The sequence below is a fragment of the Schistocerca nitens genome, chromosome 1 (assembly GCF_023898315.1).
Source record: "Schistocerca nitens isolate TAMUIC-IGC-003100 chromosome 1, iqSchNite1.1, whole genome shotgun sequence".
Classification (NCBI taxonomy): Eukaryota; Metazoa; Arthropoda; class Insecta; order Orthoptera; family Acrididae; genus Schistocerca; species Schistocerca nitens.
Window position 1 is genome coordinate 882149839 of NC_064614.1, and position 72089 is coordinate 882221927.

Genomic DNA, 72089 nt, shown 5'->3' on the forward strand with positions numbered 1-72089 from the left:
GAAAGATACTGCCTGGACTGCCGGGTCGCCGTTCGTATAGGCACTCTCCGAAGGCAAGAAACGACTACATCGGAAACGAGAAGAGGCAATGGAGGAGGAAATTTACGTGGGGAGAAGTTATGCCCCTGACATTTTTTCGATTGCGTCTCAGTGATGAATGATATACCAGTCATACCCCTGAGGTTACTCGCTCACAGCACCCCGAAGGCAATCTAAGCCATCACAAAAAAAAGAAAAAAGAAAAAAAAATTTCACCAATCCTATACTCCTGAACTGTGTCATATTGGATTGTGGGAATGTCTTACTGCCATAAACGTGATTGTATGGCATCTCTGCCCACCCGACTTCAGTACTAATAAGCATATATGGGGAACCATAGAGCCAGATGTGTGAACCTTGGACCAGTTCCGATAATCGCCGTGATTCAAGTGTGGTGCTTGAGCGGTCTGGGATCAGAATGGCTCCCGAACGCTTCCGACTTCCGGCAGAGTTCATGCCATGGAGGTTCACTGCTCTCTTCAGCGAGAAAAGGGTATTTGGACGCTATTGGGCAGGATAATCTAATAAAGTAGCTAACGAGAACGTGCGTTTACGTGTTGCCACCACAGTATCTGTGGTTGATGATGATGATGTTTCGGATTATGGGGCGCTCAACTGCGCGGTTATCAGTGCCCGTAAAAATTCCCACCTTTACTCAGCCCAATCTCACCACTTTCATGAATGATGATGAAACGATGAGGACAACACAAACACCCAGTCATCTCGAGGGGTATCTGTGGAAGTGGGAGATACAGATCAAGTGCCTTCCCAAATCAATCATTTAGTCAGGCTCGTATCCGACTGTTTCATGGCAATGGATTCAAAACGTATGCATCAATGCGTTAGAGTGAAATTCATTATGCAGAACGAGGAACATGCGTGCGTTTACGGCCGGGGAGAAAGTTGGCTGGGTGCTGAGTGTGGAGGCGCGCTGATACCGGATCTGGGGCATGCGGCAGCTCGCGCGCCCAGATAACTCAACGGCGCAGCCGGCCGGTTGCCCAACGGTGCGAAACCGACCACCTGGGCTCCAGCTCGTGCGCTACGCATATACAGTACGCTGCTGCTCCATGCCACGCGCGCAACACACACTTTGTTAAAAAGGAACGAGGCGGTTTTTCCGTACTGAAAAGAACTACTAACGGCGTAAATCAATTGTCGGCCTTTAAATCAATGTTTTACCATAATAATGTAACAGACATTTTGCTATTGACCATTATATGGCCCTCTGAAAACAAGTGGCATGTTCTGAATAAACGACGTTGGATTACAATACAGCAGTTGGTTTCAATTATCATTACTCAAATACTTCATGTCCAGCTCCTGCCCCACTGTCCTCGATGGATTACCAGGGACTACAGAAACTCAAGCTCAGACCCTTGCCGTTCTCAGGCACAGCTCTATCAATTAATGTGGTCTATACTGAATGGTTCTTTAAAATTTTTACATATTTCATTCATGCCTGTTGTCAAAATAAATTGAAATGATAAATAAGTACACTACTGGCCATTAATATTGCTACACCACGAAGATGACCTGCTACAGGCGCGAAATTTAACCGATAGGAAGAAGATGCTGTGATATGCAAATGATTAGCTTTTCAGGGCATTCACACATGGTTGGCGTCGGTGGCGACACCTACAAAGTGCTGACATGAGGAAAGTTTCCAACCCATTTCTCATACGCAAACAGCAGTTGACCGGCGTTGCCTGGTGAAACGTTGTTGTGATGCCTTGTGTAAGGAAGAGAAATGCGTACCATCACGTTTCCGACTTTGATAAAGGTCGGATTGTAGCCTATCGCGATTGCGGTTTATCGTATAGCGACATTGCTGTTCGCGTTGGTCGAGATCCAATGACTGTTAGCAGAATATGGAATCGGTGGGTTCAGGAGGGTAATACGGAACGCCGTGCTGGATCCCAACGGCCTCATATGACTAGCAGTCGAGATAACAGGCAACATATCCGCATGGCTGTAACGGATCGTGCAGCCACGTCTCGAACCCTGAGTTTACAGATGGGGACGTTTGCAATACAACAACTATCTGCACGAACAGTTCGACGAGTTTGCAGCAGCATGGACTATCAGCACCGAGACCATGCCTGCGGCTACCCTTGACGATGCATCACAGACAGGAGCGCTTGAGATGGTGTACTCAACGACGAACCTGGGTGCACGAATGGCAAAATGTCACTTTTTCGGATGAATCCAGGTTCTGTTTACAGCATCGTGATGGTCGCATCCGTATTTGGCGACATCGTGGTGAACGCACATTGGAAGCGTGTATTCGTCATCACCATACTGCCGTATCACCCGGCGTGATGGTAAAGGGTGCCATTGGTTACATGTCTCTGTCACCTCTTGTTCGCATTGACGGCACTTTGAACAGCGGACGTTACATTTCAGATGTGTTACGACCCGTGGCTCTACCCTTCATTCGATCCCTGCGAGACCCTACATTTCAGCAGGATAATGCACGACCGGATGTTGCAGGTCCTGTACGGGCCTTTCTGGATACAGAAAATGTTCGACTGCTGCCCTGGCCAGCACATTCTCCAGATCTCTCACCAACTGACAACGTCTGGTCAATGGTGGCCGAGCAACTGGTTCGTCACAATACGCCAGTCACTACTCTTGATGAACTGTGGTACCGTGTTGAAGCTGCATGGGCAGCTCTACCTGTACACGCTATCCAACCTCTGTTTGACTCAATGCCCAGGTGTATCAAGGCCGTTATTACGGCCAGAGGTGGTTGTTGTAGGTACTGATTTCTCAGGTTCTATGCATCCAAATTGCGTGAAAATGTAATCACATGTCAGTTGTAGTATAATATATTTGTCCAATGAATACCCGTTTATCGTCTGTATTTCTTCTTGGTGTAGCAATTTTAATGCCCAGTAGTGTATATTATTGTGTATTAAAAGCTGGTGGTTTTGCAAAAAATCAGAAAACGAAGTAGGGCGTCGGGAAGGATCTGAGAAAGAATGGGCCCCCATAAAAAGGGGCAATATGATAACCCTAAGCAACTCCTGTAAACTCCACATGGTTAACTACAACTAATTGAACAGGAAGGCTACTGTCCACAACACATGAAGAGTACCTGCGAACATGACACGACATACATGCCTATACAGTATGCAACATAACAACAATACGCAATGTTAATACACAGCATTTGCAATAGCTTCTTTGCTGCTACGAACTGTACACTATTTTGCTATGACGGGCGGTCAACAGCTCGAAGAAAGCGATCCGAGGTATTTGCCGCCAGTCACAATCGATGGTGGCACTAATAAATCTCTCCTCTATCCTATAATTGTTTTACGTTCTTCTTCAAACAACAAACTGTTGTTTGTATTTCAGACTCAAATTATTGGTATTTTAAATAGTATTATTCCGTGTCAAATGCTGCAAATAAAAGCAAAGCGAAGAACTACAAGAAAGATGGAAAACGAAAATTGTAATATGTACGACCTGTTTCAAAATATCACGCAGCAGGTCCTTAAATGTGCAATAAATAGATACCGCCCACAGACGCTGTCTCAGATAATGTTACGAGGAGTCCTGGAACCTTCAACATTGTGAGATAAACTAATTTTCCACGTCATTTCATGTTCTGACGTTGTCACTCAAATATCGACTTTCTCTCTCGGTCGAAAGCACGGTTGCCACATAGGGCAGCGCTGACCGGGGCACGATATAATGCATATTGAATGAACCCCACACGAAGGTACACTCTGGGCCACTAAGTCAGCCTGTTTATCGAATTCAGGTATCGAACGAGGCCAAATGCGTAGGTCAGTCACAGCAGCAGTTGTTACCTTTCCTTAAAGCACTTCCGTTCACAAAATCTTTCTTTAAGACGTAAAAAATACCAGATATATCGTGGTGAGAAGATTATCCGTTTCCAGTCATCGCAGGATGTAGAGATACATAACTTTATCCAGTTTATTTCTTATTCAAAAAGTAAATCATTAGGTGTAAATATAAGAAACTCGATATCTGTTATGGTTTGGAAAACTACTAACAATCCGCACAAGTATTTATGATTTTATACAGTGTCAGCTCGTGACTATACATTCTGGGTGTTCACAGTTTCAGATACATTTGAGAGTGTGAAATTAATATCATCTGCAGTATAACACGTACGCTTATCAACAAATTTACACAACTACAGCTGCTGCTAACAACAATAACACTACTAATAATAATATGCGTAACTTATCTGACAAAAGAAATTTTTTTTGTGGAAGTTTGTTGTTTCGTAAATAATTAAGTACAGTTTAGGGCAAGATCGAAATATTTGTAAGCTTTTGCCACTCTCCGTTCCACATTTTTGTGTAAATAGGTGTTTTCACGCTTTTCTGGTTTTTAGACAAATGTACAAGATCCCTAAGAAATACAATGGTCCACGAATTTACTTCCGGGCTGAAAATGAGATAATCTTACGTTGCACCCACAAAACAAGTTATGCTAACTATACACTTCCTTGTTAGCTGTTCGCTTGTAGTCACGCTTATTTGATTTCGTCACTCTCCCAAACAAAGGATCTTGTCTCGGAGGCTATAGTTCCTTTGCGCCTAACTTTTCCTGATAATTTATTTTTCTGTTCCCAGAATGAGATTTTCAGTCAGAAGCGGAGTGTGCGCTAATATGAAACTTCCTGGTGGATTAAAACTGTGTGCCAAGCCTAGACTTGAACTCCGGACCTTGCCTTTCGCAGGCAAATGCTCTACCAACATATATTTTTTTAATCTCATTTTGTTCGTTATTGATCGTTGTATTTGTTCGGGGCGGACGCCCCCTGATGCTTGTTCAGGTTCATCGTTCATCCATTCACTCAGTTTCTTGGTTACAGAGGGCAGCTAACCCTCTGATCGAACACGCCGAGCTACCGTGCCGGCGATGAGCTACCAAAGCCCGACTGATGACGCATCCTCCCAGCTTTACTTTTCTGTTAGCGTTTAAAATACACAACATAGTTTACGTTTACGCGGCATACAAAAGCCGGTCCCCGCACAGGAAACAACCAACTCCAAACACAATTTGCCGTTCACGGAAAGGAGTAAACTCGAGTAGTAACGTCTGTCAACATCGTCACATGACTAGAATACATATGAGCCACTGAGATCCATAGGGCCCTAAAGCATACAAGCACACAGTCGTTGATCCCACATTTAAGTGAATATCAAAGAAATCAGTCATACTGCTTTTTGTGAATTTTCAAATGTACAGTGTGCGTCTACAGCACAGATAAACCTGACTCACCAAAAGATCAACAGATTTCAGAAGCATGAATAAATGCTACAATATCACAAAAGACGGTCATGTGCTTTAGGCCCTTATGAACATATCTGAGCAGTGTTCAACCATCTAGCAGGATTGATACCCACCCAGCGAACGAGTATAAAAGGCTGCCGCAGTCTGCTACCACCTGGTGGCACTGAAGTAAACTTCTAGTTGAGTGGTAAGGTCTAGCTGTACACATCGTGAACTATGCACGTTGTTTATCAAATCAGAGTGTATTTAGCACGTAAGGCAATTACCTCATGTGAGTTGCGCATGCGCAATGGCTCCTTAAAACGTGCACAACTGGAGGTGTGCTCGCAACCCTGGCGCCAAGTTGCACAGAGTCTTGAAGAGCAGTAGCGCGGTTGATTAAGTGCCGTATCTTCCACATTGCAGCATCGATGTTACGTTTAACAGCTTTCAAAGAAAAGTAGCTGATGAATCTGCACAATGTCGAAAGTTAAGGTGTTCACGTGCTCTTGTGCTCTTAACAAAGTAAGCGTCTGATTTTATACCTCTAAACTTAACTAAGAAGCAGTGGAGAAACAAACATAGTGGTTACAATTCAAAGCACAACAATCATTACTTTAAGAAAAGGTAGGAATCAGTTTGTTGGATTATAAATCACTCAAATGCTCTGAAGATGTCTATTTAAAGTTGAAATATGGATGTTTAAGGAAAATAAGAAGTCAATGTGATTGCGACTGACTGCTGTATTTCTATTCTTCCTTACAATAATATTCGCTGTGCACAACGGTTCCTTATGGAATCAAAGTTGGTGGACAATTACTACTAACTTCGTTAGTATTGTTTCTCCTAATACGAATCATCTGTTACTGTCAGTTCTTATGAGTACCAACGAAGACTATGGTAACGGAAGAACAAAAAATATATTATGATAATGTTGTATTATTTTATGAAGACCGGCGTAAGTGTCAAATGGAATCATGTACTGAACGTAATTATGATCAAAGAGAAATGAGGTACGAGGACTGCACTTTGCTCCACGGGCGCATGTGTTTGCCCATAAACTTTTAATGAACGCGCTACAGCAGATAACGAAAGCCAATAAAAACTTATCGCACATGACCTCATTGTTCCGACGGAAGGATACAAAGGGCGAGCTAATCTCTGCATTAAGGCGCCGTTGTAAAGGCTAGTTCCAAATTATTCTGTGCATTAGAGGACGATGTCATTACATATCACACCATAACAGCCGTGGAGGCTCGTCTTATAACGAGGGATACAGTAGCATTTAGAATAATGTACAGATAGGTTTCAAAGTAATGAGCGAATGAATGCAGATCAACGTTGGATATTAAAAGGCCATTGCGCTAGCTTCTAACTCGTGTAACCGCCATACACAACTTGTAAATTTTTCCCAGACAAATTTTCGCAGCCACTACAGCAAGCCGTGCGGTTACCGACAAAAGGGAACAGTACTATGTTCATATATCTACTGCAGGGACTCAATGCTTTGCACATCACGTGATTGAGCAAATGAATCATGAGCACACTACAATCAGTCATTCTTTTTTCCTTATTTAGTCAGATGTTCGACAATATTGTGCTTAATTCAAGCTCTCTTGATATTCATTGTCAACCTAATTTGTTTTTCATGCTGAAATATTTGAATAAAAAAAATTATCAGCAATTTATTCTTTTATTTACAACGTGTTTCGCCTGCTTGGAGCGTCTTCAGATTATCTTAAAATTTTTTTTACAAAAAAAAAATGGTTCAAATGGCTCTGAGCACTATGGGACTCAACTGCTGTGGTCATAAGTCCCCTAGAACTTAGAACTACTTAAACCTAACTAACCTAAGGACAGCACACAACACCCAGCCATCACGAGGCAGAGAAAATCCCTGACCCCGCCGGGAATCGAACCCGGGAACCCGGGCGTGGGAAGCGAGAACGCTACCGCACTTTTTTTTACAAGTTAAAAAGCAGAAGACTTCTGTGCTACAGTTAAGCACGCGTCAAATCAGATAAACCTGCAGAGGCCTCAATAAAGTCGTACCATAAGGTCAGAATGGAGCAACAGTAGGACCACATTCACAAAGAAGTGTACGCATTTAAACATAAAACACAGAGATGTAACTTTACGGCAGGGGAGCCAATAGGGCACACAGGCGAGCGCCTGCGGGTTTATCCGATTTGATGCGTGCTTCAATCTAGCACAGAGCCATCTTATGGTTTCTAGAATGGTTGTCGGTAAAGTAAAATTCATTTTGATAATATGAAACAGGATTTCACGGCTATAGTCTCTTTCTCTTGCATTATTTTCTGCTTAACATTTCGTCTCCAGTTGCGGGAGACATCGTCATAGACAACTGTCCGAATTGTTCGATGCTTGCTGCTTCCAGAAGATAAATTTATTGTGGATTTTGAAGAAAAAAGCCATATTTTTCGAAGATCTCGACAAGCTGCATGCACTGTCTCTGCCGTATTCCTTGCAAAAGAAGACGGGGTGTTAGGCAGAAAACTACGAAAGCAATGTCCCAAGTTCCACAATCCGCGCATCACAAGGCCAGTAATTTTGCTTACTTTTCTTGTCTCTGAACAGCGCTGATGTAGCGGAGTCGGCCTTTTCGGCGCTCTGCCTCCACCTTCCGCGATCCTGTGCTTCGTCAAGCTGGAGGTCCACTAACTAGAGATCTACAAGGAAGGTAATCCAGCCAACGCTGCCTCTGTCTCCCAAGAGCTCGTTTACTATCGACTTACAACGGAAACCCGCGTTTTGATTCTTGGTCTGCTCGAAGTGCTTATCCATACCACCGTACACGGATATCCCTCATCTTTCCAACGACGTGCCATTCGGTACCGTTTGCGAATTTCATCACTGGTCAGAAGATGATGAAGTGTTGGGCCATGTGTCGACTGCAAAAATTTCTTTTCAGTTGCGGCGAGTCGTTGCTCTGCTCTTTCATTACGGGCCAACATTTTGCACCACACAAAAAAACTGGGCGGATTCGAGTGACTTTTTCTTTCGATTTGGGTCGGTTCGGGGTCTTCACATCAAAAAGTACACCAAGCGTTGCGGGCCGTTTGAGACATGCATTGCTGGAGCGGTTTGTGATTTCGGCAACGAGTGAGCCGTCGGTAGCGATTTTTGAGCCAAGGTACTTTTACATCCACAGTACATCTACACCTACATACGTACTCAGCAAGCCACAGTATGGTGTGTGGCGGACGGTACCCTGTACCACTACTACTCAGTTCCTTTCCTGTTCCACTCGCAAACAGAATGAGGGAAAAAACAAACCCAAATATCTCGAATCTTATCTTTATGGTCCTTTGGGGAAACGTACGTTCGCGGTAGCAAATCCGTTCTGCGGTCACCTTCAAATTGTGGTTCCCTAAATTCTCTTAAGTTCTCCTCAAAAAGAACGTCGCCCTCCGACCAGTGATGTCCATTTAGTTTCCCGAAGCATCGCCATAATACTTACATTTTGCTCGAACCTACCGGTAACAAATACAGCAGGCCGCCTCTAAATTGCTTCGATGTTCCCCTTAAACCGACCTGTTGCGGATCCCAGACACTCGAACAGTAGTCAAAAAAATGGTTCAAATGGCTCTGAGCACTATGGACTGCTGTGGTCATTAGTCCCCTAGAACTTAGAACTACTTAAACATAACTAACCTAAGGACATCACACACATCCATGCCCGAGGCAGGATTCGAACCTGCGACCGTAGCAGTCGCACGGTTCCAGACTGCGCGCCTAGAACCGCGAGACCACCGCGGCCGGCGAACAGTAGTCAGTATTGGGCCGCACCAGTGTCCTATACGCGGTCTCCTTCACAGATGAACCACACTTTACTAAAATTCTCCCTACAAACTGAAGTCGACCATTATCCTTCCTATTAGAATCCTTACATGCTCTTTCCATTTCATATTCCTTTGGAACGTTACTCCTAGATATTTAATCGACGTGACTGTGTCAAGCAGCGCACTACTAATACTGTACTCGAACATTACGGGTTTGTTTTTCTTGATGATGATGATGAGGTCCCATACTCCGAGGAGCGTAGGGGGACGATGCGGGAGACCCCCACCGCCGACTAGGCAAGGTCCTAGCGGAGGTGGTTTGCCATTGTCTTCCTCCGACCGTAATGGGGATGAATGGTGTTGATGAAGGCGACACAACAAACCCCAGTCATCTCGAGGCAGGGAAAATCCCTGACCCCGCCGGGAATCGAACCCGGGACTTACTCATCTACATTTAGAGCTAGCTGCCATTCATCACACCAATTACAAATTTGGTCTAAGTCATCTTGTATCCTCCTACAATCATTCAACGACTCGCTCTCGTACACCAGAGCATCATCAGCAAACAGCTGCGGACTGCTGCTTACCCTGTCCACCAGATCATTTATGTTAACAGAAAATTACGGAGGTCCTATCACACTTCCCTGGGGCACTCCTGACGATACTCTTGTCCCTGGAGAACACTTGAAATATTTGTCTTGGCACATCTATACCGCCGATCTTGATGCACCTGTTGACACGTCGGCAGTCTTCTTTGTACTGAGGCGTAGTCTAAACTGTTAAAGGCAGTTCTTCTGTGCTTGGTTGGACTTTTACTCGATGGTCGTTACTGTCTTCAGCAGCCATGCGAACAATAACATATCGCAGTGTCTCAGATGCAAATTTCTGAAGATCTGTAGTGACTGTTCAGAGAAAGGAAGAAGAGCAGCAGCCTGATGGTCGCCCACAGAAACAGAAAGTTGAGGAAGAAGGTCAAGTGGTGTACGAACGCTTCTGGACGCTAGCAGAGAGTGTACACACACACACACACACACAAGGCGGGGCAAGGCGTGGCCCTGAAGGTCGCAGCGCTGCCTACGCGGCCGCCGGCTTGGCGCCAGCAGCTCTGACACCCCCTCCCTTCCCCCTCCAGGACACCCAAGTCCTGGCCGCAGCACCGCTCCAGCAGGCACACGCTGCTAAAGCACGCTATGAGCGTTCTGGCCCCGTCCTCCTGGAGAGGAGTAGCACCTTGTCCTCCTTACGTGCATGCGGGACTGAAAGGTTTGTTGGTGGAAGTGTACAGTTGGAGACAACAATTATGTAAATATAAAGTGAAACGCACCTTTGACAACATATTTGAACAAGAGTCAAACAGACCCAATAAAATTTCATGTGATGGAAAGATCAGGGGAAATCCATGGATGACTCATTAGTACCTGATGGACCAAGGAGAGAAGGGGCAATTCTTGCTTTCAATATATTTCTAGGTCATTACGTCTCAGCTCGTTTCCAGTAAGAATGGGGGACATCGGCCATGTTATTTTCAAAGGAACGAGCCAAGCATTTGCCCTAACGAATTTAGGGAAAGCACGAAAAACCCAAGTCTGGGTGGTCACATAGGGAATTCAAGCCTGGTCCACGCGAATCCGTATTACACAATGTATCAACGAGTGAACGATTATTTGCTTTGCTCATGGGTACTGTGCCTGACATGGAAACCGTTAAATGGGTAAACACAATCTTTTTGTGTCCTTTGACTATCCACGTATCCATCTAGACAAGGGCTAGATTTTTGCTCGTCCTTAGTCTAATAACACAAGTTCGGATTGGGCAGGAATAGAGAAGGCTATCAGCAAAGGTCATCTTCGCTGAAGGCTGCATCTTCGCTGAAGGCTGTCAGCAAAGATCTGGCGGCACCGAGAACTTCAATTAAGATGGCCGGGCCGGGATTTGAACCGAACATCTTCCGATTACGACTCCGCTGCCGTAACATCTGAGTAATCTCGCTCGACTGAGAGCAGTCTGAGAACGATACTTCTCTCTCGAGAAACCAGCACATGCGGCTCCAGAAGAATCTTTGCGTGCCTGTGAACTCCACTCCCATTTACTCCCTCTTATTGCATTTGAGTTGTCACTCAGAATAAGACTGTAAAGAAATTTTGAGTAACAGTAGAAACTTAATAAAGGTCTAGTTTCCAGACGGCAGCATTTCCTGGCGCTGCAACTTACTTGAAATTGTAAACAGGCAACGGGGGGTAAATCTTTGAGAATACCCGAAACGTCAGAAAAATCATACATACGAACAATGTCGGCCGAAGATTTCGAGACGAAAGCCAACAGGCTTCTGAAAATCAATGGGCCTCAGATCCTGAGATTTAGGTGGTTCAGCGCATAACACTGTGTTTCATATCCAGTACGGCCGATCCAGCGCTATGAAAGACACTGATTTATTAATTCATTGTGAACATTACTGAAGCTTATAGTCGGCCATTGAAGCAGATAGTAGATGCAAGAGACACAGCTGTGTACCACTAACGGTTTAGGTTGATAACCATCATAGGAGTATGAAATTTGAAAAACTTCGAGAAAATAAAACGGCGTGTAGAGGGCTCTGTCCGTTTCAATAAAATTCATTTTGAACTGTCATGTACTGTACGAAGTACAGTTAAAGGACACTGAATGCTTGACATGGTATCCCATCCGCTAACCTAGGGAAGCGTTACCTGAACCTAGTTGCAGGTTGCCTATCTAATTGCTTCCAGGTGGAATGAAAAACATATCCTCAGTTTTGCATCTGACCGAATTTAAAAGAAATTAAATGCTGTCATAATCTACTCATTAAGAGATGGAGTCCTATGTTAACGGCTTAACACAGTAAGAGAAGTATTGCTATTAGAAGTTGCCGTGCCGGCTAGTGCAAAAGTTTATAGGTGTGCTACAATGTGGTGGTTCAAATGGCTCTGAGCACTATGGGACTTAACATCTGTGGTCATCAGTCCCCTAGAACTTAGAACTACTTAAACCTACCTAACCTAAGGACATCACACACATCCATGCCCGAGGCAGGATTCGAACCTGCGACCGTAGCAGTCGCGCGGTTCCGGACTGAGCGCCTAGAACCGCTAGACCACCGCGGCCGGTACAATGTGGTGGCCTACAGCTTTTTGACTTACAATGGTAGTAATTGTAACTAAATCGAAAATATTAATTTTACGTATGTAAAATGAACTTCTTAAATGTATTAAAATTTAAAAATTTCGAGCAAGAAAATAAAATGTTGGCAACAGCAGGAATCGAATCCAGACCAATGAATTAAGAAGCAGTGCAGCTAACTACTCACCCACAGAGTTGTTACTGCAAACGTTCCTGATAAAGCCCTCATACGTTACACTTCCAAATTTGTTACACAAAGTGTCAAAGAGAAACACTGATATAGTACTCCGAGCAACTTAGAGCTCGTAGTGGCAGAGGGGATGACGTCACATCAGAGCGGGCACCGTTGAAAACAGCTGATCGTAGTTCGGCTGGCCATCGTTTCAGCACTCGACACTGGTTTCTAATTTTCTCGGAGAGAGCATCACAAAGCATGTTTTCGTCCGTTTTATTTGCTTACCAGCACACATTCGAAGAGAAATCACATAATTTTAGTGCAATTTCCGGCTCACATTGGAAGAGGACTGGGTTAATTTTAGTACGGTATTTACAGTACGCTGTGGCACAGGAGCACATAATAACCGGCTGCCACTCAGAAACTGTGCACATGTGTTGACGTGGCGTAACTGACGGCGTGCAAATACCGGGTCTTTATTCATCCAGTGTTTGAGGATGTGAGCAGTTAGTGACTTCCAAAATACTTTACACCTAATTTCAAACCCTTACGGAACTTTTTCTCCCTGACATCCACCACAAAATGATGAAACGAAAAAGTTCATAGTTAATGCACTTTCACTGCTCATATATAAAACTTCAGCATTATGCTTGACGCTTTAATTTATTGTTTATTGCTTACTAATTCTGTTCGCAGTGCATTTTGAAGACAGTAGCTACTTATAACATCTAATGTACCAGTAAAATTATATGAGATACAGCCAGATTTAAGAAAAAGCTGGTTTCTCCCGCATCTCAGTGTTTGTGGACATAAACACTGAGATGCGTGAGAAGTTAGCTTTTTCTTAAAACGGAACGCAACGCAAATTACGTAGCCTGTACTCATCCGTTATTTGATAATGAGAGCACTTACCTACTTCCAACAAACTTGAAACCTTTTATAAACCTCTATAGATGCAAATCGATTTTTTTGAAAACTGGAGCTTTATTGGTGGATAATAACAGAGGACGATAACTCGATTTTACAAAGAATACTCTACACCATTTACAAAGAGTACTCTACAGCATTTATAGCGAATCTCTGGTTCAGTGCAAAGTCCCAAGAGACTGAAAAAAGCGCAGGTGAATCCTGACAAGAAGGGCAAAAGAACGTACCTGCAAAAATCGGTTTGTCGCAGAATTCTAGAACATATTCTCAGTTCACATGTAATAAATTTCCTAGAGACGGAAAAGCTTATGTCGACGAATCAGCACGGTAAGCATTGCTCGTACAAAACTCAGCTTGCCTTTTCTCGTATGGTGTACTGCGAACTGTGGACGAAAGGCAACAGCCAGGTTGCTTATTTCTAGATTTTTGAAAAGCGTTTTACGCAGTGCCCCGATGCAGACTATTAACGAGGTACGATGAAATGGAACAGATTACCAGATATGTGAGTGGCTCGAAGACTTCTCAAGCAGTGGAAACCAGTTTGTTATTCTCATCAGAGACAACACCATCGTCAGGAGTGCCCCTGGAAAGTGTGATGGGGCCGCTATTATTCTCCATATACATAAATCATTTGGCGGCAGAGTGGGCAGCAATCTGCAGTTGCATGCTGATGACGCCGTGACGTATGGAAGGGCGTCGAAGTTGAGTGACCACAGGAGGATACAAAATGACACAGGCAAAATTCATCTAGTGATGAATGACAGCTGACTATAACTGTAGAAAAATGTAAGTTAATGCGGATAAGTAGGAAAAACAAGCCCGTAAGGTTCGTCATTAGTCCTTGACACAGTCACATCATTTAAACATCTGGTCGTAACGTAGCAAAGCGTTATGAAATGAAACGAGCGTGTGATGATTGTGGTAGGGAAAACGAATGGTGACTTCGGTTTATTGGGAGAATTTTGGGAAAGTGTGGTTCATCTGTGAAGGAGACCGCGTATAGGACACTAGTGCGACCTCTAATTGTGTGCGGCTCGAGAGTCTGGGATCCTCAACAGGTCGGATCAAAGGAAGACAGCGAGAAATTCAGAGGCGGACTGCTGTATTTGTTACAGGTAGGTTCGACCAAACCGCAAGTACTGTGGCAATTCTTCGGGAATTCAAATGGGCATCACTGGAGAGTCGTTATTTGGGGCTGACTGCAGAACAGTTCTACTGCCGCCAATACACATTTCGCATAAGGTTCACTATATAAAGTGAGAGAAATTAGGTCTCACACGGAGGCATATAGGCAGTCGCTTTTCCCTCCTCTGTTTGCCAGTGTAAGGAAAAAGGAAATGACTAGTAGTACCCTCCGTCACGCACCATACTGTGTCCTGCGAAGTGTGTTTGTGAATGTAGCTGTAGATGTAGAAATGTAGAGACCGCTGCCAAACCGTGGCCGGGACAGACGAGAGAGTAAGAGGAACAATGGGTGCACTACCTGTTCACTTCTTCGCAGCAACAAACGTGGTTAACCGCTCGTAAAGGATGCACGGAAAAAATGTCTGCAGGGAAGCTACACTACTAGCCATTAAAATTTCTACACCACGAAGATGACGCGCTACAGACGCGAAATTTAACCGACACGAAGAAGATGCTGTGATATGCAAATGATTAGCTTTTCACAGCCTTCACACAAGGTTGGCGCCGGTGGCGACACCTACAACGTCCTGACATGAGGAAAGTTTCCAATCGATTTCTCATACACAAACAGCAGTTGACCGGCGTTGCCTGGTGAAACGTTGTTGTGATGCCTCGTGTAAGGAGGAGAAATGCGAACCATCATGTTTCCGACTTTGATAAACGTCGGCCTGTCGCCTATCGCGATTGCGGTTTATCATAGAGCGACATTGCTGCTCGCGTTGGTCGAGATCCAATGACTGTTAGCAGAAGCCGGCCGGGATGGCCAAGCGGTTAAAGGCGCTACAGTCTGGAACCGCGCGACCGCTACGGTCGCAGGTTCGAATCCTGCCTCGGGCATGGATGTGTGTGATGTCCTTAGGTTAGTTAGGTTTAAGTAGTTCTAAGTTCTAGGGGACTGATTACCTTAGAAGTTAAGTCCCATAGTACTCAGAGCCATTTTTTTTGTTAGCAGAATATGGAATCGGTAGGTTCAGGACGGTAACACGGAACGCCGTGCTGGATCCCAACGGCCTCGTATCACTAGCAGTCGAGATGACAGGCATCTTATCAGTATGTCTGTAACGGATCGTGTAGCCACGTCGCGATCCCTGAGTCAACAGATGGTGACGTTTGCAAGACAACAACCATGTGCACGAACAGTTCGACGACGTTTGCAGCAGCATGGACTATCAGCTCGGAGGCCACGGCTGTGGTTACCCTTGACGCTGCATCACAGATAGGAGCGCCTGCGATGGTGTACTCAACGACGAACCTGGGTGCACGAATGGCAAAACGTCTTTTTTTCGGATGAATCCAGGTTCTGTTTACAGCATCATGATGGTCGCATCTGTGTTTGGCGACATCGTGGTGAACGCATATTGGAAGCGTGTATTCGTCATCGCCATACTGGCGTATAACCCGGCGTGATGGTATGGGGTGCCACTGGTTACATGTCTCGGTCACCTGTTGATCGCATTGACGGCACTTTGAACAGTGTATGTTACATTTCAGATGTGTTACGAGCCGTGGCTCTACCCTTCATTCGATCCCTGCGAAACCCTACATTTCAGCAGGATTACGCACGACCGCATGTTGCAGGTCCTGTACGGGCCTTTCTGGATATAGAAAATGTTCGACTGCTGCCCTGGCCAGCACATTCTACAGATCTCTCACCAATTGACAACGTCTGGTCAATGGTGGCCGAGCAACTGGCTCGTCACAATACGCCAGTTACTACTCTTGATGAACTGTGGTATCGTGTTGAAGCTGCATGGGCAGCTGCACATGTACACGCCATCCAAGCTCTGTTTGACCCAATGCCCAGGCGTATCAAGGCCGTTATTACGGCCAGAGGTGGTTGTTCTAGGTACTGATTTCTCAGGATCTATGCAACCTAATTGCGTGAAAATGTAATCACATGTCTTTTATAGTATAATATATATGTCCAATGATTATCCGTTTATCATTTTGCATTTCTTCTCGGTGTAGCAATTTTAATGGCCAGTAGTGTTATAGCCTCGAGCTAGTGGAGAACGAGTAAATCTCTTGAGGAACGGGAAACGAGCGGCCGGTCGGCTGCCACATGGGACTTATTAACCGCCTTTGTGGACAGCAATGAGTTGCGTGGAGGTGTGCTGCTAAGAATAGCGAGGAAAAGGTCAGACGCAGAGCTGCTGTGCGCTGCGCGCGCTATGCTAATGCGGCAGCCTTCGCAGGAATGCAAGGCCGGCAGCGGCTCAGGCGGGACCGGTTGCAGCCGCAGCAGCCGCAGCCGCCGCTGCAGCCCAGAGGCTCCGCCGTGCCACGCTGTGCCAGCGCAAACTGCAGGGAGCGCCTCGGCACAGATTCGCGGCGCAAAAGTGCCGCAGCGGGCGCAGATGCAAAATAGGAAATGCGTTCGTGTCCGCCTCATCAGACAGGTGGGCCGCTGCAGGACGCGTGGATCGCAAAGTATCTTCGTTAAAATATGACTTGTTTCACACGTGGATAAAAAACTTTCTTCGATCGAGGAGGAAACTTTCCATATTACTAATTTTTTATATTATTTATCTCAACTTCAAGCGGGTGATACGGTTATCTGTAGTGATGTACTGTCTGTAAGAATGTTGCACAACTATTCAGTCGCATTGTAAACAACAAAAATGGCAGGCTCCGGCGTAAGAGGTCTGAAATAATTTATTACAGCAAATCGATTTCAGTCACTGTGTGACCACCTTCAGCGCAAATATTAAAGTCTCGAAGACTCCTGCAATAAAAGCACATATTAAAACTTCCACACGACAACACACAAGAAAATAGCGACTGAGAAACAAATATTATTCGTTAGCTAAATGGTATAAACGCCTCTTAGCACTATGGGACTTAACTTCTGAGGTCATCAGTCCCCTAGAACTTAGAACTACTTAAACCTAACTAACCTAAGGACATCACACACATCCATGACCGAGGCAGGATTCGAACCTGAGACCGTAGCGGTCGCGCGGTTCCAGACTGTAGCGCCTAGAACCGCTCGGCCACTCCGGCCGGCTTATTCGTTAGCTGCTATACACTATACTGACGTCATGTGGAAGTTGTGATATATACTTTTATTGCACGAGTCTTCAAGACTTTGCCCTGAATATGGCCACGCGGTGACTGAGACCGATTTGCTGTAATAAATGATGTCAAACCTCTTACGACCAAGGCTGAAAAAAAAAAAAAAAAAAAAAAAAGAAGAAGAAGTTCAAAAGTGTGTGAAATCTTATGGGACTTAACTGCTAAGGTAATCACTCCCTAACCTTACACACTATTTAACCTAAATTATCCGAAGGACACACACACACACACACACACACACACACACACACACACACACACACACACACACACATGCCCGAGGGAGGACTCGAACCTCCTCCGGGACCTGCCGCACAGTCCGTGACTGCAGCGCCATAGACTGCTCGGCTAATCCCGCGCGGGCCAAGGCTGCCATTTTTCTTGTTTAATGTAAAGTACTAATAGTGCGATCGTTGAGCAGATGACTAGCAACGGGATCCAACCTCAAGAATATTCATTCGGATGTCGGTAAGACTTCAAAGTGGTGTTAGAGGTTGGTTTAGGTACAGCCTGGAGACTGTTTGCAAAATGAGTGTTTATCTCGGCAGCGGAGTGTAGTCTATAATTATTGCCGCTCTCAGACTTCTGCCGTCGTCACAGTGACGGGCTTACTGTAGCAGCTAAGACGCAGCGGTGTTTTACGTGCAACTGGTGACCGTATTACATCGTTGTGACGTTGCGCCAAGGCGAACAAAGTACCTCGACTCTTACTAACGGACATTAATATGAGGCGCTCACTTTTATGACGGCTTTAACTCTGCTTGGGATACTTTCACTGAGACATGTGCCCATTTTTCTTCAAGAGCGGAAGCACAGATAGTAGCGATGTTGGACGTTGCGTCCTGAAACGTAAAAGACGTTCTACGTCAAAGAAGTTCAGCTGCTTTCAGGTCTGGACCATGGGCACACTAAACTATTTGAGGAATGCTATTCTACACAAACCATTGCCTCAAAGATGCCGCTTTATGACTGAATGTACTCCTACGCCGATACAGTCACCGTATCCGAGCTGTTCCTCTACATCCATCTCCGTAGCTGAGAGGTCAACGCGTTTCACTACCATGCAGTGGGCCCGGGTTCGATTCACGGTTGGGCAGGCGATTTTCTCCGCTCGAGGACTACGCGTTGTCTTATCATCATTTCATCATCATCTACACGCAAGTCGGCCAGTGTGGCCTCAAATGAAAAGCCTTGCAACTCGGCGGCCAGGTGGGAACTTCTGGATATCAGTGCCATACGATCATTCTTTCTTCCTCTATTTCTGTACAGAATTCCGTAAAATGTGTTCATATCCTTCCGCATTTAGAATTTTCTTAAGCGCAATAAGGGGACCACACTCTAACCACGAAATATACTAATACCGAGCGAGGTGGCGCAGTGGTTAGCAACCTGGCCTCGCATTCGGGAGGACGACGGTTCAAACCCGAGTCCGGCCATTCTGATTTAGGTTTCACGTGAATTCACTAAAACGCTTCAGGCAAATTCCGCGTTGGTTCCTTTGAAAGGGCACGGCCGACTCCCTTCCCTCATCCTGCCCTAATTCGATAGGACCGATGACCTCGCTGTCTGGTCCCCCCCCTCCCCTCCCCCCCCCCCCCCCCCCGAAATCAACCAACCAACTACTACTGCTATTACTACTTATACTACTACCCCCAAATTCTGACCCCATCTCCCCATACTCCACTATTGGCACTACACGTAATGGCAGGTAACGTTCTGCAGGAATTGGTCAGACCTAAACCCTTCTGTCGGACTGCCACAGGTAAAGCGTGATTCATCACTCGTTTACAGTTATCCACTGTCTGTCCACTGGGGTCGCTCTTTGCACCTCCTCGAGCGTCGTTTAGCATTACTACCAAAATGTGTAGCTTGTAAGGATCAGCTCGACCCCTGTAGTCCATTTACTCACTACGCACTATCACTGTATTAGCTGGACTGTTGGTAGCACTTTGGAACGTGCGAGTAATTCCTTCCGCAGATTACACGCGAATTATTATTACAACCACCTACCGCAATGCTCGATTATCCCTGTCTGTTAGTACAGGTTTACCTGTAGCTGTTTCCACTTATCAATCACACCATCAATAGTCGATCTCGGCAGATTTAGAATGATTACAATGTCCCTGAGGGGTGCTGGGATACTTTTGATCGGATGGTGTACATTCCCGCTGAATGATGGAAGATGCATCCTGGTTATCGCTGACTCGTTTGTCGCGAGCCGGTTGATTTCTCCTTCGCAGGCGGGAGCAGAGAACACAGCGGATGGGAAAGCCGTTCAGAACGGCGGTGTGGTCCATCAGGCTCCCAGCAGGAGGTGGCGGCAGCCGTGTGCGCAGAAGGAGGCCGCCTGGTGACCCGGCGTTCCCGTTGACCGGCCCACATCGCGGACACGCCGCACTCCCACGCCCGAGGCCCGACAAGGGCGCGGCATGCGGTATGCCGCAGCTTGCATCTGGTCCGCAACGGTCGCTTCACTCCCACCGCCGCTTTGTCTCTCTTCCGTGTCACTCAACGGCACGGCAATCCGTTCTCTTTGTGACGTGATGTTTATTGTTTATTTACTCGTGACTGCAAACTACGCGCTTTGCAGACGGAGGTGCCATTGCGTAGTTCATTCAGGATGGAGAGAGAGAGTCTGATAATCAGGTCGGGAAATGCCGAATAGAGAAATTTATTTTTCCAAATTAACATACAGAGATTGGACAAGCACTTGGAAACACCGCGGAAAATGCGTGCTTGAAAATAAATGCAAATGCTAGCCCTGTCTGCAGATTGCGCTGTTCTATTTGACCACGAACAGCACCTGTGCAATGCCTCCAATATGTTATAAGCATCAATCGCTGTCGGAACAGTCTTCTGTGTATCTGTGAGCGCATTATGTCGGATGTAAGTAAATTAGAACGTGGACGTATTGTCGGTGCCCGTATGGTGGGTGTTTCAAGAAGTACAGTAAAGAAGAGCCGCGCGGGATTAGCCGAGCGGTCTCAGGCGCTGCAGTCATGGATTGTGCGGCTGGTCCCGGCGGAGGTTCGAGTCCTCCCTCGGGTATGAGTGTGTGTGATTGTCCTTAGGATAATTTAGGTTAAGTAGTGTGTAAGCTTAGGGACTGATTACCTTAGCAGTTAAGTCCTATAAGATTTCACACACACACAGTAAAGAAGAATTTTACCTCAAGAATAGTGGAAAGATGTCATCCGTTAGGTGCAATGCAGATGAAAGTGTGTGTTGAGTGATCACAAGGGACGGTCACTGAAGAGGACTGCGATGAAAAAATAAGAGGACGACAGCTGTGAAAGTCACTGCAGAACTGAAAGTAGCACTCGTCAATCCTGCCAGCATTAACAGAAGACGAAGGTAGTCCCATAATCAGAGAACTTCAGGGCGAGCAATGTATTAGATGTGCCGTCATTTCTCATTCTGCGCTAAAGTTTTCCTAAAGACGTTAGTAATTTGGATGTAATAAACTCCAATCCATGCAATCCCGTGTTTTACTGGAGTGCTAGTACTCCTGGTGACCCGATCATAATAAGAATTCGGATGCAACTGTCACACTTACAGTCAACTTCTTGTCGCTGCTCAGAGCCATTTCAACGATATGCAGTTAGCATATGGTTCAAATGGCTCTGAGCACTATGGTACTTAACTTTTGAGGTCATCAGTCCACTAGAACTTAGAACTACTTAAACCTAACTAACCTAAGGACTTCACACACATCCATGCCCGCGGCAGGGTTCGAACCTGCGACCGTAGCGGTCGCGGCGGTTCCAGACTGAAACAACTAGAACCGCTCGGCCATCCCGGCCGGCTAGAGGAGACAACCTAGGTGTACAATGTCCAAACCACACACAAACCACATTAGTTTATATGCCTCCTTCAACAATGAAACCTGCCTGTGTGCCAACTTCAGAAGAAAGGTAATCAAATACAAAATTATAAAAATTTTAAAAATTTTCAATAAAACTTTTTAGAATTTTTAAAAATTTTCAATAAAACTTTTTAGAATTTTTATAAATTTTCTAAATGTTGTATCAATAGCACTCAACATTTTTTTTTCTTCGGAAGCTTAACTTTCATCTTCAGATTGCATGTAGTGTTATAAAAACAACTAGCAGTGCTCAACACTGTTATAATACACTCCTGGAAATTGAAATAAGAACACCGTGAATTCATTGTCCCAGGAAGGGGAAACTTTATTGACACATTCCTGGGGTCAGATACATCACATGATCACACTGACAGAACCACAGGCACATAGACACAGGCAACAGAGCATGCACAATGTCGGCACTAGTACAGTGTATATCCACCTTTCGCAGCAATGCAGGCTGCTATTCTCCCATGGAGATGATCGTAGAGATGCTGGATGTAGTCCTGTGGAACGACTTGCCATGCCATTTCCACCTGGCGCCTCAGTTGGACCAGCGTTCGTGCTGGACGTGCAGACCGCGTGAGACGACGCTTCATCCAGTCCCAAACATGCTCAATGGGGGACAGATCCGGAGATCTTGCTGGCCAGGGTAGTTGACTTACACCTTCTAGAGCACGTTGGGTGGCACGGGATACATGCGGACGTGCATTGTCCTGTTAGAACAGCACGTTCCCTTGCCGGTCTAGGAATGGTAGAACGATGGGTTCGATGACGGTTTGGATGTACCGTGCACTATTCAGTGTCCCCTCGACGATCACCAGTGGTGTACGGCCAGTGTAGGAGATCGCTCCCCACACCATGATGCCGGGTGTTGGCCCTGTGTGCCTCGGTCGTATGCAGTCCTGATTGTGGCGCTCACCTGCACGGCGCCAAACACGCATACGACCATCATTGGCACCAAGGCAGAAGCGACTCTCATCGCTGAAGACGACACGTCTCCATTCGTCCCTCCATTCACGCCTGTCGCGACACCACTGGAGGCGGGCTGCACGATGTTGGGGCGTGAGCGGAAGACGGCCTAACGGTGTGCGGGACCGTAGCCCTGCTTCATGGAGACGGTTGCGAATGGTCCTCGCCGATACCCCAGGAGCAACAGTGTCCCTAATTTGCTGGGAAGTGGCGGTGCGGTCCCCTACGGCACTGCGTAGGATCCTACGGTCTTGGCGTGCATCCGTGCGTCGCTGCGGTCCGGTCCCTGGTCGAAGGGCACGTGCACCTTCCGCCGACCACTGGCGACAACATCGATGTACTGTGGAGACCTCACGCCCCACGTGTTGAGCAATTCTGCGGTACGTCCACCCGGCCTCCCGCATGCCCACTATACGCCCTCGCTCAAAGTCCGTCATCTGCACATACGGTTCACGTCCACGCTGTCGCGGCATGCTACCAGTGTTAAAGACTGCGATGGAGCTCCGTATGCCACGGCAAACTGGCTGACACTGACGGCGGCGGTGCACAAATGCTGCGCAGCTAGCGCCATTCGACGGCCAACACCGCGGTTCCTGGTGTGTCCGCTATGCCGTGCGTGTGATCATTGCTTGTACAGCCCTCTCGCAGTGTCCGGAGCAAGTATGGTGGGTCTGACACACCGGTGCCAATGTGTTCTTTTTTCCATTTCCAGGAAGATAGTAGTTAAGCTACCGAAACTGGTCATCACATTGAAAACAAAAACAAAACAAAAAAAAATGTTAAAGACAATTATTTCAATACATGGAAATTTCGTGAAAAGTTCTAGAGAAAGTCATTAAAATTTTATATTTTGTTATCTGCTTACGATCGCTTTCTCAGACTAGATAAAAAAGGGGTGCTGGGAGCTCTCTGTTTGTGAGCCATACTTATCGTCGCCTGGTCCTCTTCAACTCACACATCGCTTCAGTTTTCGCCTAACTCTGACAACAGGCCTCTACGAGGGTGTACCAGCCGGCAGCCGTGCTCGTTAGAACATTAAAAAAAATACGTAGAAGGACCTGGTAATTCTCTTCCAGTCCCCGTTTATACTAACTTCTTTCACCACAAATTACCTGTAGTTTGTACACAATAATTTTGGATATTGGGCCGCGTCATTGTAACTGCTAAAACAGCCAAATTTCAGACGTTTCAACCGACTTGCTGCGGTCATCTTCAAGGTGGTTCGCAAGGTGGTTCACGTCTTCCTTTACATACTGTCATTTTCGGTTAGCTGGTGTCTACCGAGGTCACATATGCGAGACGTCATTGGACAGTTCGAGCAGGTTATGATTGAGGGCCGTCTGTACGGTACGCTATTGCCAGCGCTGTCCTGGTGTCTGATTGGAAGGCACCTCTAGTAGATGGTTGGTGCTAGATAGTGTATCGGTTGCCTGTTTCCTGGGCCACTCTGCTAAGTGACTGATGGGCAAACACTCGTTGGTGACTGGAAGGCAACAGCAAATCGTTTTCTTTTCATGGTTCTCGATTTTTTTGTTATCAGCAGTGTAATGAAAAGTAATGCTTCTCAGAATAAATGTAGCCCAGCCTTCTTCGTTACGAGGCTAGTGTTCTGAACACGGCGGACTGCCGGCCAGACGGCGTCCGTCACAGCAGGCTGGCCAGATGGCGTCCGCAGTCGTGCCGCGGAGGCGTGCTGCCGCCGGGGAAATCGGCACGTTTCGCGCCGCTGGAGGCAAAAGCAGAAAAGAAATCCTTCAGGCTGCAGGCCGCCCCACTGATGCAACGGGTCATCGTCGTGGAAAACGTCGGTACCGACTGATTTGCTTTGCTGCTGCGGCTGGCAATGTTCTCACCGGCAGGATTAGCCAAACGCGCTGTGTGTTCGCCGCCAAGAGGAAGGGCAAGGTGTCACGTTCTTGACCCGCGATTATCGCGCTGTTAGGTTCTGTTCTGTGGGACAGAGACTTGTGTTGCTTCTCAGCTGTTCCTGTATTTACACACAGAAGGCAACTGACTCGTGGAGACATACGAAATATCTTGTGATTATTTTTTTATTACACAACTGGCCATTAAAATTGCTACACAGAGAAGAAATGCAGATGATAAACGGGTATTCATTGGACAAATATATTATACTAGAACTGAAATGTGATTTCATTTTCACGCAATTTGGGTGCATAGATCTTGAGAAATCAGTACCCAGAACAACCACCTCTGGCCGTAATAACGGCCTTGATACGCCTGGGCATTGAGTCAAACAGAGCTTGGATGGCGTGTACAGGTACAGCTGCCCATGCAGCTTCAACACGACACCACAGTTCATCAAGAGTAGTGACTGGCGTATTGTGACGAGCCGGTTGCTCGGTCACCATGGACCAGACGTTTTCAGTTGGTGAGAGATCTGGAGAATGTGCTGGCCAGGGCAGCAGTCGAACATTTTCTGTATCCAGAAAGGCCCGTACAGGACCTGCAACATGCGGTCGTGCATTATTCTGCTGAAATGTAGGGTTTCGCAGGGATGGACTGAAGGGTAGAGCCACGGGTCGTAACACATCTGAAATGTAACGTCCACTGTTCAAAGTGCGGTCAATGCGAACGGTGACCGAGACGTGTAACCAATGGCACCCCATACCATCACGCCGGGTGATACGCCAGTATGGCGATGACGAATACACGCTTCCAATGTACGTTCACCGCGATGTCTCCAAACACGGATGCGACCATCATGATGCTGTAAACAGAACCTGGATCCATCCGAAAAAATGACGTTTTGCCATTCGTGCACCCAGGTTCGTCGTTGAGTACACCATCTCAGGCGCTCCTGTCTGTGATGCATCGTCAAGGGTAACCGCAGCCATTGTCTCCGAGCTGATAGTCCATGCTACTGCAAACGTCGTCGAACTGTTCGTGCAGATGGTTGTTGCCTTGCAAACGTCACCATCTGTTCACTCAGGGATCGAGACGTGGCTGCACGATCCGTTACAGCCATGCGGATAAGATGCCTGTCATCCCGACTGCTAGTGATACGAGGTCATTGGGATCCAGCACGGCGTTCCGTATTACCCTCCTGAACCCACCCTAACCATATTCTGCTAACAGTCATTGGATCTCGACCAACGGTAGCAGCAATGTCGCGATACGATAAACCGCAATCGCGATAGGCTACAATCCGACCTTTATCAAAGTCGGAAACGTGATGGTACGCATTTGTCCTCCTTACACGAGGCATCATAACAACGTTTCACCAGGCAACGCCGGTCAACTGCTGTTTGTGGTGTATGAGAAATGGTTTGGAAACTTTCCGCATGTCAGCACGTTGTAGGCGTTGCCACCGGCGCCAGCCTTGTGTGAATGCTCTGAAAAGCTAATCATTTGCATATTACAGCATCTTCTTCCTATCGGTAGTTAAACTTCGCGTCTGTAGCACGTCATCTTGATGGTGTAGCAATTTTAACGGCCAGTAGTGTATGTTCAAGTAAAACGAAAAAGGAGAATAGTAAAATACTAGGTATCTAGATTACAAATCAGATTCAACTTCTATACTCAATTTCATCACACTTGAATGCATTGCACAGTAATTTGTCCACTGCATAACAGCGGAAAGGGGCTCTCTTGTAAACGTTATCTTCATTGTGTAAGAATGCATATTTTCACGGTGATATACCGGATGATTTTGCTGCCCCCACCTATAGGTTTTACGCAACTCGCAACAACTTCGAATATCACATTCAAGTTCTCATATTTTCTTGCTCGCTATGTGCAAGCTGTTGGTTCTACAGAGAAAATGAATAGAGGTTTTTCGTAGCAAATTTAATGTAGTTAAATTTAATGTCGGAATAGTTTTCGTTAGAAGCCGTAGTTGGCGAATTAGTCAAGAAGAAGTACAAAAGTGACCTTCAAGCGCGTTTTTCTTGAATAATTCGAAAACAGTGGCCTCCAGCGAAAACGTATCCCAGTACAAAAAGGTCCTGTTCATTTTTTTCTGTAGTTCCAATATTTTGTGCGTAGCGGAGCGAGAAAATAGGAAAATTTCGGGCGGTTTTTGACAAAAGCCATGGAGCACTCGGGCGAAAGCTTGTGGACATTTCATCATTTGACACAGACGGAAACTTGTCAATATTTTATCTGAATCTTCACTCTGATTGTTAGAACTGATAGCTACAGTTAACAATGTAATACCATATAAATGATAACTCTTGAAACACAAATGTAAGATTACAAATACTGTCAATATGAAATTGATCGTGCAAGAAAGCCTACTCAATATGAAAACCAGTATTGGTGTGGACAGCCGTCTGTACAGTAGAAGCAGGATAGAGAAGCCTGCCTGTGATCTCTTGTCTACGCGACTATTTAAGCTTTTATTTTTTTTTTTAATTAGTTTTCAGTTTGAGAACTTTTTGCGCAATCCTTTTCATACGGTGAATATTTTAATTTTATATTTGCGTTTTAAGAGTTACTAGCTGTTTACTTTTACCTACTCAACCGTATCGGCTCATGGCTCTAAGCACTATGGGACTCAACTGCTGTGGTCATAAGTCCCCTAGAACTTAGAACTACTTAAACCTAACTAACCTAAGGACAGCACACAACACCCAGCCATCACGAGGCAGAGAAAATCCCTGACCCCGCCGGGAATCGAACCCGGGAACCCGGGCGTGGGAAGCGAGAACGCTACCGCACGACCAAGAGATGCGGGCTCAAACGTATCCATCAGCTCCAACAACCAGAGTGAATATATGTTTACAATCTGAGAGTGTCTCTGGGCCTCTACAGTTGACGAGTTTAGTATATATAGTTGTGTATAGGAGTTAGTTTGATTTACAATTTCGTTTCCTCTTGTTTTACTATCTCGATTTATCTTTCTTTTCAAACAGATTAGATGATGATACCGTTTGACTAGCATGTGGCAGAAATAAGTAATTTTGATAATGTTTTCATATTTCTTTGACTCTAATAGACTGTAGATCTTTCTCGGACAAGATAAGTAATCAAGAGAGTGATCTTAAAAGATCGACAAATCATTCATTGATCCAGGCAGATGAATTGGTGCCTTTTGAAGCATTTTCAGAATACGTCTCCAACTTACAATTTTCGAGATTATTTCAGTCACAGCGTAAAGTATCTAAGTTTGTGGAGTTTTGCTAGGCTCGAAGAATGCACTGACGTACTGTCTCTTAATCACAACAAATGGTCCCAGGTTCGATTCCCGAACGGGTCAAGGATTTATCCGCCCGGGGACTGGATTTTTGTGTTGTCCTCATCATCCCACCATCACTCGAGACGTGGCGAGACTGGAAATGGAAAGATTGGGAACTTGTGAGGGCGCTGATGACCACGACGTTGAGCATCCCACGAACCAGCATCATTATTATCTTAGTCACAACATTAAAAATCCTGTTCATATGCCTGTGACATCTATCTCCGGGCAGCAATCTTGAAAAAGTAAGAAAGACTAATGCGTAGCCGGAACTATAATCTATACTAATGTGACAATGATCACAAAACCGTAACTTTGATGCAGAGACAAAGCGCCTAAGTAACAAACAGGACGCTGTCAGCAACGGCACAGTGGACTTAAGTAACAAAAGAGAAGATAGCCGATAGTTTTTATTTTCGCAACATTTCAGAAAGTCGTGCCCCTCGAGCGCACTCGAAACTGTAAACATTACATCACACGTCTGTAGAAACAAGATTACAGTTCAGCTTACAGTCCTGAGTCATCACGTCTTTTCCGGTATGATGAAACTGGTATTAGGCGAGCAGCTCGATTTCCGCCCCTGACGAGGAAAATACGGGGTGTTCAACGTGCGACACAAGCGCCGCGCTGCGCCTGAACCAGTACTCACGTAGGTGGTCCGCTGCATAGCGAACTGGCCCGTCGGCGCGTTGCTAGGCGTATCGTTTTTATCGGCAGTCTTAGTGGCCCTGGGAAGAGGTCCGAGAAAGTCTTTGCGCCATTTAGCGCTCCATACTGGCGCGCAGTGTCAGCAGCATCTACCAACAGAGCTGTGAACATACTCAGGCTGAAAACTTACAAAGTAACGATAGTACATCGACTAACCAATTCAGGTACCGTTGGTCGACGACCGTACAGAAACTGGCTATTGTGGTGTGTGCAGAATGGAGAGCTTCACCCCTGAAAACTCTTTTCTGCTGAAGCGTGGCTGCATTCATTGGATCACGTGAACTCTTGAGGACGATCAACGTCGGAATTCTGAACGCCCTCACGAGTTACACCAATAGCGTCTGCACGATATGAGAACACGAGTTAGGTGTGCAATAACTGTAAAAAGAACGACTGGGCTGATGATTTTCCATCAAACCTTTCCTTCTGATAGTGGAAGTAAATATGCAGTGACCTTCTTTCCAGAGAACAAACTAACTATAGTGCGTCCGGGAAGTCGCTGTGCACTGGACTACTGTCTACGGGTGTAGATTACGTTGGAAGTTCGAAACAAAGTTTCCAGAACACAAGTTGGTACAATTGTTTCTTTCACGCATACGCGTTTGATTTTTAATTCTGTCTACTGCTGCGTAATACTTAACTGTTTGAAATGATAGTTAAATCAATTCCCTAACCTGCCAACAGGCGTTGTTATATATCAACGGGGACAGTTGAAAATGTGTTTCCCGACCGGGACTCGAAGTCGGGATCTCTTGCTTACATGGCAGACGCTCTACCCATCTGAGCCACCGAGGGCACAGAGAATAGTGCAACTGCAGGGATTTATCCCTTGCACGCTCCCCGTGAGACCCACATTCCCAGCTTAACGTCCACACACTACATTCGTAGTGCCCCTGTCCACTACACTCATTACTCGCGGCAGACAATCTTACCGAGTCCCGTAAGAGTTCGCGCAATGCGTGTGCATCCGCACAGCAGAAGGTCAATGGCCGGTTAGCCTTAACTATATGGATATGGTATCTGTTCTTTCGGGCATGTCTCCACATACTTAATTGTCTGGTTCTGTTGATGAAAACTACTGCATGCGATGTGTAGTATTTACACGTTCAATTTGTTTTTATATGCTAGTGCTTTCAACCAAAGAAAGAACGAGGGTCGTCCACAAGGTAAGTTACATTTCTATTTCTATCCGCGGCAGCGCTACGATCGCAGTTCCGAACATGCGCGGCAGTTACTCTGACTCAAGGAGAAGACATGTACGCCATTTTCAGATCGCTGCTGCCGACGTGTGCTTTGTAGTGCTTCTTTGTAATGTCAGCCGTAATTGAAAATGCCACCGCGCGTGAAATCAGATTTGTGATTCGTTTTCTAAATGCAAAGAAAGTTAAACCAAAGGAAATTCATCGGCAAATCTGCGAGGTTTATGGACAAAATACTATGAGTGATTCAAGGGTTAGAAGATGGCCCAGACTGTTCAATAACGGACGTGATCAACGGAACGATGAAGAACGAAGAGGATGCCCGTTTGTGGTTACTGATGAACTGGTTCACACAATTGAAGAGAAAATTAAGCACAACTCCTAGCGATTTCCATCTCTTCTTACACCTAAAATTTGTCCTTGATGGTCAACACTTCAACGATGATGACGAGCTGAAAGAACATGTTACCACATGGTTGAATACACAGGTGGCAACCTTCTATGAAGAAGGCGTACAAAAACTTGTGCCACGCTATGACAAGTGCCTACAAAATTTCGAAAGTTATGTAGAAAAGTAGTTTAACAGTTGTAGATTTTTGTACAATAAATATTTTTTCTGTATCTGTACAGGTTTGTTTTATATAAACAAACGGAACTTACTTTGTCGACATACCTCGTATTTCTCTCGTTGAACAATTGTTTCGATAAGGCGGTAAATACACCGATTTAGTATAGGAGGCATTTGCTGAAAAATTCCAGGAAACAGTTGTAGCTCGTCGTAATGCCGTTCGCCGACTTATTGAGAACTTTCGAGAGGCAGGCTCAGTGTCGGACTACCTAAACTAAATTAACAGGAGCTGTTGTATACTTCTGAGTCTCTGCAGCAGATCTCAACAAAATCATTACGCAAGTTGGCACGAGAAAAAAATATCCGGCTTGCAACTGCACATAGAGCGGGTAGACACACATTGAAATTGTTCCTGTATACAGATGCGGATAGTGACAAGTAAATCAGTTTTCTGCAAGTGGTTTACACTTCATATTGACAGGAATACCACTGATATTCTTGATGTCACCATCTTTATTCAGACGAGGCCTTCCTGGTTCCACCTCTTTCGTCGTGTTAACACACAAAACACACTGTTATGGCCAACGGGGAATCCTCGTGCTGTGCTTGCAGAGCCGTTGCTTGATCACCAAAATTTGAGTGTGGGAGGGGATATCCAGACGGTGCATTATTAGACATTTTCTGAAGAAACCATGAACAGTGAAGGATCCACGATTTCATTGGCCAGCGAAAGGAAGACGAAATCAACTATTCGTGATTTCAAGAAGATGGCGCGTTTGCGCACACAGCTAACAGCACTATGCTTCTTCTGAAGAGTTTTTTGAAGAACATGTCATCCAAAAAAGCTTTAGTTCCCTCGTTCGCTGTACTTCACTCCACCAGAGTTTTTTCCTTGGAGACCAGCAAAAGCTGTAGTGTATCACAGTCGTCCATGCACTCTGACTTCAGAACTGAAGTAAATGCGTACCTCAGTACCATATCACAATCATATATATGAAGATAGTAACTGTTCTCGAAAAAACAGATACCACTGATGACTGTGCAGCTTCTCTAGAATAAATGATAATTAATTAAAACCCTCACCTGCCGACAAGTGGTGTTGATATACCTCGATAGGGACAGCTGAAAAAGTGTGCCCCGACCGGGATTCGAACCCGGGATCTCTTGCTTACATGGCACGACGCTCTATCTATCTGAGCCACCGAGGACACAGATGAATAGCGCGACTGCCATGTAAGCAGGTAAGCGGGTTCGAGCCCCGATTGGGGCACACATTTTCAGCTGTCCCCATCGAGGTATATCAACAACACCTGTCGGAAGCTGAGGGTTTTAATTAATTATCATTATATCACAATCAGATCTGCAGAAACTGTTTTCCAATAAAATTAACTGTTCGGACTTGTAAAACCCCTTGGACGTAGTTTCTTACGTTGTAACTGCACAGCAACTTTCTGAACACCGTGTACAAAACCTGCGGCTATTTCATGCAGGCTAATGGAAGAGCGCCCTCCTCCAGTTCATCTATCGCAGTATTACGAGATGTGGCTGTTTACAGACTAGTACGTCTTTTATTACTTTTCGAAAAGCAGGAGATCAACATGTGACACAATTTGGAACCGCGCGACCGCTACGGTCGTAGGTTCGAATCCTGCCTCGGGCATGGATGTGTGTGATGTCCTTAGGTTAGTTAGGTTTAAGTAGTTCTAAGTTCTAGGGGACTGATGACCACAGCAGTTAAGTCCCATAGTGCTCAGAGCCATTACGCTGGTTGGACTTATAACGTCTAGGAAATCACCGTTTCCTTTCTGTTTTCGTGGGACTTAATTTCGTTCTACCGCAAAAGCAACTGTAAATCTAACAATAGTACAGACTGCACAAAGACCAAATAAGGAATCAAACGAAATCATATTTGGTGATGATGGGGTGACTTGGGACAACCGCGAAGAGCCTGACACGCTCGTGGGACCTTAGTCTGAACTCTATGCTTCCGAAGATGAAGCCTCCTGAGGTATTACAAATTGTACCAGCATTATAACTCGTGTTGGCGAACGACTGCTATTGACTCTGCATACCCTTGTTTTTCGGTAGGGTTGCTCAAGATTTTTATATACGTGAATAGGTTCTCTCTAAATAACATTTCTGGAACAGCAGTATTGAAGAGCAGTGAGTATTGTGGATCCACTGTCGGTACACGAAAATAAATACGTCAGTACCCTCGCAGAATGAGAAGTGTACTCAGCTGTCATCAAAAGCAGATATTAATAAGAGGAAACAGAATCACTGACTTTCCATCTTTTGTTGGTGAAAAGAACACGTTGAACGCGTTAACTGCGCCTCATAAGTCAGAGGCGTTATCCAGATTGTTTGGAATAAAATGCCGCATGCTAGATGGCGGATTGGCAAACTCCTCAGCTGACGTCTTACCACTTAATCTCATTTTGCATTGTGATGCGCTTATTTTTTGCCAGTGAAGTACCTGAATTTCCTCGTTAAGGTCCTTTGTTGTGACAAACAGCTGCCTTGCCGACTATTTCTGTGTAATGAGCTGACTATTCATAAGCAGAGTGTCACCAGTTTCCTTAACGCAGGTCACGATCTCTGAAATTTACGACCTGCGCCTAAGTTGTTTTCGTCAGTTTCACAGACACGGCTTACGGCAGCGGGAGGAGAAAACATGTCACTCAAGTGTTCTTACATTCGTCACCGAGTTTACTGCCATACTTAACGACAAGGATCAAGAGCTCTTCTCAAGGTAAGCGCGGTATATGCAGTTTCCGTGTTGTGCGGATTTATAACGACCTAGACGCTCGAATTACGAGAGACATTTGGCGATGAAATCGAACTCGTTGTTGTGGTCATCATTCCGAACACTCGTCTAATAACTACTGTAACCTATATCCATTTGAACCTGTTTACCGTAGTGAATGCTAGAACTCCTTATCACTTCGTGGTGCGCTTCGATTTTTGGAGGGGTCTACGCACCAATGTGCATTAACTGTTACGCCTTGTCAATTATCAGCGGGCGCCTGCAATTAAAGGAAAAGGTCATCATGACTTAACTGGAGCTGGCGTGCACGGCTTTGGATTTTTTCGGTGGGGATGAATCCATGTGCTTGCATTGTTGGCTCTGACGCTTGGTCTCCGGCTGAAAATGATGACGCTATGATTCCTCTGCCGCAATACTACTGAGCAGGAAACCATATTCTTCATCATGATTCTGTTCCAGATACTAATGTAATGTCGACATTCTGTTCAGCTTTCGTTCCTCCGTCAGCGTGTGGGGAACCCACAGAGCGGAGATTTTTCCGGACCTTCAGGTGCTCTGTCATGATGGCGTGAGCGGTACAGTGACTGATGCCCAACATGAGCCGAATGTCTTCCACCGTCTGACAGGAGGGATATTGACATGGTGAGCGTATCCTGAGCGACTGCTGCCTTGATACCCGAGCTACTCAAAGTTCTTTATTCCACGTGAAAAAAGAATAAATAAATAAAAAGAAACGCCTACCTCATATACTGAATTCGCCACACACGTCGGACATTCGGACATGAATTCCAATTCCTGAAACTCCTTATCCAGTCCAAAACTGCACTACACCCCGCTGTTTGTCTTTCCCGACTTCCATAGTGAAGAACGCAGGCACGACTCGCAGACCTCAGGTCGATCACTCCAACAGACAAATCGCACAGTGGTGAACGTTCTCGCTGTTCCTTCCTGATTACCAATAGAGTGCACTTCTATATAAACACACAACTGCGTTACCAACGTCCGCGCCGTGTTCGTTGTCTAGTCTGTATCGTTTTCATTTGACTGCCTCTTTCACGTTGATTTCGATCCCATGACGGCATATGCCACCTGGCAGACAGCAGATGTACTGACGTGCCTTCAACGTCATCTGCCGGTAGATAGCGCAGTGGTGTATCTACCAGTGCGCCATCTGTGTGTACCCTTTAGTACGGAATGCTTACAGGCAGAACACTCAGTGTGTTACAAAAGTGTGAAACAAGCAGGCAACCACGCCACAGAGACGCACTTGTGCTTCCGCCGGCCGAAGTGGCCGCGCGGTTCTGGCGCTGCAATCTGGAGCCGCGAGACCGCTACGGTCGCAGGTTCGAATCCTGCCTCGGGCATGGATGTGTGTGATGTCCTTAGGTTAGTTAGGTTTAACTAGTTCTAAGTTCTAGGGGACTAATGACCTCAGCAGTTGAGTCCCATATTGCTCAGAGCCATTTGAACCAACTTGTGCTTCCTACAGCCAACTGTGCGAGTTTGAAAGGGGTGTAATTATGGCATTCCGAGAGGCGGGATGGTCCTTTCGGAGAATTTCCACTCAAGTTGGATGTGCTGTGCCGGTTGGGCAACGATGCTGGTATCAATGGTCACGTGAACAGCCGTAGGCGAGGTTTTGGGCGTCCACACAGCACAGACGCCCGCCAGGGTCTTCTTATTCTAAGGGCAGCAGGGGTAAATCGTACAACTACCACAGCACGGATAAAAGGGCTGTTGCAAACCAGTTGTTAGCAGTGGGACTGCGGGCACGCACACCTCTGTCTTCCACTCACGCCACAGCATGAACGTGCAAGTCTCGACTGGCTCTGTCAAAGGATCACTTGGAAGATGGAATGGCGCGCCGTGGTCTTCAGCGGTGAAAGCAGATCCTACTGCACTCAAGCGATGGTCGTTTGCGTGTGCGACGTAGATCCGATGAGCACTGCTTAGTAGAGTGCATTCGTCTAAGACACACTGGCCCCAACCCAGGCAGCCGGCCGATGTGGCCGAGGTTCTAGGCGCTTCAGTCTGGAACCGCGCGACCGCTACGGTCGCTGGTTCGGATCCTGCTTCGGGCATGGATGTGTGTGATGTCCTTAGGTTAGTTAGGTTTAAGTAGTTCTAAGTTCTAGGGGACTGATGACCTTAGAAGTTAAGTCCCATAGTGATCAGAGCCCAACACAGGCATTATGGTCTTTTGTGCTATAAGCCACAACTCTCTTTCACCTTCGGTGCTCGTGGAGGGGACGCTAACCAGCGTTTGGTAGGTGTACAGTTTTTTTAGACCCATTGTGCTGTCGTTCTTGCAGCAAAAAGGTGATGTGTTATTCCAATAGGATAATGCTCACCCACACACTGCCCGTGAAACTCAATGTGTTCTGCAAGATGCGCACCAACTTCCCTGGCCAGCACGATCTCCTGACTTGTCTCCAGTGGAGTACGTGTGGCATATGGTGGAATTAGAAGTGACTCGTGCGACTCGTCAACCTACAACTCCTACAGAACCTGCACGAGTACATCGAGCAGGCGTATTCGCTATCTGTACGATCGACTGGACGCCTTCATTGTTGCCCGTGGAGACTACACCACGTACTAATATGGATGCTTCAGGATGGGTTGATCTCTGGTACCCTAGAACTGCCTGTTCTATTGATCTGTAAATGTTTTCATTTGATATATTCCATAACAATAAATCTTGAGTGAATTAGAAACCTGCTAAAGGGTGTACTTTTTTTACGGTGGTGTAGAATAGTCAACCAATATATTACTTTTAGTGGGTCCACCCGTCTGACTGAAAGTTTATGGGACTCTTGCCGCTCACTTATGTAATAAAATGAAACTCCTGCAACCGTCTTGGTAGCTGACGGTTGCAGACTCAAGATCGCTGTTACAGTAGTCTGCAGAATCCAGTTCACAGACGTTGGCCACTTAAGGGATCATGTATACTATTGGAGTTTACCCAATCAGAGTCAGTTAAAGCCTGATGATGTTGTACGAAGTCGTCGAAACTGGTTGCTATATAACAAATAATACCGAAAAGACGCCTGCAGGTGTTTCATTTTATTAAAACATATTGCTTCCTCCTTTGTACATCATGCGGAAAGACCATGGCGGTTAACTGAGGAAGAGTCAAGCTCAGACGGGGGCTCACCAACAATATTGTTCTTCCCTAGCACAATTTGCGAATGAAACAGGAAAGGGATTGGGGGGGGGGGGGGAAGTGGCAGTAGTACACAAAATATCCTCTTCCACACATCATAAGATTGCTAGAGTAATGTAGATGTAGATGCAGATATGGTTGCAGCTTTTCCCAGAGAGCACTTCCCCGGCAATCGCCACTGGCAGCTACAGCACAGTGTTCCAAGGCCTCCGTCGGGTGGAGGGCCCCGCGACGCTGGGTGTCTGTGCGGCAGGGACGGCGTGTCGCAAGCGACTGGGCTCCGAAGCCCGGACCGAACGGCAGGGAAAGCTCCCTCCGCCACGCTGCAGCGCTGATCCGCGCTGGCCTACGTGCCGGCCGGCCTCTCGCCTCCCAGCGAGTTCGGCGCCGTTAAGCGCATTACGGCCCAATAAAACTGATGTGCCGCACAGCAAGTAAGCTGCCCTGCGGGTCTTCGCATCCGCCTCGGCGTATTAACGAGCACAGCGTTTCCGCATCAAGTTCATAACCCTACTTGCCAAACTCCGTTTACAGTACTGCTTGTCTTGATGGTAACCTTGTCGTATCCTGGTGCCGAAAGTAATTGTTATCGCCAGTATTCTGCCGGCACGTTCCTGGTTATTAAATCGATCAAATCATCCACGTCGAACAAGGTGGCTTTAAGAAACGTCGGAGCTTCTGCGACAAGGTTTTCTAGTAGAAGCACGATTTAGAATCTCAAATTGGCTGCAGCTTTTGTGGATCTTATGACAGCTTGTGAACTGTGTGCAGGGAGGGATTGGTAAAAACTTTCTAAAACCCATAAATATTTCTTTATTTACAACAATCGGTTTCGACAGTTTCATTTTGAGTTGGAACCTCACAACAAATTGTCATGTTAGTGGATAAAATTTAGCACTTTATACTAAGGTTTTTCATAAATAAAATATTTAAAATCAAAAGCATCTAGTGCACATGTCAATGTCCATTACTGCAGGGCTTACAGATGATTGCTACGTCATAAAAAACACAGTACCCACTAAAATGCGTAGTAGCACATCTGTCAACGTTAGCTGGGCATATGGAGTGGTTCCCATGGGGTCCTGTCGACGCGGGTAGGCTTGCAGTTGACCACTTTTAAAGGTTCCAGTCAGGTAAAGGCGTCCATTCGCAGATCGTTCGTAATCTCAACAAATCTCACACTGTTCGTGAGTGCACAGTTGAAGTAAGGCAAGACAGAAATGACGGTCCACTATGTGGAAAAAAGAATAATACCAAGAACAGCAACAACTGACTTCACGAATGTAGGTGGAAACGCCTCGAAAAAAAAAGAAAAAAAAAGAAAAAAACCACTCTCGTATAGTCATAGTCGTATTCACAACCGTAGTGATAAGTGGTGAGTGTATATTTCGATTTTATGTTCTGTAAACTAAGCTGTCTAAGTTGTGATGCCATTATTTCTACAAGCTGAGTGGGTGCTACTCTTGCACAACTGCATTCAATTAATAAAACGCCGCTTCAGTTGCTACTAGGTATTTCATTAGGTGTGTTACGGAATTAGCCTTTACAATCGGGCATTTTCAGGTGGATCTGAGAATTGTGCTGATCCGTAGTAAAATCAAATCATCATTTTCGTCGCTGCTCTACAGCACAGTCGGCTGATGTTCCTCAAAAACACAGTTCTCAGACCCACTTGAAAATGGCCTGATTGTAAAGGCCGAAGCCAATAGCGGACTTAATAAAGTACCTAAAAGCAACTGAAGCGGTTATTTATTTATTGAAGTTGTGAGAGTTCGTTGCTACTACAGTTCTTACATCAATTGCGTAACATGCGTCCTTCTCAAATTTTCGGACGAGAGCTATTCAAATGACGTACTGCTTTCAACTGCAGTTTCTTGGTTCAAATGGCTCTGAGCACTATGCGACTTAACTTCTTAAGTCATCAGTCGCCTAGTACTTAGAACTAATTAAACCTAACTAACCTAAGGACATCAGACACATCCATGCCCGAGGCAGGATTCGAACCTGCGACAGTAGCGGTCGCTCGGCTCCACACTGTAGCGCCTAGAACCGCACGGCCACTACGCAATTTCTTGAAAGTAGTGCTAAGGCTACAGACTAACCTCTCATGTAAACAAATTATCCTTATCATATTAAAATCTTTTATATATTTTATTGATAGGGTTATTAAAATCCTGTGCATCCTGTGCATCGGTGGGAGGGGGATGGAAAAATACAAGGCGTCACCCCTTCCCCTCCTCCCCCACGAACAGAACCAAACCGTGGATATACACCTGCAACAGGCGCAGTGCAGTATTCGTCAATGACTGCGCATTTACACAGAGGCCGCAATCACGGCAACACCAGGAAATGACGAGTGAGATTCTCCAAGTAGCATTATCGTCATTTCTAAAGGCAGTATCGAAGTCAGAGGATGCAAAGAATCGTCCTTCTCGATTTTCCATTTCACAGCGCACTAAAGTCGACGCAGCAAAAAACAATGAGGACTCCCACAGCTTGTGACTCAGTCGGTTTCCGCCCTGCGAGCTGTTTCGCCGCTCACTTTCTCGTCGAGAGGTGCATAAAAGGATTCCTTGTCCTCCACATCTTAGCTGACAGTGGAACGGAGGCGGGGTGTCAGGGTTCAGTGTCGTTGAAGCTCCATTTCGAGGCTCTTTCGCACGGCGCATTTCGTAACTGGCGCTGTGAAAACAATGAAGTGTTCTGGCATCGTGAGTCACAGCGCGCGTGCGGGCTGCGATGCCGCCGGCGGGAGACTGCGCGCAGCGGCTGCGTTCACGCCCCCGCCACGGCCGCCTCCCACGCGGGTCACGCCCCGGGCCGGGGCGGAACAAGGCTACACTGAGGCCGCCTCTTCCTGAAGACGGCTGCGCGTCTGCGTGCCGGAACTCACAGCCCGCTCCTGTCGCGCTCTGATTAACGGCTCCGCGCCTTGACACGATTCGCAATGTAGCCTCCTTCAATCGACCTACCATTGTGCAGTTGATAAATAAAAACACTACAGAAAAATTAAAAGTATAGGGACACTGCCGCCGAGGGACACTTTTGTACTGATCAGCCAACCGCGATATGTTTTGCTAACACGGGTATTTTCCTGCACAATGGGGAATATGTTTCTGGTGAAGGAAGGAATATTAGGGTAGTTAGAGATGGAGCACAAGCTCGAAATGGGGAAGGGTTGGGAAGGATACCAACCGTGCACTGTCAAAGGGACAATCCCAGCATTCATCTTAAGCGATATAGAAAGATGACAAACTATTCAAAAAAGTGCAATAAAAAACAAAGAAACAGGAAAACCGCAGCATATAGTGAAAAGGTGTATATACATACAAAACTTTGTTCCTCAGACTTGTAAATACTATCTTAAAAAATCAAATTTATATGTGTACTAGCAGTAAAGACCTTTTTTCCTGTTAAATATAATGAAAATAAAAGCCCACTGATGATGCTGAAAGTTCAGCTAAACATCTATGGGAAATGGAAGACAAGATAAAACTGTGTTTTGCTGAAAGAGGTGCCCCCCCCCCCCACCCAAAAACATAGAAACTAAAGCTTCGTCCACATACAGGGTGTCCCAGGAGGAATAGTCAGTATTCAAGGATAGGACAGGATCGATCACTCAAAAACAATTAGTCTGGTAAGAGTTGTAAAATGCATATCTTAAGGGTTACGTGCACTACTTTATTTTCGATACTGTGAAACAAATCCACATTACTGCAGGCTCTTTACTACCCATATTTTGGCTGGGGCTAGTATAGACCAGCCAATATATTTGTACAGTATGGTACCACACACCATACGTAGGCAATTTTCCGAAACGTAAATTCCAAAAGAAGACATCACTGTGAATTAGCATTTTGTGATGCCTGTTACATCATTTGCTCGTAGGAGCAGCAAGCTAGCCAATGACGTAACTGGCTTCACATAACTCGAATGGGGTCGTTTTAGTGGGTGTTCAAATTATTTGGATTTCAATTCAGTTTTTATAAAAGAATACTAAAATTCAAGAGCAAAAAAGCACGTTAGGAGCATAATGACATAACTAATAATTTAAGACAATTTCCAGAAGACAGTTGCCAGCCGCGGCGGCCGAGCGGTTCTAGGCGCTTCAGTCCGGATCCGCGCGACTGCTACGGTCGCAGGTTCGAGTCCTGCCTCGGGCTTGGACGTGTGTGATGTCCGTAGGTTAGTTGGGTTTACTTAGTTCTAGGTTCTAGGGGGCTGATGACCTCAGATGTTGCGTCCCATAGCGCTCAGAGCCATTTGAACCATTCTGAACCAGAAGACAGTCAAATACCCTATTATCATTCCTGTTATATCCCAGATTATTGACCATTCCTGCTGAGACACCATGCATAGAGGGTGTAAATCATAACTGTTTACAACGTACCACAGTGGTGTAGGGGAAGTGGAGACGAAGAAATTGATACAGGGCATTTGCGGTCTATAAAGCAGGAAAACAACCGCGAAGTAGCCAATAAAAACCATTTAAGCTACAGCGTAGGCGCGTCGTGCGAGATTTTAGCTAAAATCGTATTTGAATATTAAAAAAACCTTGTTCTTCCACTTGTAAAATGTAAAATTGTTTTTGTGTAAATTTTACATTAAAATGTTGTGAATTTTACCAGCATAAAACTAACAACTAATCCGTGGTATGTTGTAAACTGTTATTGTTTAACCCTGTATACTTCAAACTCACTGTACATTGCGCCTTGCCATGTTATCGATTTTATTTCCTACTAGTGGAGAAACCCAGAGTAGCCCAGGTATCTACACTCCTGGAAATTGAAATAAGAACACCGTGAATTCATTGTCCCAGGAAGCGGAAACTTTATTGACACATTCCTGGGGTCAGATACATCACATGATCACACTGACAGAACCACAGGCACATAGACACAGGCAACAGAGCATGCACAATGTCGGCACTAGTACAGTGTATATCCACCTTTCGCAGCAATGCAGGCTGCTATTCTCCCATGGAGACGATCGTAGAGATGCTGGATGTAGTCCTGTGGAACGGCTTGCCATGCCATTTCCACCTGGCGCCTCAGTTGGACCAGCGTTCGTACTGGACGTGCAGACCGCGTGAGACGACGCTTCATCCAGTCCCAAACATGCTCAATGGGGGACAGATCCGGAGATCTTGCTGGCCAGGGTAGTTGATTTACACCTTCTAGAGCACGTTGGGTGGCACGGGATACATGCGGACGTGCATTGTCCTGTTGGAACAGCAAGTTCCCTTGCCGGTCTAGGAATGGTAGAACGATGGGTTCGATGACGGTTTGGATGTACCGTGCACTATTCAGTGTCCCCTCGACGATCACCAGTGGTGTACGGCCAGTGTAGGAGATCGCTCCCCACACCATGATGCCGGGTGTTGGCCCTGTGTGCCTCGGTCGTATGCAGTCCTGATTGTGGCGCTCACCTGCACGGCGCCAAACACGCATACGACCATCATTGGCACCAAGGCAGAAGCGACTCTCATCGCTGAAGACGACACGTCTCCATTCGTCCCTCCATTCACGCCTGTCGCGACACCACTGGAGGCGGGCTGCATGATGTTGGGGCGTGAGCGGAAGACGGCCTAACGGTGTGCGGGACCGTAGCCCAGCTTCATGGAGACGGTTGCGAATGGTCCTCGCCGATACCCCAGGAGCAACAGTGTCCCTAATTTGCTGGGAAGTGGCGGTGCGGTCCCCTACGGCACTGCGTAGGATCCTACGGTCTTGGCGTGCATCCGTGCGTCGCTGCGGTCCGGTCCTAGGTCGACGGGCACGTGCACCTTCCGCCGACCACTGGCGACAACATCGATGTACTGTGGAGACCTCACGCCCCACGTGTTGAGCAATTCGGCGGTACGTCCACCCGGCCTCCCGCATGCCCACTATACGCCCTCGCTCAAAGTCCGTCAACTGCACATACGGTTCACGTCCACGCTGTCGCGGCATGCTACCAGTGTTAAAGACTGCGATGGAGCTCCGTATGCCACGGCAAACTGGCTGACACTGACGGCGGCGGTGCACAAATGCTGCGCAGCTAGCGCCATTCGACGGCCAACACCGCGGTTCCTGGTGTGTCCGCTGTGCCGTGCGTGTGATCATTGCTTGTACAGCCCTCTCGCAGTGTCCGGAGCAAGTATGGTGGGTCTGACACACCGGTGTCAATGTGTTCTTTTTTCCATTTCCAGGAGTGTATTTGCACCTGTGCGTCCACGCCCATACCACGCAGCGTCTAGCCTTGTGCTTCATGTTTATGGCGTCATAACTTATGAACTACGTGCCGTACAATGTTATAATTTTATAAACACATTCTGTGACATACATGAATACTGTCTGCGAAATGCGTTGCGAATGGTGTTAGTAGCTACGAAGTAATAAATTTAATCATCATGCAAGATGCGACAGTTTTTCACGCATTTCATTGTGTATGATACCATATATTCTGAACTATGCAAAATACAATGCAGTTACATGCAGTGATATATGTGCGTACTGTCTGTAAAATGTTCCGTGCATACAGTTAGTAGTAAAGAGTTAATAAATTATAACGTCATGTCTCAAGCAGTACTTTTACTGGAAAAGCAGTACGCGACAAACATTTTTCCTTTCACCATTTTGTAGAGATTTTCAGCGAGACAAAAATTCTTAAAGTTTTGAAATTACATGTAAAGTTAGTTGCAAGTCGTTAAGTGTCCTCATTCTCAAATACTGGATGAAATAAGTCTGAGGCTAGGCTTCTTTTTCATCCCCACCCGTTTGATAGGCAGGTGGTTTAGGAGGAGATATAGAACACATGCAGGCGCACACATATATATAGAGAGAGTGAGTCAGGAGGAAAGGTACGTGTTTTGACGGGTGATAACATTACTGTTTCTGAGCAAAAAAGTTTATGTGGAGATATGCCCTATTCCGAATGGTATCCGAGGTAGAGCACTTTTAATGTACATTTCTATCTATTTTCTGTATTATTCATCGTCATTTTTACAACGTACCAAATAATACAGAAGAAGTTGAGACGAACATTTTGATACAGGACGCTTGTGGTCGGAAAACTACCTCAAACTGGCCTACTAAAGATACCTAAGTTACAGCGCACGAGCGTCGCGCGAGATTTTCAATATTCTCGCGATCTCTCCGCGCAAACTGTCAGTCCTAGACAAAAAATAAATAGGAGCTGTTTTTGTAGCAAATTTAATTTAGTTTAATTGTGTACCGAGACACGTTTTCGTAGGACTGTGAAGTTTTCGAGTTATTAAAGAAAAACGTACAAAAGTGATATTAAACGTGTTCTATCTCGGAAACCATTCGCAGTAGGGCATATGTCCACATGAAGTTTTTGGTTCAGAATCACTAGTACTATCGCATCTCAAAGCATGTACCTTTCCTCCTGACTCACCCTATATATATATGGATTCCATTCACGTATTAGAGAAACGACTGTGTACCCGGACGTGACTTAACCTCTCCCGTCTTATTGTCATGGTCCCTACGCCAGATATACGATGGTGCTGTAATATCGATTGCACAGTCTTCTTCGAACACTGCCTCAGTGTCTTAGCGCTGCGTCACTACGTTAGATAGTTTAGACGAGAGATTAAAATTTGATGATGAAACGATACCGATTGTAAGTGATTTTCTTACTGGCTGCCACAGCCACAATTTTATCAAAGGACAACTCTTGTTTTCCAACTTGGCTGTATTACCGCCTCAGTCGTTTATTTCACAAGATGAGCTGATTTCCGCGATGTGCGATTTTCAAATGCTTACTCACATCCTCGTATTTTCACACAGTCATCCACCATATGTGGGAGTTTTAAATGGCGGACGTACATGTCAACGATTCAGTTATCGGAAGAGAATGTTATGTAACATCCCAGCGGTACAATAGAGAGACGACATATCTGCAGGCCAAAGAGCTCGGAGCCTGCGAATAGACGTTTGCCTAGAAATGGTAATTCGAAATATTATTTAGCGGGCTTGGGAGCTGTCAGATGGCAGTTCCGAAACGAGTCGCAACCTGCGCGGCGCCTGTAACACTGCCAGTGGATTAGATTCATATTGGCTCTCTTCAAGATAAAAGACATTAAAGAGATGACGGAACGGGAACATATGCCTAAACTCTGAAGAGAACGAGAAGACATCGTACAAACTCACAGAAGGTGACAGTGTAAAGTTACAAGGATATGAGTAAGCACTTGAAAATGACACATTGATGAAACCATATCATCGTGTGAAAAAAACGACTGCGGTCGTAACAGAGCCTAGATGGAACTGTCTTTTAATCAGTCATAAGATTCGCTGTTGAGATCGTTGATCTCTGGGAAAGTGAGTAGGAATTACAGCACCTGTTGAACTGAATGAACATCTACTTAGCACATCTAAGGAAACATGAAAGTATTAACAGAAGCAGAAACGAGAACAGTGACCAATTTATTAGCATCAAATGACGAAGCAGAATAGCGCAGTCAAGCAGAGTACGCCTCGCCATAAGAATTCTGCCAGCGTCAAATCATTTGTGAAAGAAATTCTGAGAAAGCGCCTGTAGGGCACATAATTGTACGGAAGTGAATGACGGACAGTTGGGAAACCGGAAACAAAAAGAATCGAAGTATTACAGGTGTCGTGTTACCGAAGGAGATGAAAAATAAACGTGCTGAAAAGGTAACTAATGACGACATTCTTCACTAACTCGGCGAGGAAAGAAATATTTGCACCATACAAACGGAAGGAAGGAATAGGATGATAAGTAATCAGGGAATAACTTTCATGGAACTAGAGGGTGCAGTGGAGGGTAAACATTGTAGAGGGAGTAGAGGGAGTCACAGAATGGGATATAACAGTAACCGCTCCCCTGCTGCTACGGCGGTTCCGTAAAGAATCGAACTCCCATGTGTACTCTGGGTATTTTGCGTTCCGTTTCGAGAAAAGCTGATTTTTAACGCATCTCAATGTTTATGACGTCATGTGTCCTGAACTATGTGCCTTACAATCATATAATATTGCAGATAAATTCAATACTATATGTGGCGACTGAGAAAATGTATTGCGAATGTAGTTAATAGTAGAGAAGTAATAAATTAAAACGTCATGCATGATGTTAAAAGTTTTACTGCATGAACGGCTAAAACGTAGTAAACGATATGCTTTTCTCCACTTCATTGTTTTGTGGGGCATATTAGCGATAAAGCACTACGAAAAGGATTCAACTTACGTGTAAACGTTGTTGCAAATCGCTAAATGCTCTGTCTCGTATACTGGACGAATAGAATTCAGGATAATTTGCGCGCTTTGAGTTATGCTGGGTGACTACATTGCGAAGTTTCTGAATTAATCGGCATTGAAGTTAGCCAATCAGGCCGTTGCGCGCCTAAATCCAAGCGGCTCGCCAGATGCAATTAGTGTCAGTTGTTTACATAGCAAGAGATGATAGCGCACGAGACTGTTCACCCTCTGGTTCAGGTTCGATTTTTATTTACAGCTCCGTGTCCAATTTTGTACCACTCTCTAGTTCGGTTTTAGGAAAGCAAAAGGACACGTTTGGCAACACCGTCTCCGGCGGGGCACTTGAATTTGTGCGCACAACGGCTAGATTAGCTACGTTCAATGATAATTAACTCGGAAACGACACAATGTAGCGAATTTTTCCTTAACAGCTATTTCTTATGAGAACCTGTCCTGCAACACCCTTATACACTTTTCAGACTCTTTCTGGCCATCTAATATACAGTTTCTAGGTTTAATACTTGATTTATTCCGTTAAATCTTTAATGCAAGACTGTACCTCTTAATGATTATGACAACATTTTTAATTTTTAAATTCGCTCAATAATTGTATAATAATGTCGTGTGGCTCAATGGTCGAGTGCAAGTTTGTCAACTGGACGCCACTTCAGCGACTTGTGTGCCTCTGAACTTAACAGTTTTCCAACAGTGGGAAGGCGACGTACACTTTAACTTGGAACCCAAACCACGTATCGTGCCGGCGATTCATCTCATCGTTTAGGGGTGAACGCCATATGAAAATCAGACGGAAAATTTCTGTGATCCGACTGGGGTTCGATCACACGACCTCTCGACTTCAGGTGTGCGCTCTACCACTAGGCCAATCACGGAAGCTGGTAGATAGACAACCTGCAACTGCGGACAGTGCCGTTTCAGCTATTTATTAGTACATATAATGATTCAGCTGCAACCTGCAACACATTCAAAAACCACACCTCGAGATTTTCAAATTCTCTCACTCGCTACATGTAAACTATTAGCCTGCAGAAAAAAGAACAAGACCTTTTCGGAAGAAATTTAATGTAGTTAAATTTTGTACTGGGAAACATTTACGCTGAAAAAATAGTTCAAATGGTTCTGAGCACTATGCGACTTAACTTCTGAGGTCATCAGTCGCCTAGAACATAGAACTAATTAAACCTAACTAACCTAAGGACATCACACGCCGGCCGGAGTGGCCATGCGGTTCTAGGCGCTACAGTCTGGAACCGCGAGACCGCTACGGTCGCAGGTTCGAATCCTGCCTCGGGCATGGATGTGTGTGATGTCCTTATGTTGGTTAGGTTTAAGTAGTTCTAAGTTCTAGGGGACTGATGACCTCAGATGTTAAGTCCCATAGTGCTCAGAACCATTTCTTTTGACATCACACACATCCATGCCCGAGGCAGGATTCGAACCTGCGACCGTAGCGGTCGCTCGGTTCCAGACTGTAGCGCCTAGAACCGCACGGCCACTCCGGCCGGCATTTACGCTGAAGACCACAGTTTTCGAGTCATTCACGAAAAGAGCTTATGAAGGTCACTTTTGTATACTTTTCTTGAACTATTCGAAAACTATGGCCTTTAGCGAAAACATATCGAAGAACAAAATTTAATTAGCTACATTAAATCTCCTAGAAAAGTGTCCTTTTAATTTTTTTCTGCAGGGCTAATAGCTTGCACATGGCGAGCAAGAGAATATGAAAACTTGCGTGCAGTATTTGAAGGCGTTGTGGGTTGCATAAAACGCATAGGTAGGGGCAGCTGAATCGCCCAGTATATACCACAAATAACTGAGGGCGCTGGGTGTGCTACTCTGAGACGCAGACATTTTAAGGGAGCAAATCGTGGCGTACCACAATGAAGAATTAATTTTCCTTTACTTGACGACTATGGTCACAAACGTTTTGTTAACAGATTACCGGTTTCGGTCTATAGTGACCATCATCAGATATGCTTCATAAAAAGAAAGTTTGTGACCACAGACGTAAAGTAAAGGAAACTTATTGCATATACGGGTCACTGTTTTATTCGCGACAATGTCGCAGCTTGAGATGAATTAATTACTGTAATTTCGAAAAGGTCTAATAACCGAAATAAGAGCATGAACACGAAACGAGAGGATGAGTTCTGCTGAGTGTGATGGCGCACTGGACCGCTGCAAATACGGTCGAATCTTCTGCTTTGCAGTTATTTCAGTGTGTCACAATGATGCGGTCTATTACCCAAGGAGGATTGTATTCAAATTGAGTCTGACCGTGGAAGCCTACTCACTCTCGTTCTCTGTAGAGGAAACAAAAGAGACTGGAGACCACTGGCTACAGCACGCTGTTCTCGCGATGCACTGTCCGACTGCGGATTGGCACGGATCGCGGACAGCGGGCGGCCGGCATCCGCGTCCCTTCACCAGCGCGGGGCACGGGGGCACTCATCGATTTACATCTGAGCTGCGCTGTCGGTGCGGCTGTTGGCGCAACGGCGGGCGCGAGACTCCTTTCACGGCGGAGGATCAGCAAGCAGCGGCCTCAGCCCGTTAAGCTCTCCCACGGCGTGGCGCTGGGCGCAGACGCAGACGCAGACGGGGTTCCGGGATCGCAAGTAGGCCCAGAGGCCAGGCCGCATCGTGACCAGGTGAAGGACGCGCGCCTAACGGAGCACAGCGCGCCGCGCCGCGGAAGACGCTAAATAAATCAGGACGGGGGCCCGGCTCCTCCCTGACAAAGCGCTGCAGTCCTACACCCGTGCCGTTGGGTACCGTTGCTCTGAGCAGACGGAACGACGTCGTGGAGTATTGGAATGCTGGTTGAGTACGCTACACACATGTACACTACCTAATCACAAGCAACCGCACACTTATTATTGGGCTTTGATACCTGGCGTGCCCATCCTTCTCCTTTGTGATGGCTTAAAGTCCGCTCGGGACACTTTCAATGAAGCGTCTGGATGTCTGTTGAGGAATGACAGCCCATTCTCCTTCAGGAGTTAAAGACAGCGATGTTAGACGCAGAAATACAGCAAAGTCGAATTCCACCCGTCTCCACTGTCTTTACTCCACCTTCGAGTAAAGAGTTACGAGCTACTAAGACAACCAAAGATGACATTTAATAACAGGCCGAATACATCCTTCAAGATGGCGAGCACAAGATAGACCGTTACGGTCAAAAATAAACATAAAAACCACGCGAAATATTTCAATCAAGTAATGGAATCAAATTAACGGGACAATTGCACAATGTGGGTTTTTGGGCGGGAAAAACTATAAAAATGTTAGTAAGGCTAAGAACATTCTAAAGCAATAAAATGGTTCAAATGGCTCTGAGCACTATAGGACTTAACTTCTGAGGTCACCAGTCTCCTAGAACTTAGAACTACTTAAACCTAACTAACCTAAGGAAATCAGACACATCCATGCCCGAGGCAGGATTCGAACCTGCGACCGTAGCGATCGCGCGGTTCCAGACTGTAGCGCCTAGAACCGTTCGGCCACCTCGGCCGGCAAAGCAATAAAAAAATCAAAAACTCGGACATAAGTTCCTTTAGAATAAATTGAACGACGATAATACGGAAAGCACAGAAGTGGAATCGAATAAATCGATTGACCTACAACGTCAAACGAAGACAGCGCTACCAGACATCCGCCCACAAAACAACAAGATAATCTAAAGTTGGTACACAAGAATTTCTGCATAACAGACCTAAGAAAAATATAAGAAACACACAAGTGGACTCATAACGTATGCTACAGCAATAGTGCTCAAATGAGGACAGCGATACCAGACCCACTCACACAAAATAACGGCATAAACGAAAAAAACATTGGAAAATGTATCCAGAATAAACAAAAAGACAATATGAAAAAAAACAATAACTGGAATCGCTGTGTACGCTGGACCTACATAGCTCAAATGAAGACAGCGATACCAGACACCCCGTTCTCTCTGCATATCCACACACGAATTGGTCTAAAAGAAACCCCTGAAAAATGCAAAAAATACACATCTGGAATGCAATATTTCGCTTGACCTATATAACTAAAACGAAGACAAGGGATACTGGACACATTGCCACACCTCCAGAATAAGCCGAAAGAGAATAAAAAAGAATTGGAATCGCACAAGAAACAAAAGATAACAGTTCAAAGTCCAAAAATATATCAATAACCAATAAATACCAGACTCGATTCAATTCAAGTGAATCATTACTACAAATCTCATCACAAAATCAAACATCAACCAAAATAATGAGCTCAAAGTAACAACAACACCACATCTATAAGAACCATTGATTTCACAGACGCAGCACCTCGACGACGTCACACCCGAAAAGAAGCAAAATATTTGTGAAAACAAAAATTATAAATAACATCACTACCTGTTTCACTTACCATCATTTGAGTTACACACCTAGGTTCTTGGCTAATCTCACCCTCAACAAACTTGTCACATTACAAAGAGGGCCAAATAGTTGTGAGAAACAGCGCGATAAATACAATAACTAATCGATTTACTCGCAACAATTTAAGTTCTGTTCTTAATTTCCTACCTAACATTGCACTCGGAAATCGTGACAAATACAAACAGCCAAATACATGTGAGAGAAAAAAACGTATAAACGTTACTAGTTTCTCTATGAACCTAACAAACCTAAGGACATCACACAACACCCAGTCATCACGAGGCAGAGAAAATCCCTGACCCCGCCGGGAATCGAACCCGGGAACCCGGGCGCGAGAAGCGAGAACGCTACCGCACGACCACGAGCTGCGGACAAACTCCTTTAGAAACAAATTCTTTTGGTAGTCCGCTCAACCACTCATGCACCGTGTAGCGTACCTCTTCATCAGAACTGAACTTCTTTCCTCCCATTGCGTCTTTGAGTGGTCCAAACATATGGAAATCACTTGGGGCAAGGTCTGGTGAGTATGGTGGATGAGGAAGACACTCAAAATGCAGGTCTGTGATTGTTGGAACTGTTGTACTGGCAGTGTGGGGCCTTGCATTGTCATGTTGCAAAAGGACACCTGCTGACTGCAATCCACGTCGCTTTGATTTGACTGCAGGCCGCAGATGATTTTTCAGGAGATCTGTGCATGATGCACTGGTGACAGTGGTCCCTCTAGGCATGTAATGCTCCAAAATGACGCCTTTTTCGTCCCAAACGAGAGTCAGCATAACCTTCCGTGCTGATGTTCAGTACGAAACTTCTTTGGTTTTGATGAAGAGGAATGGCGCCATTCCTTACTCGATCTCTTCGTTTCCGGTTGGTGGAAGTGAACCCAGGTTTCGTCCCCAGCAACGATTCTTGCAAGGAAGCCATCACCTTCTCGTTCAAAGCGCCGAAGAAGTTCTTCACAAGCATCAACACGTCGTTCTCTCTTTTCAGGAGTCAGCTGCCGTGACACCCATCTTGCAGACACTTTGTGAAACTGGAGTACACCATGCACAATGTGGTGTGCTGACCTATGACTAATCTGTAAACATGCTGCAATGTCATTCAGTGTCACTCGGTGGTTTTCCTTCACTATCGCTTCAACTGCTGCAATGCTCTGTGGAGTCACAACTCGTTGTGCCTGACCTGGACGAGGAGCATCTTCCACTGAAGTCACCATTTGTGAACTTCCTACTCCATTCGTAGACTTGCTGCTGTGACAAATATGCATCACCGTACTGAACCTTCATTCGTCGATGAATTTCAATAGGCTTCACACCTTCACTACGCAAAAACCGAGTAACAGAACGCTGTTATTCCCTGGTGCAAGTGGCAAGTGGGGCGGCCATCTTTATACTGATACTGCTGTTACCTACAGGCCATTCTGCACGCTGTTTGTAGCACGCTTGCCAACTTACAGAATAACGGCGCGAAAATTCGATTTGTTATTACAAATTTAAGGTTTTCATTTGACTCACCCTCGTACATGTTCTGAAACAGTGGTTTTGTTCCCTCTACTAGACAGTGCCACAAATTATCCAGAAATCGTAACACAACTCACACGTATGTCATACTATCACATGTGAATCCATCTGATGATTTAAACCTTCGAAACGTATTGTGGATATAAACAGTGACTGGTAACAATAAACTTTTTGTTTCATTCGATATTAGTAATAGTCACGGTAAAGCCTAACCTAAAATGTTCCCATTTGAAGATAGCTGGATTATGGCACTTGAGAAAAGCTGCGCTTAGTAATGAGAGTGTCAGGGCGGACGCCTGCGACGTACCGCTTCCGTCCGCCTGGCAAACGCGCCATTAACTCGACAGCGCTAGGCGCCGCGCCGTTCTCTTTCAGCCTTGGCGTGGCGTCGCCTCGCAGCCCGAGATGGGCCCTCGCCGCCTTTGGCGCAGCGAGCACTCCTTTGTTACGTAACGGTGCCCGCACGCCACGAGCAGTCCTTGGCGGCGACAATTAGCCGCGCGAGAAACTGCCCCCGCGCCGAGAATAATGAGCAGCGCGCGACGCCTCTCCAACAATAGGCGACTCCGTAAGCGGGACGCGCTCGCAGCCGGTGGCGTGGGCGTCGCCACCGCCGCTGCCGGCTCCTGAGGGCCGCCAGGCGCCGTTAATTGCTGCCTGGAATGTCCGTGGGCGGGCCCGACCCACTTGCCACGGTCGCTCAGACTCTAAATCACTATCGGCGGGCGAGAATCTGTCAAAGCGCCTCGAATCTGGCAGTTTGCCTGCTACTGGAGAGCCATAAACAGCTGCGACTGTGTTACTTTGGTCTTTTTTATTCAATCACACCGTGTTCCATAAATGGACAAACCTCACACTTTGCAAAGGTATGGGAAGAAAGAATATTTCTCTAGTTAGTAGCCGAATCCATACTTACTTCCATCCCTCACGGTGCCGTTTCTGGGCCAGTTTTCCTACCACCTCGAAACACTGAAATCGTTTTGATCCTAGCTGCCATATTAAAACTATTCCTTAGGTGACTATGACGTAAAAGAGGTGCTGTATGTGTGAAACTCCGGTCCGAAGTAAGAGAGGGCCTGAGAGTCATAATCTGATCAGGCCAAGCAAATAAATAAATAAAACTGAATTAGGGTTAATGAGCGGGGCCTCGCGGAACTTCGGCGCAAAGTTGCAACCAGAGGATGTCAACCCAGCCACACTGTCGCTGTGGTCGGCCGGCCTCGCGGGAATCGGGCCAAGCCTCTGCTCGCACGACAGGTGACGAGGTCGGCAGCGACCGCAGACGAAATGAAACCCGCCGGCTAGCGCTTCTGGCTGCACGGTGGTGCTAGTGCACGCCGCCCAGGCTGCACGGTCTAGCCTGGTGTGCTGACATTTCCCTGCTCCAAACGGGCTCCTCACCGGGTCGACCCGACTATAATGACTCACCTGACGAACTGTCACGCGCTCTGTACCAAAGAGTAATGTATTTTTCACCCAGTAATTAGCCTGAGTAGTTATCCACCTGTTCGCTTATTCCGAGAATCCGTTTAGCAGCCGTTGCTTAGGCAGTTTTAAGAAACCCCCATAGCGAGATTGCAGACACACTTAAATGTTGACTATAGCACTTCGTGTTCTTATCTTTATCCCGCGTGATTCTGCATGAGCAGCCGTTCCTGATGAGGCAACTTTTCTTATTGTCTGTCACGCTTCGTTAGCGGAAGTGATGGCTCTCTGTACAAAGACAACGTTGCCTAAGCTCCGTGATCAGTGTTGATTACTTACGTCCATTTAATTGAAGCTGATGAACGAATAGTGAAGAATTATTTATTACCGTCTGTCTCGGCGTATAATAGTGGTAGTTGCAATAAAAAATCTAAAGATAGCGCACAATTAATTGTTTTTACCTCAGCCGCACTATTTGCAGATTATTCGGTGGGTACCTGTTTACTGTCACAGAAAGTGTGTAAATATAAGGCGGGAGCAACGAACATCTGTAAATCAAGTGTTCAACAATTTCTCCAGAATTTTTGAAGAAGAGTAGCATGTGAGCAAAATGTGTCCGGCACATCTTGAATCCCCAACAAAAACAACGACGCGTGGGCGCGTGCTGCGACTCGATTGAAATAAAAATACGGACAGTTATTTTCTAGGGAAAAAGTCATCACCGGCAACGAGATTAGGTGTTATCAGTACGAATCTACCACAAAACAACAAAATGCAGAATGGGTTTTTGACGGTTCGCCAACACCGAAGAAGATGCGAATGTGACGCGCAGGTTGAACGACATCGTAAAGAAGGACTTTTATGACCGTTTTGCTTGGTTGTTTGAACGTTCTGTGCATTGTACTCAAGTATGGAGAACCTATACAGAACACCTGAACCATTAAAGTCAGCCTCGTAACTTTTCTCTATTTGCTATTAATTCAGTCTCGAAATTCTTTAGACTGACAGGCTACAGTCAGCTGGCAGGTCAAGAGTCATTCAAATACATCACATGGACTATTAGCTGCGTTCCTTCGAAATTTTGATAGGGAGAGTGTGAAGCGCGTTAATGATATGTACTAGTGCTTTACGGTGTTCCAAGAAACAAATGGATAGCATTCGGTATCGAAGATTAAAATTTCTAGATAAGCAAGTGGTGCAACGGGAAGTCCCTGCATTCGGAAAGATCGAGATTCAAATTCCGTCCGGATATTCAGACATTGCTTTTGCATCCTTTCCCTAAATGGAATCACTCCAGTCAGAAAACTGGATGGTTACTTTGAATAGGTCCCTTGTAGTGTCCGTTCCCGTCGTTGTCGGACAGAATTAGCGTATAAAAAGTGTAGTATAACGCAAAGAGCGTTCAATAAAAAACAACGCTATTTTTCTCGTCCAGTTTCCGTTGAAAAAAATGCGGAATTTGTTGTGGGACATAGTGGAATATTACCATTTCAGCACCTATACTTTCATGAAGTTCCGATGGATGGTGGCGCTATAAATAGCCTTCAAAATGGCGTCTGTAACAGAAGTGCGTTCCATACAGAGAGCTGTCATTGAGCTTCTTTTGGTGGAAAACCAGGCCATCGCAGATACTCGTAGGCGCTTCTAGAATGCCTACAGTGTCTGGAAGTGAATAAAAGCACGGTGAGTCGTTGTGTGAGGCATCTGGTCATGGGTGACGCGCAGGCTTGTCCGATCTCCCACGTGCAGGCCGGCCGAACACAGCTGTGACTCCTGCAGTGTTGGAACGTGTGGACACTCTCATTTGAGGTGATCGAAGGATCACAATCAAACATTTCGCTGCTCAACTAGACGTCTCTGTCGACAGTGCTGACACATTCATCCACTAGATGGGATGCTCAAACGCCGGCTGTTGTGGCCGAGCGGTTCTTGGCGCTTCAGTCCGGAACCGCGCTGCTGCTACGGTCGCAGGTTCGAATCCTGCCTCGGGCATGGATGTGTGTGATGTCCTTAGGTATGTTAGGTTTAAGTAGTTCTACGTCTAGGGGACTGATGACCTCAGATGTTAAGTCCCATAGCGCTGAGAGCCATTTGAACCATTTTTTGGATGCTCAATCATGTGTGTGCGCTGGGTTCCTCACCACCTAACAGAAGATCATAAACAGCAACAAAGGACGATATCTGCGAAATTTCTTGCGCGTTACAAGGTTGATCGTAACAATTTTTTGTCGAACATCATCACAGGCGATGAAACATGGGTTCATCACCTCGAACGGGAAACAAAACGGCAGTCCATGGAATGGCGCCACCATATCTCCTCAGAAGAAAACATTCCAAGCCGCACCCTCAACTGGTAAAGCTATCGTGACGGTCTTCTGTGAGTCTAGAAGGATTGTACTGGGCTACTATTAGGACGCTGAAGAAACGACTTCAGCACGTTGGTCGCCACAAAAATGCAAACGAACTTCTCCTTCTCCATAAAAGCGAAGGCCTCACACTAGTCTGCACACACGAGAGGGGTTCAAAAAACTACGTTTCACTGTTCTTCCTCATCCATCCAGCAGCCCGCATCTCGCACCTTCCGACTTCCACCTGTTTGGGCTAATCAAGGATGCACTCCTCAGGAAGAAGTACATGGATGATCGGGAGGGTATCGAAGCAGCAAGACGTTGGTTTCGACGTCGTCCTGTAGAGTGGTACCATGCGGGTATACAGGCCCTCCTAATAAGGTAGCGTAAGCCCGTCCCATTGAACGAAGAGTCCGTCCCGATAGCTGAATGGTTAGCGTGACGGAGTGCCGTCCTACGGGCCCGAGTTCGATTCCCGGCTGGGTCGGAGATTTTCTGCGCTCAGGGACTGGGTGTTGTGTTGTCTTCATCATCATTTCATCCCCATGCGGCGCGGAAGTCGCCCAATGTGGCCTCGAATGTAATAAGACCTGCACCAAGGCGGCCGGACCTGCCCCGGAAGGGGCCTCCCGGCCAATGACGCCAAACGCTCATTTTCATTGAAAGGAGAGTATGTTGAGAAATAAGATTTTGTGCCCACAAGAATAGGAATTATATGGTGTAATGGGATTCTGAATAAAAACCAACCTGCTTTCAGAAAAAGTGTGTTATGTTACTTATTGAGCGAGCCTCGTAAAATATGATGTAACTCCGAATGTCATAGATCTGTAACATGACTGTATGACAACGTTGAAATGTAAGATAAAAAAAAAAAGAAATCTAAGTCGTAACAGCAAAGATTCCGAAACGCTGTCACGTGAATGACGCCGAATCAGGCGAATCGGCCTCTGACTGTGGCGAAGGGCGGAGCGGCGCAGAGAGCGTCGGCTTCTTTTGTCACCGGCGACGTGTCGGCACGTACCGGCGCTCACTCCGCCGACGGCTGCGAAAAGAAGGCTTTGGGCGCGGGGTGAGCCACGCCGGTGACGGCCTCCTCCGAGAAGAAGCGGCCGCGGCGGACAATAAGAAGCGCTATAAAAGGAAACGCGACGCCGCAAAGACAGCGTCATCGATTCCCGGTTTCCTCACGCGTGACGGCATCCGGTGGGCTCGCCTCTCCTCGCCAAGCGCTGCCGCCGCATACCGTTCTCACGAGTAAGGGTCCGTTTACAGCGGTGTTCACTTTCAGCGACGAGCGCGCCCCTGTCGTCGAGGGCGTTTATACAGCTTAAAGGCGGCTTTTCCCAATTTCCTCGAGGCGAACGGTAATAAAACCGACGAACTGTATGGACGCATTCCTGGCTGGTTCAAATGGCGCTGAGCACTATGGGACTTAACATCTGTGGTCACCAGTCCCCTAGAACTTAGAACTACTTAAACCTAACTAACCTAAGGACATCACACACATCCATGCCCGAGGCAGGATTCGAACCTGCGACCGTAGCGGTCACGCGGTTCCAGACTAAAGCGCTTAGAACCGCACGGCCACACAGGCCGGCTCTGACTGGAAATGGTGGAAAAAAGTTCCTACGAACGTGTGTCCGAAAATGCATGGCTCTGTCGAATGACAAGGCCGCGTTTTCCTTGTGCGTTGCAGGCTGTATGTCTGACGCAGCGCACTGTGATCAGTAGAATGGTCCGGTATTCGTACTGGTAACAAGCCGAGATGGTGTTTGTGTACGTCCAAGCGAGATGGAAACGGCCGAAAAGCAGCAGGGCTATACCGAAACAAGTACCCTCACAGACACCAGCCACGTTACACAACATTTCAATCCCTTTTTGGTCGTTTGTGTCATCATCAGTCCTTTCAGGCAGACGAACGCGCAGTAAGGTGGTGGATTATGCGTACACTAGATTTGCAGAGCCGGGTTCTACAGGATATTGTGACGAACCCTAGTACAAGCTCCTGGCAAGTGGCCTGCTAACATGGTGTGTGCCGGCCGCTGTGGCCGAGCGGTTCTAGGTGATTCAGTGCGGAGCCGCGCTGGTACTATGGTCGCAGGTTCGAATCCTGCCTCGGGCATGGTTGTGTGTGATGTCCTTAGGTTAGTTAGGTTTAAGTAGTTCTAAGTCTAGGGTACTGATGACCTCAGATGTTAAGTTCCATAGTGCTTAGAGCCATTTGAACCATGGTGTGAGCCAAAGTACGATTATCTGTGCCCTGCAATGAGTGCAAGCATTATCAGCGGCGGATTTTCCTCTACGGGAAGGATATTGTCAATGTACCAGACCATCACAATTATCGGATTTCCGTCACCAGTCCTCTTTGCCGACGAAGCAACCTTACCTTTACCGTCACTATCCAACCGTAATCTCTAGGCTACAGACAATTCTCGGGGAATGGGTCAGCCGTCTCACCAGCATCAGTTCTACATCAAAGCGTGGGCAGGGATTCTTGGCAGCCACGTACTTGGACCGGTTGTTATTCCACTACGCCTTCATGGCGGACCGTACCTGGACTTCCTGCGAAATACTCGGCCTACGCTGCTTGAGATTGTGCCTTTGGCAATACGACAGGTTATGTGGTTTCTGCATGAGGGAGCACCACCCGACTTTCGCATTACGGTTCGCCGATACCTCTACGTCTTCCCCGGACGTTGGACACGATGCGGAGGCTCTGTAGCGTGGCCTGCCAGATCACCAGGCTTAAAGCCCCTCGATTTTTATCTATGGGGGCATCTGAAAAGCATTGTGTATGCTGAACCGTTTCCAGATGTGCGTACCCTTCAACAGCGTTTTCACCATGCCTGTGAAGCCATTGACCTTCATGTGCGAACGCACACGTTATGCCCTAACTCGTACGGGACTTGGTAGATTAATCTGCCACGAGTAATGAGTATGATGGGCAAACATCTATTAGGCGCATTACGAATGTAGTGATGTGCACATGTTGGGAATGTGGGTCTCACGGGGAGCGTGCAAGGGATATTTCCCTGCAGGCGCACTATTCTCTGTGCCCTCGGTGGCTCAGATGGATAGAGCGTCTGCCATGTAAGCAAGAGATCTCGGGTTCGAGTCCTGGTCCGGGCACACATTTTCAACATGCCCCAATGAAGTATATCAACGCCTGTTTGCAGCTAGGGTGTCCATTTAACTATCATTTCATTCTAGTAAAGCTGCATGGTCATCAACGGTAACTGTTCTTTCGGGAACAGATACTACCGTCATATATATTCGGAGGAAGACTGGAACGTGCCGAAGAGCACATCAATCCATGATGCGACCTGTGAACGCGTGCACTGAATCCCATGTAGCCCGCTTTGAACATCTCTTGTGATGTGGATGGGATGCAGCTCTGTACTGTATTCCACAAAGTTTTGTTGTTTCATGCATACCGTCCATCTCCGTGCACATTTTCATAGGACCCATTCTCCTCCATTTCCAGCCAGGAATCCGTCCGTGCAGATTGTCAGTTTTATTAATGTTCGCCCTATATAATAATCCAGTATTTCAAAGCAACAGAAATTTCACGAACAAACTTTACATCTATATTCCGCCATTCGTCTTGTGTGTGTGTGTGTGTGTGTGTGTGTGTGTGTGTGTGTGTGTGTGTGTGTGTGTGTGTGTGTGTGTGCGTGCGTGTGTGCGTGCGCGTGTGTGTGTGTGTGTGTGTGCGCGCGCGCGCGGCCGAGCGTACTTCGAGTAGCACGGACACTTTTCCCCTTTCCTGTTCGAGTCGCGGGTAGTTTGCGGGAAGAACGATTGCTGGTAAGGCTCAGTTTGGGCTCGAATCGCTCTAGTTTTTCCTCCTTGGTCTTTCCGCGAGATATACGTAGGAGGAATCAATATATTGGTTGACTCTTTTAGGAACGTTACGTTCTCAGAACTACCGTAGTAGTCCACAACGTGATGCAGAACGCTTTTCTTCCACTGTGTGCCATTGGAGTTGGCTGATCATGTCTGTGGCGTTTTCGTGCTTAGTGAATGAATAAATGAACATGTAACGAAACGCGCCTCTCTTGTTTGAATCTTTTGTATTTCCTCTACCAATGCTACCTGGTACAGATCCCATACTGACGAGCAACATTCAAGTATTGATCGAATGAGTGTTTTGCTGGACTACATTTCCTGAGGGGTCTTCAAATGAATCTCAGTCTGGCGTCTACCTTGCTCGCTGTTAACTTTATGTGGTCGTTCCATTTTAAATCACTGCGAACGCATCCTCATTTTTATGGAATTAACAGTTTCCAGTGATTGTTCTCCAACTGTGTAATCATACAATAATGAGTCTTTCTGTCTATGTAATCGCAATACGATACATTTGTTCATGTTGACGGTCAATTGCCAAACCCAGCACCAAGCGTCGAATATCCACAGACCTTCCAGTATTTCGTTACATTTTCTACCGTCGAGACTTGTCGTTGTGCAACAGTATCACCTGAGAAAAAGTCTCATGCAACTTTCGACGTTAGCTACTAGATCGTCTATACATAGAGTGAAAAGTAATCGTGCTATAACACTCCCCTGGGACAAGCCCGAAGTTACTTTTACGTCTGAAGACTTCTGTCCGTTCAGAATGACATGCTGTGTTATGCTTGCTAGAAACTCGTCAGCCCAGTCACACAGTGGTCTGATATTCCGTACGCTTGCATTTTGTTGATTATGCGGCAGTGCGGAATTGTATCGAACGCGTTACGGGAGTCATGCAACATGGCTTCAACCTGAGCGCTGATATCTACTGCCTTCTGGCTCTCATAAACGAACAGAGCAAGTTTGATTCCACACTGACGTTGTTTCAGTATGCGGACATGGCTGTTTTCCGGAGGGGTGTTTTGAGCCAAATTGAGGTTGGATCTGTACTGCTGCGTTCACGACACTGCCAATCTGAATAAATAGTGTTGTGCTGTGGCCGCTACCAAACGATTTGTGTACTCCGCTTCACTTCGCGTTGCACGTTGTTTGTTGTAATGAGAGAGGAGACTAAATCTGGCCCGTGATGGGAGTTCGAGTACGGCCCCCAAAACACCACGAGGGATCGACGTTCGCTCTGCCCATTATGTAAATCACGCTTTTGCGTGTGTCCACAGAACAGGAACGTAGGCTTCCAGCCTGCGAGAGGGTTACTTGCTTCCCCCCCCCCCCTTCCCACCTTCCCCTTGTTCCGCTGTTCCTCTCAGCTCCTCTATTGTGGTCAAAGTTGTCGTTTGTTTACACTAGCAGCCGACTGCCACACACTAATATTCCAAAGGTCGACGAACAGGGGCTAAAGTAAATATGATATTTGACCGAGCGCTTTCGATTTGACCGATTTTGACCAAACGAAGAAATAAGTTTGAGGATATTTATGACAATGCCACTGACTGCATCATTTTGTGAACGCCGTTTCGGCTAATTAAAGGCTATAAAAATTACTTAAGGTCAATTACGAGTGTAATCAGACTATCTATCATATGTAGCTATCTTTTTGGTAGAAAACGGCACATATGCAAAACTTGACTTCAGTGATGTAATCAATAAGTTTTTTCGCTCTAAGTAAGTAAACGCAAAGTAAAATTATGATAAAAATACAATTCCTTGAAATAAGTATTTTCTTAGCTCTTAACTGTAATTCTCTTTTTTTACTTCTAATTAATTATTTACGGACTAAGAATAATTCATGAGGAGCAAATAAACTCTTATTTATTACACATCGTACTGAAGCCTATGTACAGTAGATGCCATAAACAATAAGATACTGATTTTGTTTTACTTTCAGTTTTTTAAAACTGTTTACGAGGTGTGTGAGAAAAGTAATGAGACTGACAATATTACGAGCGATCTGGCAATGCTGTGTTGTTCTACTTGTGTATACCGATGGGTTCATCCCTTGCAGAGACTCAGTCCGAGGTTCAAATCCGTCGAGCTATCACGTGATTATTGAGAGCACCATCGTTGAATCTGTGTTTTTGACAGCACTCACCTGATCTTGAACGCCAGAGAATCCTGAAGAGGATCACAACAGGGGGTCGAAACGTCCATCGTGTAGGAGAAACATGATGGACGAAAACGGAACACAGGAATTTAGAGCATCGTTACGCAATAAAGTTTTGTGTTAAACTGGGGTATCCGCGAGTGTGGCCTTTGAAAAGTTGAAACAGGCGTATGGGGAACATTCCTTATTCCTTATCAGGGGCACAAGGGAACATTCCTTATTCCTTGTCAGGGACACAAGTTTTACGCTGGCACAAATCATTTTTGGATGACAAAGAAAGAGTTGAAGATGAACCTCAGGGGGATATTGAACTTCAAAAACCGACGAAAACGTCGAACGCGTAGTGCTCTTAGGAGAGTAGATCGACGTTTAACAGTAACGATGGTGAGTGACCTGTTAAACACTGTCACCGTTGATCAACTTTTGACCGAACTGTTGGGTATGCGAATGGTTTGTGCCAAAATGGTATCGAAGAACTTCGCAACTGAGCAGGAGAATAAACTGGAGAAATGTGCGCATTAACCATGTTGAGAAGTTTGCCACGAATGATTCAGTGTGCGATCACAGATGATGAAGCTTGGACTTTTGAGTGCGATCCTAAGACAAAGCTTCAAAGCGAGGAGTGGCACACTGAGACATCTCCTAGACCTAAAAAAGCTCGAATGAGGAAATCGAAGATCGAAACAATGCTGACTGATTTTTTACCAGTAGGTATATCGTGCGTAAAGAATTTGTTCCTCCACGACAAACCGTCAACCAAGTGTTTTACAGAGATGTCCTAGAAAGTCTCAGCAAAAGGATGAATCAAGTAAGACCGTACGTTGCAGCCAAGAGGATGAAATCAGCGTACACTGCGCTGTAGAGTGAAAATTTCATTCTAGAAACATGCCCCAGGCTGTGGCTAAGCCATGTCTCCGCAATATCCTTTCTTCCAGGAGTGCTAGTTCTCCTAGGTTCGCAGGAGATCTTCTGTGAAGTTTGGAAGGTAGGAGACGAGGTACTGGCGGAATTAAAGCTGTGAGGACGCGACATGAGTCGTGCTTGGGTAGCTCAGCTGGTGGAGCACTTGCCCGCGAAACGCAAAGGTCCCGATTTCGAGTCTCGGTCCGGCACACAGTTTTAATCTGCCAGGAAGTTTCATATCAGCGCACACTCCGCTGTAGAGTGAAAATTTCATTCCAGTCAAGAGGATGCTGTATCATGAAAACGCTAAATGTCACACGGTCACTTCTATCAAGGGATTTTTGACCTCAAAATGCTTTCCTTTTGTTTCACAACCTCCATTCACCTTATATAAGTCCGCGTGACTTTCTTCATTTTCCGAAATTGAAAAATGTCTTAAAATGACATCCTCTTAGGACCCTGGAAAGCATTAAAAAAATCGTGACCAACATGTTAAAGGCTGTACCGGTTGAAGGCTTACAGCGCTGCCACCAAGACTTGGAACGACTCCGTCAGTGTATACCTGCCGAAGGGAACTATTTTGAAGGAAACGATATTGTTGTTTGAAAAAAGGGAAATAATATTGTTGTTTGAAGACTTTGGTTGAAACAGTTTCATTACTTTTCTCACATACCTCATATACAGTTTGTAATCAATACAGTTTTTATACGTAATGTTTTTCAACTATGTTTCATTTTTATTAAAACAACTTTCGAAAGTATACAGTTTGCTAAATCTGTGTTTCAGGGAGTTGGGGAGAGGGTGGGAGGCAGCTTTGGCAGTTATTCAGGGCCACTGCATCATCTAGGTGTGGTTCTGACCGGGAGAGATCGTCTTCCTGGTTATTACGACAAGGAAACTAGCACTTATAGAAGTCCGATGAGCGGTTGAGATTTCCAAGGACGAATGTAAATTCAGTAGAGAATATGGCTATAGCCTTGCCGCTTCGTGGTTTCCCGCTTCCAAGGAAGTAAGTACACAGAGACGGAGCGCGAGGTTTATAAACAACGGTCAGGAAGCCACCCGTGCGACCCGGCAGTAATATTTTGATTAATATCCCCGCCCCCCCACCCCCCCCTCTTGCTCTGCCTGTTTCGCTTTCAATACAATGACGATAGCCCACCAGTAGTAAACGGAAAAATTTTACGCAATAACCCCACTTCTCCAGAACAAGTGCGGGTAAACTTCCTTTTATTAGTGAATGCGACTCTCGTTTTTGACAGCACTCACCTGATCGTGAACGCCAGAAGATCCAGAAGGAGATCACAACAGGTGGAGGTCGAAACGTCCATCGTGTAGGAGAAACATGACGCGGTCTAACAACCTAAGGATTTTAACCTCAATCTCATGTTTTTACTGACGCGAATAAAGTGTTAGGCACTTGGAATCTTCAATTGTCAAAATATTTATAGTTAATCGTAGTAGCGTACGGTTTTTACTGCCCTTTGGCGAAGTATTCTACGATCGGGAGGCTTTACGTTCTAGAAATAATTGGCGCCCGCTGGCGCGACATCCAGACGCCGCTCCAAGAGCAGGCGCCACGCGGTAACGGATGTCTCACGCAAGAGCCCGCGAAACCGGTTTCACTGCGTCACTCCTGGCATTTGCTGGCGTTCTACACATTCGCTCTGACTCAGCACGCTATGAATTTCGGATTAGGACCTCGGAAAATCATGTCAGCGGTTTCATTCTTAGAAAACCACATTCCGTATCGCTAAGTTGTGAGTTTCCCTCATATATTACGTCTGCTTGCCGAAATCTCAAGTTTACTTTGGAGCTGCCAACACCGAAGTGGAATTAATTATTAAGCAGGCTGGAAACTTATCACCCTTGATAGCTCTCGTAGATAAAGCGGTCCTGTGTAGACATTTCACGATATTAAGAGCGCCGTTCGTCTCGTTGTAAGTTTGCTTGTATAAATCGTGGAGTTATTAAAGCCGACAAAATAACAAAAACAATACGTAACTACTCGCTCAGCTCCATAGTTATTAATTAAAACCCATTTCGGAGGCTTTCTTTCAACTTCATGCCACAGAATTCGAACTTTTGCCTGCCAGTGAGGCTTGACAATTGGCATTACTTTGAACTGGGACGTGGTTGTACCTAGTGACATCAAATTAAATCGCCCAATGGCCGGCGCTACGGTTTACGTAGTTGATTAATATCACGCGACAAACAACTGTAGACCCGCAGGTATCCAAGGCGGACTACAGTTAACGTAATTACATTTATTGGGGATGAGGAGGAGAAAAGGGTGGCAGTGGCGACGGAAAATGATTATAGAACGTGCAAGCAGAAAGCTGAATTCGAATCAGTCGTTGGTGTGCTAATTACTGCCGGAGGGCCCCGATGCTGAGACAAGTGGATCTGAAATATCTACCCCAAACAAGATGAAGTAAAGTATACATAATAAATATCCCATATATGACTTATATAAATACATTATTAGGCACTAATTACTGTGATATTAGGAAGAATGACCCTCTGCCGACCCTCTGCCAGGCACTTAATTGTGAACTGCAGAGTAATCATGTAGATATACGCATAGATGAAATGCCGGTTTTGCGAAGACGTCACAGCTTTCGTCGTGTATAAAAATGGACTTCCATGGTTAGCAAACAAACCGATAAAAATTGTTCTGTCTACGAAATCCGGCTTTAGAAGGCGCCACAGTAATAGAATTATCAGGTGCAAACGATACGACATAGCTGCAAAACTGGCATCCTACGTTAGAATTTTGCAAGAAAATGAAGCATCAGAATTACGTTCCCCAGTGGTTTGTTTAGACGGAACGTAGATCCACATACATTACACCGTGAGTAAATGCCGGAAGAGTGACGATGTCGAAAGAGTTTTGTCAAACAAAACTGGCGGACGATGTTCAATTCTTTGTGCTTTTACAGTGAGTTAACTGGAAGTCGGCCGATTAGCTCCCTAGCTCGGAATCGGCAGAAGTCGGAAGACTTAGACAGGTAGTCATTTGTTTTTGGCGGTAGTCAATGTTATCTAGCTGACCATTAGAGGTAGCCATTGTTGTCTACGGTGTTACCCTATTTCCTAAAATTTCCTTTACTGGGGATATGTGCATGTAACCGCTGCCGTTAGGATCGTTATTAAACGTGTCACTACATAAGAGTATTTCAGTTCCGATTGCTAACAACACTTAAGTGATTTACCTCTGTGCGTGACTTCTGCTTCAGCGGAAGCGTGAATCACAAGTTAAGGTGCCTGCCTGCAGGAATCAGGAGTGGTGTGTTCCCTCCGCGCGGCCACTCCTCCTGCAAATCGCCCAATTTACAACTAGAACACACTGCACCAGCACTCTTTCCTATTTCTAGGACGTAAATACGATGGCGCTCACACCCTGACGAGGTCTTCGTTTCGCTTTGCCAGTGTAGCCCACCCAGACAGCCCTTAAGCGAGTATTTCGTTTACAAGTTACTTTTGCAGTCTAGAGACACTAGTTCGGCTTGGTCTAAAACTCCTTGTATGTGCGTGCCGTACCAGTACTTGATGTTGCATATTTATCTTCAGGGACAAGACATTACCATTTGAGCCGTCCAAGCAACGACCAAATCCAAGCTTCAGTCTGCCATCCGAGTGTTCAGTAGCGGGATTTCCCCTGGCTGTTGCGTAGTGGGAGTCTGGAATGCGCCAGATGGCACGGCGGCCCGCGACCCGTGGCGTTGCCCTCGCTGCGGAGGAGGAGCAGGAAGCCCGTCGGTTGCTGGTGCGGTGGCGGGCTTCCAGAAGCCAGCTGGCGGGGGCGGCTGCGGGGGCGGACGTGCGTGACGGACCGCCAGCGACGAGAACGCTCGCTGCCAAGGGCAAACGCCGAGCTGCCACTGATAACCAGTTACGTGACTCTGCGCGAAGCCTTCCCTGGTCGACGTAATATCTCTGGAATATTTTTTCACTACGACGACATGCACAGCGTATCAGAAGGAGAATTCTGATAAAACCTTGTATAATGGGAGGAAATTACATATCACTCGGTAAGTTAAAGGAGTGGTTTTGGATACGCTCATGTAGCCGAAAGTGTGCCTCAGAGATTATTTCCAGTAGCTTTATAAACTTGAATGTCAGTCCTGGGTACGAGAGAATTTTTTCTTGATCCGCCTGTTGTAGCGACTAGATCGCCGTCTGCAGTCAGATCTGTAGCCTTGCTTATTAACCTGTCGTAGCCAGCAAGCGCGCCAGGTGACGCAGCGCTAAGGCACTGCATTCGTATTCGTGAAAAGCTACGTTCAAACCGTACCCAGCCTTTCACATTTACTTTGTTCCCATATGGAACCGCTGTGCACAGCGACTGTATATTATTAGGAAGGACAGAAATACAGCAATCAGTAACAATCCCATTAGTTTCATTATTCTTGCATACCCAGGTTTCAGCTAAAAATAGCCGTCTTCAGTGCATGTGTTGCTGTGAGTTTGTTGGATTATAAATCACTCAAATGCACTAAAGATGGCTATTTATAATGGAAATCTGGATACTCAAGAATAACAAAAACCAACAGGATTGCTACTGACTGCTGTATTCCTATCCTTCCTTATTGGTTTACTTTTTTCCGTGGTTTTCCTTCATTGAAGGCGGATGCATGGATGACTTCTTTGGAAATGAGACTGTCAATTTCCTTGTCTATCATGGTACAGTCTTGGTTCCACTTATAATACGTCAAATCAAAATGCAAATTGAGGTCTGTCGCAGAGTTTGGACAGTTATGCAGGCGATGCTGTGAGTGGAACGCCAGTAACGTTTTGTTACTGTTGTCATTGCTGCATTTGTATGGAGGAGCTAATACTTCCACTCCTCGAACCTTGCCAAATGTTAATGTCCATTCCCCCCAGTATTTCATAAGTAAATGAAAGAGTTTTACCAACGGTCGCAAGTGCTTGAACGACACTGCCGTTCACAGCTCGCTTTCTCCACCTTAATATAAAGTTTTGCATCAGCCCACTTCTCAGAACTCCTGAAGATAGACGTTCACTGTGGATATTGTATCACAGACACAGTCCCTTTGACTGTTCAAAGTAAACAACCATGCATGAGCAGCGCCTATTAGACGGAGGGGGTCCGACAGCCGATTAGTTCCAGTCATTCCACCAGAAGAAGGTACACGGCTCGTGTTGTCTGTAGTTCAACCATGCCTAGGCAGCCAATACTGCGGTTCGATCGCGTCCACATTGTCACTTTGTGACAGGAAGGGCTCTCAACGAGGGAAATGTCCAGGCGTCTCGGAGTGAACCAAAGCGATGATGTTCGGACATGGACGAGATACAGAGAGACGGGAACTGTCGATGACATGCCTCGCCCAGGCCGCCCAGGGGCTACTATTGCAGTGGATCACCCCTACCTACGGACTATGGCTCGAAGGAACACCGACAGCAACACCACCATGTAGAATAATGCTTTTCGTGCAGCCACAGGACGTCGTGTTACGACTCAAACTGCGCGGAGTAGGCTGCATGATGCGCAACTACTCCCGACGTCCATGGCGTGGTCCATCTTTGCAACCACGACACCATGCAGCGCGGTACAGATGGGCCCGACAACATGTTGAATGGACCGCTCACGATTGGCATCACATTCTCTTCACCAATGAGTGTCGCATATGCCCTCAACCAGACAATTGTTGGAGACGCGTTTGGAGGCAACCAGGTCAGGCTGAACGCCTTAGACACACTGTCCAGCGAGTGCTGCAAGGTGGAGGTTCGCTGCTGTTTTGCGGTGGCATTATGTGGGGCCGACGTTCGTCGCCGGTGGTCAAGGAAAGGGCCGTAACGGCTGTATGATACGTGAATGCCATCCTCCGACATATAATGTAACCATATCGGCAGCATATTGGCGAGGCATTCGCCTTCATGGACGACAATTCGCGACCCCGTCGGGTACATCTTGTGAATGACTTCCTTCAGGATAACGACATCGCTCGACTAAAGTGGCCAGCATAGTGGATAGTATGCCAGGTTTTCATGAGCAGTAAAAAGGGCGGAAATGCTGTTTATGTTGATCTCTATTCCAATTCTTTGTAGCCTACAGGTTCCAGAACTCTCGGAACTGAGGTGATGGGAAACTATACCCCATCTACTCCCCCCGGAATGGAATTTGTGTAAATCACTTGTCTGCGTCTATTGTTATCCCATGTGAAAGTGTCTGAACCCTTTCAAAATATTTGGGAATCGTGTAACTGAGACGGTAAAGCGATACCAGTCCGTTGTCCAGCTGGTCGCTTTTGGGAAACCGCCTAAAAATCATTTTAAGGCTGGCACGCACACAAGCTCTCGTCGTTAATCCGCTGGGCGGATTTGACCCGGGGCGGGCGCACCTCCGAGAATCCCGGGACGTGCTAACCCTCGTGGCTATCCGGACGGGTTTATCACAAAGTTATTGGCTGATACTTGTTTACATGACAACTACCATAGCAACAACCAAACAGAGAATGTATGCAACTCCAACCTATGTCTGCAGTGCGGGACTTCGGCTGGTCGATTTCCAATAATAAAGTACCAACAGCCGTTATTTTGGTTTTACTTGTCAGGCAATCATGTCATCTTTAGGCCTTCGTATATTGAGTAACCCTCGTGTTAGAAACCAATGCAGCACTGTCAACTGGTATCGTGAAGAGTTTTTGCTCACGGGCATGTGCGCTCCTTGGACACTTGATGAGGCATTCTGCCACAGATTTTTCGTTATTACTTAAATGATTACAGGTGAATTAAAAAAACCATCTTCGTTCAAAGTCCCTTAGTACTCCAAATAGACGTTGCACTTTTACTAGTTCTATCTTAGCTTTCAGCACTACGTTGAAACAGTAACAGTCAATTAGTAACCTCAGCAACGAGGAAACGTAACAAAATTGTCTTCCAGCGAGCTGTACCACACACACACACACACACACACACACACACACACATAAACACACACACACCACACACACATAAACCCACAAATCACACACACAGACTGAGGCTCGGTGTCGTCAGAAGTGTTGTTTGATTGTCCGCAGCTCGTGGTCGTGCGGTAGCGTTCTCGCTTCCCGCGCCCGGGTTCCCGGGTTCGATTCCCGGCGGGGTCAGGGATTTTCTCTGCCTCGTGATGACTGGGTGTTGTGTGCTGTCCTTAGGTTAGTTAGGTTTAAGTAGTTCTAAGTTCTAGGGGACTGATGACCATAGCTGTTAAGTCCCATAGTGCTCAGAGCCATTTTGATTTTGTTGTTTGATTGCTCGGCAGTTAACCCAATTTCACAGGGCACTCGTAGCTATCTGAATGGTGTTACGGTTCTGTGTTTGCTACGGGATCGTGGCACAAATTACTTCGGAGAAAGTCAAATGGTTCAAATGGCTCTGAGCACTATGGGACTTAACATCTATGGTCATCAGTCCCCTAGAACTTAGAACTACTTAAACCTAACTAACCTAAGGACAGCACACAACACCCAGCCATCACGAGGCAGAGAAAATCTCTGACCCCGCCGGGAATCGAACCCGGGAACCCGGGCGTGGGAAGCGAGAACGCTACCGCACTCGGAGAAAGTCACCACGATTGATACCTCCTTTTCCGATGCACACACAGAACCATCAGAATCTCATTTACTACCTGTACATTTATTTGTAGACCTTGCAGAGCAAACATGCGGAAGTCTGAGAATGTTAGCTACACTTTGCCAGCGCTGCCAACAGCAGCAAAAATCTAGAAATGCAGTTTTATATTCCGCTTACAGTATAGCATACAAATGTGCGAGCATTTTGATCTCTGTGATACATGTAGAATTCCTTATTTTGTCATTTACATGGGATGTAATTTGCCTTATAAAATAAGGTGGACTAACTGGTGCCAGTATCGTACTGATGGGCAAAATATCGTAACTCTACGTACCATTTTACTTTTACTCGTCTGCCTACGACGCTTCTGGAAATCATTAGCTGTAAGTATGCCTTAAAGTTTCTCTACCTGAAATGCTATCGTATTACATGACAGCTTCTTTTCGGATGGATGCGATCCAGTGTTAAATGGGTCCGGAAGCGATGAGGCAGTTGCTCTTTCTGGCGAAGCATGTGTACGATTTTACTCATTACTTCCTTCACTAACTATGAAATAATGCTGTGTGATGATTCGTTCGCAGGGAAAAATTACAAATGTGCTCATAACGAAACCATTTTACTAAAAAAATTCAATACGATAGCTGTTTATGACCAAAGCTGTCAACGAGAAGCAAAAAGTTATCTTTGAACTATTGGCCAACAGATGGATTCCATTCTATAACGAAACATATTGCTGCTATTCCTGGAGTCTTTATTGAATGGGTACCGCTCAGAACGCGTAATATAAAATGGTTGATTTCTTATTTTTTGATTTAATAAGAAACAGCGAGCAGAAGCAGACTTGCGACAATGAACAGTATATATGCTCATGAACAACCGAACTGGAGACAGTTATCTAGTAGCGTGAGCACGCTTCTTAATGTCGAAGCATCATGGCGTGGACTCCTTGAGTTCGCGACATCCTGATATCTTTTACCTCAGTCGCGAGCTGGGTGCAAGGTGGGCACAAATTAACCGGTGACGTCCCAGATGTGATTCATAGGACTGACGTCACGTGACATTTCGGGCCAAACAAGCTCCATCATGTCAGTGGGTATCAATCTGACACAATTAGGGAGCGATGGCTGATGCACTTCCTTGCTAAAGACATAGTTCGCCTGTAGATAGTTGCAGGCGGACAAGGGAATGTCCAATATAGGTCCGTAGGTACCTGTATCGTAAGCTGGTGAGAGACGTCCTTATTTTGCTCCCAAGTAAACGGACTCCTGTTCCCCCCTGAGAATACGTCCTCTGCCAACCTGAGGGGCGCCGTGTTCATTTTCAGGATGCTTCTCCTAATGTGATATTCTACATTCTCGAAGCCTGACATCGGTGAGTACCAATGTGTGTCGCAACTCATTAGTCTGTGCGCCCTTTTCCCGTACTAAGACGTCCAGTGTTAGCGCTCCTGCGTCCTTGTCAACCTCTGTGCCTCGTTATGTGCGATGAGCGATGGTACGTGCTTGGGACGCTGGTTACTGTACGTAAACCGCGAAGAGGTGACTGTGGACGGTATTGTTGCTCAGCAATTGTGTATCCATTGGTCACTTGACGACTGAATTGTTGCACATTGTCGGCCTGTTCTCTATTACAATAATCGACAGCTGATAAGGATTCTTAACATGATAACATTTGTGTCCACGGCACTTTACTGTGCAGACGGCGGTATTTTTTTTTTTTAGCCCAATATTCACGGTTGAATCATGGCTCGATGGCGCGAGCACATATACTGTATGCCTTTAGTGTCCAGAATTAACTGACGATCAGATGCGACCATATAGTGCGTCGTGACCATGGTGCGATCGCCAATGGCCACAAAGTCACGCTATTCACGTGACACGTCCAACTAATCCATCCGTCGTGGGTCTTTTACGTCCAACTAATCCATCCGCCGCGGGTCTGTCCCCCCACGCAGCAGTTACCTCTATTTGAATTGCTCGAGAGTGTATCCTTACACCGTGCGACTGCTACGGTCGCAGGTTCGAATCCTGCCTCGGGCATGGATGTGTGTGATGTCCTTAGGTTAGTTAGGTTTAAGTAGTTCTAAGTTCTAGGGGACTGATGACCAAAGCAGTTGAGTCCCATAGTGCTCAGAGCCATTTTGTATCCTTACAGAATCTAAGTACATGGTGAAAATGATTTGAGAAACTTTTCAGTCGTCCTGAAATACCCGATTATTTAGAAGCCAAATAAATAAATCAATTATATCTGTTAAAAAGTGAAATTTACAGGAAACTTGAATCGTTATAAAGGAGCGAAAAATACTCTAAATCAGCTACAGTCAGATTTAAATGTGGCTGTGCGTAAGGATATGGATCTTGCGACATGGAGGATGCTGTGTTGATAAGTTTCGTAAGTTAGAAATACCCTTCGCGAGATACGATGTCAGTAAGAATGTCGCCTGATAAACTGACATGCAGGCAAGTTGCGTAGCGGTTGGCCCGCCGACAAGGGGAATGTCGTTTCGACAGGAAACCGGTTCCGTGCTCCACTGTCTAGCGAAGCGTAAGACGAACTGACAGCTTCATTTACTTCATTTGAAGAGATTTAAAAATTTAGTGCCGGCAGT